Genomic DNA, 72,089 nt, shown 5'->3' with positions numbered 1-72,089 from the left:
ACGTTCGCCATGAAAATTAAAAGCTAAGAACACATGTGTTCATATGAACCAGCGGAGCGTGTCTCTCTCCCACACAAGCATGCATTTATTCAAACAAAAACAAAATAGAAACAAACAAACAGACGCTCCAAGTAAAGTACATAAGATGTGATCGAATAAAAATATAGTTTCAAGGGAGGAACCTGATAATTTGTCGATGAAGAAGGGGATGCCTTGGGCATCCCCAAGCTTAGATGCTTGAGTCTTCTTGAAATATGCAGGGATGAACCACCGGGGCATCCCCAAGCTTAGACTTTTCACTCTTCTTGATCACATTGTATCATCCTCCTCTCTTGACCCTTGAAAACTTCCTCCACACCAAACTCAAAACAACTCATTAGAGGGTTAGTGCATAATGAAAATTCACATGTTCAGAGGTGACACAATCATTCTTAACACTTCTGGACATTGCACAAAGCTACTGGAAGTTAATGGAACAAAGAAATCCATCCCACATAGCAAAAGAGGCAATGTGAAATAAAAGGCAGAATCTGTCAAAACAGAACAGTCCGTAAAGACGAATTTTAAAGAGGCACCAGACTTGCTCAAATAAAAATGCTCAAATTGAATAAAAGTTGCGTACATATCTGAGGATAACACACAAAAATTGGCAGATTTTTCTGAGTTACCTACAGAGAACCCTGCCCAAATTCGTGACAGACAGAAATCTGTTTCTGCGCAGTAATCCAAATCTAGTATCAACCTTTCTATCAAAGACTTCACTTGGCACAACAATGCAATAAAACTAAGATAAGGAGAGGTTGCTACAGTAGTAACAACTTCCAAGACACAAATATAAAACAAAATTACTGTAGTAAAATAAACACATGGGTTATCTCCCAAGAAGTTCTTTCTTTATAGCCATTAAGATGGGCTCAGCAGTTTTAATGATGCACTCGCAAGAAATAGTATTTGAAGCAAAAGAGAGCATCAAGAGGCAAATTCAAAATAAATTTAAGCCTAACATGCTTCCTATGAAAAGGAATCTTGTAAATAAACAAGTTCATGAAGAGCAAAGTAACAAGCATAGGAAGATAAAACAAGTGTAGCTTCAAAAATTTCAGCATATAGAGAGGTGTTTTAGTAACATGAAAATTTCTACAACCATATTTTCCTCTCTCATAATAATATCCAGTAGCATCATGAGCAAACTCAACAATATAACTATCACATAAAGCATTCTTACCATGAGTCTCATGCATAAAATTATTATTCTCCACATAAGCATAATCAATTTTATTAGTTGTTGTGGGAGCAAATTCAACAAAGTAGCTATCATTATTATTCTCATCAAGTGTAGGAGGCATATTGTAATCATAATCAAATTTATCCTCCATAACAGGCGGTACCAAAAGACTACTATCATTATAATCATCATAAATAGGAGGCAAAGTATCATCAAAGAAAATTTTCTCCTCAATGCTTGGGGGACTAAAAGGATCATGCTCATCAAAGCCAGCTTCCCCAAGCTTAGAATTTTCCATATCATTAGCAACAATGGTGTTCAAAGTATTCATATTAATATGTTCCGTGGGTTTTTTAATTTTCGGATCAAACCATCCATGTCTTAACTCAGGAAAAAGAATAAAAAGCTCCATGTTGCTTTCCATTATGCCAAACTAGTGATAAACAAGAAACAAAAAGATGCAATTGCACGATCTAAAGGAAATAGCTTCGAGTACTTACAACAGCGGAAAATAGTTTAGTAGCCGAGATCCGGAGTGTGAGTACCTTTTACCTTTCCTCCCCAGCAACGGCGCCAGAAAAGTGCTTGATGCCTACGGGTGCTTCTATTCTTGTAGACAGTGTTGGGCCTCCAAGAGCAGAGGTTTGTAGAACAGCAGCAAGTTTCCCTTAAGTGGATCACCCAAGGTTTATCGAACTCAGGGAGGAAGAGGTCAAAGATATCCCTCTCAAGCAACCCTGCAACCACAAAGCAAGAAGTCTCTTGTGTCCCCAACACACCCAATAGGTGCACTAGTTCGACGAAGAGATAGTGAAATACAGGTGGTATGAATAAGTATGTGCAGTAGTAACAGCGCTAGAAAAGTGCTTTGCTGTCCAGGACTGGCGTGTGGTTGATGGTGGTAATATTGCAGACAGTACAGATGCAGTAGAATAGTAAACAAGCAGCGATAGCAGTATTGGAAACAAGGCCTAGGGATCATACTTTCACTAGTGGACACTCTCAACATTGCAATCATAAAGGAATATAAATATAAGCACTTCACTATGCTATTCCGAATTACTCTCTGGCAAGATAATGAACTCTAATTCATCATGTAGGCAAACCTTAAAGATGTATTCCCAAGTACTAATGAACACCCCACGCTGTCACTTTGAGCATTCACAGGAGGTACTAACACACCACAATTTCATAGAGACATCCAACTCAAATCATAACTCAGTGAATAAGTATTCTGTGAAATATAGCCTAAGAGACCCACACGGTGCACACACTGTCACCTTTACACACGTGGGACAAGGAGTCTCCGGAGATCACATAAGTAAAATCCACTTGACTAGCATAATGACATCTAGATTACAAGCATCATCATATGAATCTCAATCATGTAAGGCAGCTCATGAGATTATTGTATTGAAGTACATAGGAGAGAGATTAACCACATAGCTACCGGTACAGCCCTTAGCCTCGATGGAGAACTACTCCCTCCTCATGGGAGACATCAGCGGTGATGAAGATGGCGGTGGAGATGGCAGCGGTGGAGATGTAGAAGCCTTCCGGGGGCACTTCCCCATCCCGGCGGCATGCCGGAACAGAGACTCCTGTCCCCCAGATCTTGGTTTCGCGATGGCGGCGGCTCTGGAAGGTTTCTCGTACCGTGGCTTTTCCGTATCGAAGATTTATGTCAACACCCGGATTTTTAAGTCCGAATGCCTATTATGTCATACATCGCAATCCCAGAAATATTGTTGTTGCGAGGCATAATAGTTAAGTATCACAGTCATCATTCATTACAAACCATAAGTCTTACAAATTTGGAATCACATGATCCATATTACACGAATAGTTGATCTATTGATCAACGAACAAACACAAGTTCATAGTTCAACATAGCGGAAGCATAAGATACAAGGACTCTCTAGTCCACAGGCCAACGCTTGACGTCGGAAGACTCCTAGTTTTCGTAGGCGTCCTGCTGGTCATCTCCTTGGTCATCTTCATACTCTGGCCATTTGAATAGCCAGGGACAAAGCCGTGAGTACGTTGAGTACTCGCAAACTAATACTAATGTAAGTGCTAGACATTTCTAGTATGGTTTGCTAAGCTCTAGTTTATTTGCATAAAGCTAGTTTTAGTTCACAAAGTTTGAGAAAAGCTTATTCAAGTGCTAACTAACTCAAGTGGGAACATTACTGTCATTCCCACCATTCAAGTGGTGATTTCAATTCAATTCACCGCAAGTCATTTCACCATCATCCTTTTCAACATCATTTTCAAAGATATGACATCGGAAACTGTATGGCCTTTCCAACCGTCCGTAACCGTGGACGCGGCTATTCGAATAGGTTTACACTCTGCAGAGGTTGCACACTTGTGCCACAACATTTGATTTCATCCGTCGGGATTACCCCGAATCATCGTAACACAGTACGCGGATCATCAACCATAACCCTTCACTTACAAATCCTAGTATGAGCACCTCTCCCCATGAGCTTGGCCTCCCAGTGAAGACCAACTGTCAACCTGGGAACTGCACAGGGCTTGGCCGTACAATTCACCTCAATTTCACATCATTTCTCAACAACGGAGGCAGCCTCAAGTGTAACCCCTATGACGTGTGTTCAGAGGGAACCCATACTAAGACGCATAAACTTCCACTTAAGCCCTACCCATAATCAGGTATTGTGGGGGTACTTAAGAATTGGAAAGGTATCGCATTCAAACCAACATCATTGTTTATCAAAAATCACCATCTTCTCTTGTTCACATTCACCTTCAAAAATCATTCAATGGAATGCATCATCATTCCAAGGTTTCAAATTCATCTCAAATTCACATTGTTCCCATCTAGAGTAGTCAAGTTTTATTTCATTAGCACTAGCTCTACATCATGAGGGGTGCTATCTTGCTTTGCTTGGAGAGACTAACTCACTACTCTAGTAATCAACTTGTACTTTGACCAAAGTTAACTATAAAAGTAACTCATTGAGAAAACAAGTAAAAACTTGTAATGTAAAAGCTTGGGATAGGCTTATGTAAGAAACGATAAGAATCATGGTGCCTTGCCCCAAGGGGCTTTGCACTTTGCAAGAATATTAGCTTGCCTTGGTAGTTCTCAAACTGTTCCTACTCCTCCTCTTGGTAGCAACCTTCTTCTTCGGCGTACTCTCCGGTGCTACCATCTAAATTTGAATACGAGTATAATTACTCACTAATTCAATGGCTATTCCATACATCACATATAACACACAAACTACTCTATGCACACAAATAAATTAACTAGGGTGCATGGGTTGTGGGGTTTAAATAGAATTCACTTCTTTGTATTTCATATGTAAATGATAGTTTCCATAGGGTTCTTGAGAAATAATTTCCTCTCATTGAAATCTTTTTAAGATTTAATTTCTCAAAAAATCATGTATGAACTCATATTGACCTAAGTCAAATGTTCATCATCATCATTTGTGAAAATGATTTAAATGAGGTAGATCACCTCATATCATTTAATATCACTACATATGATTTAAATCTCAAGTAATTCATATAAGAGAGTTTGGAACCAGGGGTCCAAACATCCCATGAATTCATGTGAGACAAGTTTAAATGAAGTGTAAGACTCCACATAATTTACTTTAATAGTTTTGGACAATATCAACTAGTTAAACTAGCCATAATATCCATTCATTAAACTATGGCATGATCATACACAGTGAACACACCATTTTATTGCATAAACAATTAGTGTAAGTCAAATGTGAGCTATTAGAGTTGGAATTAACTTAATATCTATTTTGGTTGATTTTTAAGAATTATTTGAATAGGGAAAAGTCCCTGTTTTGTTATTTTTATCACATTAATTCTACAAAGAATCTGGCCATGGGATCAGTGGCATTGGTTAGATAATTTCTCTAGCTTTCCAACCATATAAAGTTCATCCAATTTGGTTTAGCCAATTTAAATATACTGAATTTCAAAGTGGCAGCAGTATTCAAAACTATTTGAATTAATTAAACCCAGTTTGAATTAAAAGGCCGGCGGGAAAAGCTAGTTGGGCTCAAAGGTTTAAAAACGGCCCAAGGCCAGCCCAGCCACGGTCCAGTGCCGCGCGGGCTGCCTGACAGAGGGTCCCGCCTGTCAGCGAGTGTTAAACGCCGAAGCGGTACGGGCGAGTCTGAGGCGTTGGATTAGAACGCGATCAAACGGCTGTGGTTCATCGTCCCGCCGGCGAGAGGGGAGTTCACCGGCGGCTCAGGTAGGGGGTCGGAGAGCTCACCGTGGCTCCAGCTAGGGTTGGCAAGGTGCACGATGAAGGTGTGGACGACGGCGAGTCGCCTGGTAGCAGTGGCTCCTCCTGGGGTGGCTCCAATCGACGGCGGCGTCCACCAGGTACTGGCGGCTCCGATCTCCAAATTGGAGCAGCTCCGGCGACGATCGAGAGAGTGGAGTGGTGGTGGCGAAGCAGTGAGAGGTGGGGAGTGAGCTGGTGTGGTTGGTTTGGTCCAGGGAACCTCCTATTTATAGAATCGAATGAGGGTTGCGGGGCAGTGAGGTGGTCGACATGGGCGCGGCGTCTCCGGTGGCTGGTCGAGCTAGGCGAGGCTATGGCGATGCTCTACGGGTCCAGGCGGTGCTACTGGCAGCGACAGCGTGGTCGGGGAGCGTCAGAATCGCTCGCATTGCTTCCGTGTCTGTGGCGCCCGCGGCGGAGCAGGGTCTCCTTCTCCAGCGGCGGTGGGCACGGGTCGTGGTCTTGGCCGTGTCTGGCGGCGTCCAGGTGTCGAGTGCGTGCTCAAGGCTTTGAGAGCAGGGCCAGGGAGTGAGCGAGGTGGTGGCGCGGCGCGTGTACTGGGCGTGTCCACGTCGTGCATGCGTGCGACGTGAGCGGCGTCCAGGGCATGTGCTGGCGCGCGTCGTCCGGCGTCTGGTCGCTGTTCCTTCGACCATGGCGGTGCTAGGGCTTGCTAGGGGACGCGTTGGCGCACGGTGGCGAGGTGGTCCTGGCAGAGGAGCAAGGGGAGAAGAGGGAGGTCGACGAGCTCGGGGACATGGCCGGCATGGCCATGCCCTAGCTTGCTCTCTCTCTCCCTTAGCCTCACTATGCCTCAATTAAGGTTTAAGGGGACCAGGGAGCACAATGGGATAGGTTAGGGTAGTTTAGGTGAGGTAGATTCACTATTTGCAACTATTGCAAATAGTGCCCGAATTTGGAAAATGAAAAAATAACCAAATTTGAAATAATTCAAATGGTGAAAGTTTTTGAAATGTGAGTGTTGATATAAGTTGTAAATGACCAGAGAGGTTTTGAGGTGGTGGTGGAAAAATTAGAATTCAAAAGTTGGCCAAAATGGCTAAGTGTAGATTGTTGCATATGTGAGAAAGTTGGAACTTTGGATGAGCCTTGCTCATGATCAAAGATGAATTTGGCATGATGATCTTCACCAAAGTTGTTCACCTTGATGTTGACTTTGAAATGGTGCAAAGAGTTAGCAAGAGTTGGTTTGGGAAAAATGAATGGCAAGGGCTCAAAGTGGTGGTCAGACTAGAATTGTCCAAATTGACCATTATCATATGTGAGTTGGATTTGTGTTTGAATTTCATTTGAATTGTGAATCTTTGATTCCAAAAGTTGTAGTAAGTGTTTAATAACATTACTCAACTAATGGTGAAGACCAAATAGGTCTAGGGTCAAAATTTATAAAAATGCCATAGGGCATATGTGAGGGTTTTTAGGGTTTTGCATTTTATGGAATTTCTTCCTCTTTGATTTATTTGGTTGGTGATCTTCATATGATCACATTAGGGTTTTAGATCATATCAAATACAAGTAAAAGCAATCATCATGGCATATCACTCAAATGCACAAGTCCTATGCATGGTACTATATGCAAATAGAAAAGTTTTTGTTGGTTTGAAATTTTGCTTTCTGGAATTCTCTAACTTTCTTTTTATTGAAATTTGGGGTGTTACAAACCCTTCCCCCTTACAAAAGATCTCGTCCCGAGATCGAAAAGAAAGTTAGGTACTAAAGAGATCTGGGTACTCCTTCTTCATGAAGTCTTCGCGTTCCCATGTGGCTTCATCCTCGGTATGATTGCTCCATTGGATCTTCAGAAACTTGATGCTTCGGGTGCGGGTGGTTCGGTAAGCTTCTTCCAGGATGCGAATCGGCACTTCGCGGTAAGTCAGATCCTTGTTGATATCCACCGATCGGTGATCGATGTTCTTGAACACTTCGGTCTTCTCTGAGACTTCAAGGCACTTCCGGAGAAGTGAGATGTGAAACACGTCGTGCACAGCCGACATTTCTTCAGGCAACTCCAGTTGATAAGATACTTCACCTCGGCGGCTGAGGACTTTGAAAGGTCCGACATAGCGGGGTGCAAGCTTTCCTTTCAGTTGGAACCTTTGCATTCCTTTCAAGGGGGATACTTTGAGATAGACGAAGTCTCCAATCTCAAAGGTCATCTCCCGACGTCTCTTGTCGGCGTAGCTCTTCTGTCTCGATTGCGATGTCTTGAGGTACTCGCGGATCTTGTGTACTTTCTCTTCGGCTTCACGAAGAACATCTGGGCCGAAAACTTGGCTCTCTCCAACTTCTGACCAGTTCAGGGGGGTACGGCACTTCCTTCCGTACAAGGCTTCGAAGGGGGCCATCTGTAGGCTGGCTTGATAGCTATTGTTGTAGGAGAATTCTGCGTAAGGTAGGCAGTCTTCCCACTTGGATCCGTATTCCAGTACGCATGCTCTAAGCATGTCTTCCAGTATCTGGTTTACTCTCTCAGTCTGTCCGTCGGTCTGAGGGTGATAGGCGGTGCTGAAATTTAGGCGAGTGCCTAGTCCTTCATGCACTTTCTGCCAGAACCTTGAGGTGAACTGTGATCCTCTATCTGACACGATCGATTTGGGGGTTCCGTGCAGAGCGACTATTCTGGAGATGTAAAGTTCAGCTAGCTTTGGGCCTTGATAGGTGGTTTTGACGGCGATGAAATGGGCGACTTTGGTCAATCTATCGACAACTACCCATATTGAATCATTGCCTTTGCTGGATTTGGGCAGTCCGGTGATAAAGTCCATTCCTACGGAGTCCCATTTCCATTCCGGAATCTGGAGGGGTTGTAACAGTTCGGCGGGTCGTTGATGTTCTGCCTTGACTCTCTGACAGATGTCACACTTAGCGATATAGCTACCGATCTCTCTCTTCATTCCGTGCCACCAAAATTGTTCTTTCAGGTCCTGGTACATCTTGGTACCTCCGGGGTGGATTGAATAAAGGGTGTCATGGGCTTCTTGCAGGATGACTTGTTTCAAGTCAGAGTCCGATGGTACGCAGAGACGTTCTTTGTACCAAAGAACTCCGGCTTCGTCTACGGTGAATCCGGGGGCTTTCCCTGCGGCTATCTGTTTCTTGATTCCGTCAATGCTAGCGTTGTCCTTCTGGGCTTCCTTGATCTGACCAACCAAGGTGGCTTGCAGTTCTATGCTGGCTAGGAATCCTTCACTAACAAGTTCAAGTCTGAACTGTTCAAACTCTTGATGCAAGCTGGGCTGTTCGGTTGCGAGCATGGAGTTCAAGCTGCACGGCAGTCGACTCAAAGCATCCGCTACCACATTGGCCTTGCCGGGGTGGCAGTGAATCTCCATGTCGTAATCCTTGATCAGTTCGATCCATCGGCGTTGTCTCATGTTCAACTCTTTCTGGGTGAATATGTATTTGAGGCTTTTGTGGTCGGAGTAGATCTCGCATCGATTACCCATGAGGTAATGACGCCAAACTTTCAAGGCTAAGACCACGGCTGCAAGCTCGAGGTCGTGGGTTGGGTAGTTCTGTTCATGTTGCTTGAGTTGTCTTGAAAGGTAGGATACAACCTTGCCTTCTTGCATAAGCACGCATCCAAGTCCAGTCTTGGAGGCGTCGCAATATACGTCAAAGGGCTTTGCGATATCTGGCATGATCAGGATTGGGGCTGTTGTCAATCTACTCTTGAGCTGTTGAAAGCTCTCTTCGCATTTGTCGGTCCACTCAAACTTTCTGTCCTTTTTCAGCAGTTGGGTCATTGGTCGAGCGATGCTCGAAAAACCTTCTACAAATCTGTGGTAGTATCCGGCTAATCCAAGAAAAGCGCGGACCTCGGTTTGTGTGGTTGGGGCTTTCCATTCCATAACAGTTTTGATTTTGGCGGGATCTACAGCAATTCCTCCTGCAGACAAGATGTATCCCAGGAATCCAACTTCTTCCAGCCAAAACTCACACTTGCTAAACTTGGCATATAACTTGTGCTGTCTAAGGGTTTCTAGGACAATCTCCAAATGCTGTTCATGTTCCTCTTCGGACTTGGAGTAGACGAGGATGTCGTCGATGAATACAACGACAAACTTGTCCAAAAAGTTCATGAAGATCTTATTCATGAGATTCATGAAATAAGCGGGGGCATTGGTCAGTCCAAACGACATGACGTTGTACTCATACAACCCATATCTGGTGGTAAAGGCAGTTTTTGGGATGTCGGTGGCTCGGATCTTCAGTTGGTGGTATCCAGTTCTAAGATCAATCTTGGAGAAAACTCTGGATCCGGTGAGTTGGTCAAACAAGTCTTCTATCTTGGGTAGGGGGTATTTGTTTTTGATGGTGACATCGTTAAGCTTACGATAGTCTGTGCATAAACGATTTGCACCATCTTTCTTGTCGACAAACAAGACGGGGGATCTCCAGGGGGATGCACTCGGTCTAATCAAACCTTTGGCTAACATGTCATCTATTTGCTTCTTCAGTTCCACGAGCTCGGTTGCGTTCATGCTGTAGGCTCGCTGGGCTATGGGTCCAGTTCCGAGGATTAACTCGATGATAAACTCGATATCCCGATCCGGGGGCATACCGGGTAGATCATCCGGAAACACATCAGGGTAGCGACAAACGACCCTGATTTGATCCAGAGTTGGCTTGGATACACTTTGGTTGCAGGTAAATTTTCTGGGTAGTTTTTCAGAGACATGCTCAACTACGATACCGGTGCTGCTAGTCATGGTTATGGCTTTCTTGGCACAGTCTATCAATCCGTTGTGCTTGGACATCCAGTCCATTCCTAGGACAACTTCCAAACCTTTGGTTCCAAGTATGATTAGATTTGCAAAGAAATCCACATCATGGATTTTGATTGGCACATTTTTGCAAAATTTTCTAGCTTTGGTGGTTGATCCGGGGATTTGGACTATCATAACCTGCTTCAAACTGAGGGGTTGAATTTTACTTGTTGATGCAAAGTCTTCGGTGACAAAAGAATGAGATGCTCCGGAATCAAACAACACTCTGGCAGGGATGTGGTTGACAGAAAACATACCCAGTACAACATCTGGTGCTTCCTGGGCTTCTTCAGCGTTCATGTGGTAGAGGCGGCCGTTGCGGTTATTGGGGTTGTTGGGGGCGAACTTCTTGCCGGTGGAGACACGGCGTTGCTGCTGAGCAGGTGCAGCGGTGTTGCTGGCGAGCTTGGCAAGACGCTTGGGACACTCGTTGGAGTAGTGCCCCACTACACCACACTCATAACAAGTGATAGTGGTCTTGTCCTGCTTGTTCGCAACGGGCACGGTATTGCTTCCGGTTCTGGGGGCGGTGTTGGTGTTGGTGTTGTTGTTGTTAGGGGCTCGGGGTGGAGCGCGGTTGTAGTTGTTGTTGTTGTAGCCTCCTGGCTTGGAGTTTCCTCCACTCCGGTTCTGATAACCGGGGCGAGAGTTCTGCATCTGTGGCTTGTTGTTTCTCGGAGTGAAACCTCCGCTTGAGCTAGGGCGAAACTTTTGGGGGTGGCTTGATCCACTTTGATTCGCCATGCGGCGCTTGCGGTTCTCATTGGCTTGGTTTAACTTGCCCTCCATCTGGATGGCGGAGTCAACAAGGGCTTCGAGGTCGGCGAAGGGGATGTTGACGAGGACAGTCTGCATCTCATCATGCAGTCCGTTCAGGAATCTCTCCTTCCTCTTCTCAACGGTGTCGGTCTCATCAGGGGCATACCTCGACAAAGTGAGAAACTTGTCGCGGTATTCAACCACCGTCATGCGACCTTGTTTCAGCTCACAGAATTCATCCCTCATCTTCTTGATAAGACCCGGGGGTACATGGTACTTGTTGAACTTCAGCTTGAACTCCTCCCAAGTCATGAATTGACCTCCGTTCATGGCACGGGTGCTTGTCCACCAAGCGCGGGCTGGTCCAGCGAGATAGTGTGTGGCGAACAAAACCTTCTCGTTGGCTTCTACTCCGGCTACCTCAAGATTGTTCTCCATAGTCTGGAGCCAATCGTCGGCATCGAGGGGCTCCTCGATCTTGCTAAACACCGGGGGATTGGTGTTCTGGAAGTTCTTGAGCTTGGATCCGGGGTGGTCATGATTTCCATGGCCTTGGTTGGCGATGTTCTGCAAGGCGATGAGGTTGGCTTGGCGTTCGGCTCTTTCGGTTTCCCGGTCTGCAAGCATGGTTTGCAGTAGTTGCAGCATCGCGTCGTTGGTGCGATTTGGAGGGGCCATCTGGAGATATAGAAGATCATGAGATGAGAGGGAACATTCTAGGGTTCATTTTGGTTAAGTTTGAAAAACATTTGAAACTTGTAATCTTTTCATGACAAACATAACATTCATTCACTCATGCAACACATAGTACAAACTACACACATACTCCAATGGTTTTAAGAACCATTCTCATGCTACGATACAAAGGACGGGATACCACTCACACCTACTATAAGTGGAACTAGTGCAACTACTCCTCATCATCGACATCGATCGGGACGTAGTCGTCGGGTCCTGCCTCCAGGAACTCGTAGTCCTCCTCCTCAGTGTTCTCGTCCTCCTCAAAGTCGTTGTCGTCGCTCAGGAAGGCGTCTCCTCCCTGAATGTCGATGCCTCCATCGTCATCCTCCAGCTGACGAATCTGATCCTCCTGGGCCTTGACAGTGGCCTCAAGTGACGCGATCCAGGCGCGAAGGCGGCGAATCGTAGCGTCCTTCTTGCCACGCTGCTCTCTTGCGGTCGTTGTTGAGTAGCTTGATCGCCTCACCCTGCTCGGTGATGTGAGCATGGGTCTGGTTCACGTAAGCGCGAGTGGCGTCGAGGTCCCTCTGAGTCTGGTAGAGCATGAAGTCTAGGTGCTCAGCATGGTGCCTCAACTCCGGGTGCGGCTGCAGCTCCATGGGCACTCCCGCGGCATCACGCCTCACAAGGTGGGCGTAGCGAGAGGCGAGGATGCGCACCACGTTCTGTCCACAGAGGCGCGCAAGTGCCTCCTGTAGGCCACGTGCGAGTCCGTCGAGCCAGTTGCTCTCGCGGAAGGAGAAGAGGATCCTCTCCGAAGTGGGAGGCTCCATCTTGCCCCTCAAGTCGGCAGTGATCACCCACTGCAACTCTCCTCCGGGCGTGTCGTCCAGCTGAACCCCGTGAAACTCGGGGTGTGGGCGCCCAAGGAAGTCAGAGACGGCGTTGAGGTCGTGCTCGAAGATCAAGCTCCCTCCGTTCCCAAGCTGGTAAAACTAGGTGTTGATGGGTTCATTCGGCTCCATCTGAAAGAGAATTGGATGAGTAAGTTAGAGAGTGCAAAGTGTGGCAAAATTTTAAGTTGATTCAAATAAGATAGAACATGATTCATCAAATTTTGGCAAAGTCTCAAAGACAAGAGTGTAGTAAATTTTCACAATTAGTTTCTTTCATTTGATTTCAAAGTTAAGGTTTTCAGAACGCCCATTCTAACTAAGGTCTTCTAAGGTCAAACAATGGCTCTGATACCAACTTGTCAACACCCGGATTTTTAAGTCCGAATGCCTATTATGTCATACATCGCAATCCCAGGAATATTGTTGTTGCGAGGCATAATAGTTAAGTATCACAGTCATCATTCATTACAAACCATAAGTCTTACAAATTTGGAATCACATGATCCATATTACACGAATAGTTGATCTATTGATCAACGAACAAACACAAGTTCATAGTTCAACATAGCGGAAGCGTAAGATACAAGGACTCTCTAGTCCACAGGCCAACGCTTGACGTCAGAAGACTACCTAGTTGTTATAGGCGTCCTGCTGGTCATCTCCTTGGTCATCTTCATACTCTGGCCATTTGAATAGCCAGGGACAAAGCCGTGAGTACGTTGAGTACTCGCAAACTAATACTAATGTAAGTGCTAGACATTTCTAGTATGGTTTGCTAAGCTCTAGTTTATTTGCATAAAGCTAGTTTTAGTTCACAAAGTTTGAGAAAAGCTTATTCAAGTGCTAACTAACTCAAGTGGGAACATTAGTGTCATTCCCACCATTCAAGTGGTGATTTCAATTCAATTCACAGCAAGTCATTTCACCATCATCCTTTTCAACATCATTTTCAAAGATATGACATCGGAAACTGTATGGCCTTTCCAACCGTCCGTAACCATGGACGCGGCTATTCGAATAGGTTTACACTCTGCAGAGGTTGCACACTTGTGCCACAACATTTGATTTCATCCGTCGGGATTACCCCGAATCATCGTAACACAGTACGCGGATCATCAACCATAACCTTTCACTTACAAATCCTAGTATGAGCACCTCTCCCCATGAGCTTGGCCTCCCAGTGAAGACCAACTGTCAACCTGGGAACTGCACAGGGCTTGGCCGTACAATTCACCTCAATTTCACATCATTTCTCAACAACGGAGGCAGTCTCAAGCGTAACCCCTATGACGTGTGTTCAGAGGGAACCCATACTAAGACGCATAAACTTCCAGTTAAGCCCTACCCATAATCAGGTATTGTGGGGGTACTTAAGAATTGGAAAGGTATCGCATTCAAACCAACATCATTGTTTATCAAAAATCACCATCTTCTCTTGTTCACATTCACCTTCAAAAATCATTCAATGGAATGCATCATCATTCCAAGGTTTCAAATTCATCTCAAATTCACATTGTTCCCATCTAGAGTAGTCAAGTTTTATTTCATTAGCACTAGCTCTACATCATGAGGGGTGCTATCTTGCTTTGCTTGGAGAGACTAACTCACTACTCTAGTAATCAACTTGTACTTTGACCAAAGTTAACTATAAAAGTAACTCATTGAGAAAACAAGTAAAAACTTGTAATGTAAAAGCTTGGGATAGGCTTATGTAAGAAACGATAAGAATCATGGTGCCTTGCCCCAAGGGGCTTTGCACTTTGCAAGAATATTAGCTTGCCTTGGTAGTTCTCAAACTGTTCCTCCTCCTCCTCCTCTTGGTAGCAACCTTCTTCTTCGGCGTACTCTCCGGTGCTACCGTCTAAATTTGAATACGAGTATAATTACTCACTAATTCAATGGCTATTCCATACATCACATATAACACACAAACTACTCTATGCACACAAATAAATTAACTAGGGTGCATGGGTTGTGGGGTTTAAATAGAATTCACTTCTTTGTATTTCATATGTAAATGATAGTTTCCATAGGGTTCTTGAGAAATAATTTCCTCTCATTGAAATCTTTTTAAGATTTAATTTCTCAAACACTCATGTATGAACTCATATTGACCTAAGTCAAATGTTCATCTTCATCATTTGTGAAAATGATTTAAATGAGGTAGATCACCTCATATCATTTAATATCACTACATATGATTTAAATCTCAAGTAATTCATATAAGAGAGTTTGGAACCAGGGGTCCAAACATCCCATGAATTCATGTGAGACAAGTTTAAATGAAGTGTAAGACTCCACATAATTTACTTTAATAGTTTTGGACAATATCAACTAGTTAAACTAGCCATAATATCCATTCATTAAACTATGGCATGATCATACAAAGTGACCACACCATTTTATTGCATAAACAATTAGTGTAAGTCAAATGTGAGCTATTAGAGTTGGAATTAACTTAATATCTATTTTGGTTGATTTTTAAGAATTATTTTAATAGGGAAAACTCCCTGTCTTGTTATTTTTATCACATTAATTATACAAAGAATCTGGCCATGGGACCAGTGGCATTGGTTAGATAATTTCTCTAGCTTTCTAACCATATAAAGTTCATCCAATTTGGTTTAGCCAATTTAAATCTATTGAATTTCAAAGTGGCAGCAGTATTCAAAACTATTTGAATTAATTAAACCCAGTTTGAATTAAAAGGCCGGCGGGAAAAGCTAGTTGCGCTCAAAGGTTTAAAAATGGCCCAAGGCCAGCCCAGCCACGGTCCAGTGCCGCGCGGGCTGCCTGACAGAGGGTCCCGCCTGTCAGCGAGTGTTAAACGCCGAAGCGGTACGGGCGAGTCTGAGGCGTTGGATTAGAACGCGATCAAACGGCTGTGGTTCATCATCCCGCCGGCGAGTGGGGAGTGAGCTGGTGTGGTTGGTTTGGTCCAGGGAACCTCCTATTTATAGAATCGCATGAGGGTTGCGGGGCAGTGAGGTGGTCGACATGGGCGCGGCGTCTCCGGTGGCTGGTCGAGCTAGGCGAGGCTATGGCGATGCTCTACGGGTCCAGGCGGTGCTACTGGCAGCGACAGCGTGGTCGGGGAGCGTCGGAATCGCTCGCATTATGATACGTCTCCGACGTATCGATAATTTCTTATGTTCCATGCCACATTATTGATGATATCTACATGTTTTATGCACACTTTATGTCATATTCGTGCATTTTCTGGAACTAACCTATTAACAAGATGCCGAAGTGCCAGTTCCTGTTTTCTGCTGTTTTTGGTTTCAGAAATCCTAGTCAAGAAATATTCTCGGAATCGGACGAAATCAACGCCCAGGTTCCTATTTTGCCCGGAAGCATCCAGAACACCCGAGAGCCGCCAGAGGGAAGCCCTGGGGGCCCCACACTACACCCTGGCGCGGCCAGAGGGGGGCCGCGCCGCCCTATGGTGTGGTGGCCCCAGGCCCCCTCCGAGGCTGCCCTTCCGCCTATTTAAAGCCTCCGTCGCGAAAACCCTATCACGTTCGACGAAACCCACAGAAACCTTCCAGAGCCGCCGCCATCGCGAGGCCAAGATCTGGGGGACAGGAGTCTCTGTTCCGGCACGCCGCCGGAACGGGGAAGTGCCCCCGGAAGGCTCCTCCATCGACACCGCTGCCATCTCCACTGCCATCTTCATCACCGATGCTGCTCCCATGAGGAGGGAGTAGTTCTCCATCGAGGCTCGGGGCTGTACCGGTAGCTATGTGGTTCATCTCTCTCCTATGTGCTTCAATACAATAATCTCATGAGCTGCCTTACATGATTGAGATTCATATGATGATGCTTGTAATCTAGATGTCGTTATGCTAGTCAAGTGAGTTTTACTTATGTCATCTCCGGAGACTCCTTGTCCCACGTGTGTAAAGGTGACAGTGTGTGCACCGTGTGGGTCTCTTAGGCTATATTTCACAGAATACTTACTCACTGTTATGAATGGCATAGTGAAGTGCTTATTTATATCTCTTGATGATTGCAATGTGTTTTGTATCACAATTTATCTATGTGCTACTCTAGCAATGTTATTAAAGTAGTTTTATTCCTCCTGCACGGTGTAATGGTGACAGTGTGTGCATCCGTGTTAGTACTTGGTTTATGCTATGATCATGATCTCTTGTAGATTGCGAAGTTAACTAATTCTATGATAGTATTGATGTGATCTATGCCTCCTTTCTTAGCATGAAGGTGACAGTGTGCATGCTACGTTAGTACTTGGTTTAGTCGTATTGATCTATCTTACACTCTAAGGTTACTTAAATATGAACATTGAATTGTGGAGCTTGTTAACTCCGGCATTGAGGGTTCGTGTAATCCTACGCAATGTGTTCATCATCCAACAAGAGTGTAGAGTATGTATTTATCTATTCTGTTATGTGATCAAAGTTGAGAGTGTCCACTAGTGAAAGTCTAATCCCTAGGCCTTGTTCCTAAATACTGCTATCGCTGCTTGTTTACTGTTTTACTGCGTTACTACTGCTGCAATACTACCACCATCAACTACACGCCAGCAAGCTATTTTCTGGCACCGTTGCTACTGCTCATATATATTCATACCACCTGTATTTCACTATCTCTTCGCCGAACTAGTGCACCTATTAGGTGTGTTGGGGACACAAGAGACTTCTTGCTTTGTGGTTGCAGGGTTGCATGAGAGGGATATCTTTGACCTCTTCCTCCCTGAGATCGATAAACCTTGGGTGATCCACTTAAGGGAAACTTGCTGCTGTTCTACAAACCTCTGCTCTTGGAGGCCCAACACTGTCTACAAGAATAGAAGCTCCCGTAGACATCAAGCTATTTTCTGGCGCCGTTGCCGGGGAGGAAAGGTAAAAGGTACTCACACTCCTGATCTCGGCTACTAAGCTATTTTCCGGCGCCGTTGTAAGTACTCGAAGCTATTTCCTTTAGATCCTGCAATTGCAACTTTTTGTTTCTTGTTTACACTAGTTAGGCATAATGGAAAACAACAAAAAAATTGGTGAGCTTTTTAATCTTTTTCCTGATTTAGAATTGTTTGATGCGAAAATTAAAAAACCTATGGAATCTTATTTGCATGCTGGTAGTAATATTAGTATGAACGCTTTGAACACCATTGTTGATAATAATGTAGAAAGTTCTAAGCTTGGGGAAGCTGGTTTTCATGATCTTTTTAGTCCCCCAAGCATTGAGGAGAAAATTTTCTTTGATGATACTTTGCCTCCTATTTATGATGATTATAATGATAGTAGTCTTTTGTTACCACCTGTTATGGAGGATGAATTTGATTATGAATACAATATGCCTCCTATATTTGATGATGAGAATAATAATGATAGCTACTTTGTTGAATTTGCTCCCACTACAACTAATAAAATTGACTATGCTTATGTGGGTAGTAATAATTTTATGCATGAGACTCATGATAAGAATGCTTTATGTGATAGTTATATTGTTGAGTTTGCTCATGATGCTACTGAAAATCTTTATGAGAGAGGAAAATATGGTTGTAGAAATTTTCATGTTACTAAAATGCCTCTCTATGTGCTGAAATTTTTGAAGCTACACTTGTTTTATCTTTCTATGCTTGTTGCATTATGCTTCTTGAATTTGTTTATTTACAAGATTCCTATGCATAGGAAGCATGTTAGACTTAAATTTGTTTTGAAATTGCCTCTCGATGCTCTCTTTTGCTTCAAATATTATTTCTTGCGAGTGCATCATTAAAACTGCTGAGCCCATCTTAATGGCTATAAAGAAAGAACTTCTTGGGAGATAACCCATGTGTTATTTTGCTACAGTACTTTGTTTTTATTTTGTGTCTTGGAAGTTGTTTACTACTGTAGCAACATCTCCTTATCTTAGTTTTGTGTTTTGTTGTGCCAAGTGAAGCCTCTAATCGAAGGTTGATACTAGATTTGGATTTCTACGCAGAAACAGATTTCTATCTGTCACGAATATGGGCTGTTTTCTCTGTAGAAAAATCAGAAAAATATGCCAATTTACGTGCGTGTTCATCAGATATGTACGCAACTTTCATTAGTTTTGAGTTTTCTGATCTGAGCAACGGAAGTATTTATTAAAAATTCGTCTTTACGGACTGTTCTGTTTTGACAGATTCTGCCTTTTATTTCGCATTGCTTCTTTCGCTGTGTTGGGTGGATTTCTTTGTTCCATTACCTTCCAGTAGCTTTGAGCAATGTCCAGAAGTGTTAAGAATGATTGTGTCACCTCTGAACATGTGAGTTTTTGATTATGTACTAACCCCTCTAATGAAGTTTATGAGAAGTTTGGTGTGAAGGAAGTTTTCAAGGGTCAAGAGAGGAGGATGATATACTATGATCAAGAAGAGTGAAAAGTCTAAGCTTGGGGATGCCCCGGTGGTTCACCCCTGCATATATCAAGAAGACTCAAGCGTCTAAGCTTGGGGATGCCCAAGGCATCCCCTTCTTCATCGACAAATTATCAGGTTCCTTCTCTTGAAACTATATTTTTATTCGGTCACATCTTATGTGCTTTACTTGGAGCGTCTGTATGCTTTTATTTTTGTTTGTGTTTGAATAAATTGGATTACATCATGCTTGTGTGGGAGAGAGACACGCTCCGCTGTTGCATATGAACACATGTGTTCTTAGCTTTTAGTATTCATGGCGAAGTTTCTTCTTCGTTAAATTGTTATATGGTTGGAATTGGAAAATGATACATGTAGTAATTGCTAAAATGTCTTGGATAATGTGATACTTGGCAATTGTTGTGCTCATGTTTAAGCTCTTGCATCATATGCTTTGCACCCATTAATGAAGAAATACATAGAGCATGCTAAAATTTGGTTTGCATATTTGGTTTCTCTAAGGTCTAGATAATTTCTAGTATTGAGTTTGAACAACAAGGAAGACGGTGTAGAGTCTTATAATGTTTACAATGTGTCTTTTATGTAAGTTTTGCTGCACCGGTTCATCCTTGTGTTTGTTTCAAATAGCCTTGCTAGCCTATACCTTGTATCGAGAGGGATTACTTCTCATGCATCCAAAATCCTTGAGCCAACCACTATGCCATTTGTGTCCACCATACCTACCTACTACATGGTATTTCCTGCCATTCCAAAGTAAATTGCTTGAATGCTACCTTTAAATAATTCAAAATTTATCACCTCTGATTTGTGTCAATGTTTTATAGCTCATGAGGAAGTATGTGGTGTTTATCTTTCAATCTTGTTGGGCAACTTTCACCAATGGACTAGTGGCTTCATCCGCTTATCCAATAATTTTGCAAAAAGTGCTGGCAATGGGATTCCCAGTCCCAAATTAATTAACAAAAATAGACACTCCTCCATGGTATGTGATTGTTGGACGGCACCCGAAGGATTCGGTTAGCCATGGCTTGTGTAAGCAAAGGTTGGGAGGAGTGTCATCATAATAAAACTAAAATAAAAAGGCACTCCTTCATGGTATGAGATTGTTGGCAGGCACCCGAGGATTCGGTTAGCCATGGTTTGTGAAAGAAAGGTTGGAAGGAGTGCCACCCAAAAATAAAATAAAATGGGAGCCGCTCTTTGAAGGTTTGTCTGGCAAGGGGGTTAGAGTACCTGCTACCATTCGTTGACAACAACATACACCTCTCAAAACTTTATTTTTATGCTCTCTTTATGTTTTCAAAATAGAAGCTCTAGCACAAATATAGCAATCGATGCTTACCTCTTTGAAGGACCATTCTTTTACTTTTATGTTGAGTCAGTTCACCTATTTCTCTCCATCTCAAGAAGCAAACACTTGTGTGAACTGTGCATTGATTCCTACATATTTGCATATTGCATTTGTTATATTGCTTTGCATTGACAATTATCCATGAGATATACATGTTACAAGTTGAAAGCAACCGCTGAAACTTAATCTTCCTTTGTGTTGTTTCAACACCTTTACTTTGAATTATTGCTTTATGAGTTAACTCTTATGCAAGACTTATTGATGCTTGTCTTGAAGTACTATTCATGAAAAGTCTTTGCTATATGATCCACTTGTTTACTCATGTCATATACATTGTTTTGATCGCTGCATTCATTACATATGCTTTACAAATAGTATGATCAAGGTTATGATGGCATGTCACTCCAGAAATTATCTTTGTTATCGTTTTACCTGCTCGGGACGAGCAGAACTAAGCTTGGGGATGCTGATACGTCTCCGACGTATCGATAATTTCTTATGTTCCATGCCACATTATTGATGATATCTACCTGTTTTATGCACACTTTATGTCATATTCGTGCATTTTCTGGAACTAACCTATTAACAAGATGCCGAAGTGCCAGTTCCTGTTTTCTGCTGTTTTTGGTTTCAGAAATCCTAGTAAAGAAATATTCTCGGAATCGGACGAAATCAACGCCCAGGTTCCTATTTTGCCCGGAAGCATCCAGAACACCCGAGAGCCGCCAGAGGGAAGCCCTGGGGGCCCCACACTACACCCTGGCGCGGCCAGAGAGGGGGCCGCGCCGCCCTATGGTGTGGTGGCCCCAGGCCCCCTCCGAGGCTGCCCTTCCGCCTATTTAAAGCCTCCGTCGCAAAAACCCTATCACGTTCGACGAAACCCACAGAAACCTTCCAGAGCCGCCGCCATCGCGAGGCCAAGATCTGGGGGACAGGAGTCTCTGTTCCGGCACGCCGCCGGAACGGGGAAGTGCCCCCGGAAGGCTCCTCCATCGACACCACTGCCATCTCCACCGCCATCTTCATCACCGCTGCTGCTCCCATGAGGAGGGAGTAGTTCTCCATCGAGGCTCGGGGCTGTACCGGTAGCTATGTGGTTCATCTCTCTCCTATGTGCTTCAATACAATAATCTCATGAGCTGCCTTACATGATTGAGATTCATATGTTGATGCTTGTAATCTAGATGTCGTTATGCTAGTCAAGTGAGTTTTACTTATGTGATCTCCGGAGACTCATTGTCCCACGTGTGTAAAGGTGACAGTGTGTGCACCGTGTGGGTCTCTTAGGCTATATTTCACAGAATACTTACTCACTGTTATGAATGGCATAGTGAAGTGCTTATTTATATCTCTTTATGATTGCAATGTGTTTTGTATCACAATTTATCTATGTGCTACTCTAGCAATGTTATTAAAGTAGTTTTATTCCTCCTGCACGGTGTAATGGTGACAGTGTGTGCATCCGTGTTAGTACTTGGTTTATGATATGATCATGATCTCTTGTAGATTGCGAAGTTAACTATTGCTATGATAGTATTGATGTGATCTATGCCTCCTTTCTTAGCATGAAGGTGACAGTGTGCATGCTACGTTAGTACTTGGTTTAGTCGTATTGATCTATCTTACACTCTAAGGTTACTTAAATATGAACATTGAATTGTGGAGCTTGTTAACTCCGGCATTGAGGGTTCGTGTAATCCTACGCAATGTGTTCATCATCCAACAAGAGTGTAGAGTATGCATTTATCTATTCTGTTATGTGATCAAAGTTGAGAGTGTCCACTAGTGAAAGTCTAATCCCTAGGCCTTGTTCCTAAATACTGCTATCGCTGCTTGTTTACTGTTTTACTGTGTTACTACTGCTGCAATACTACCACCATCAACTACATGCCAGCAAGCTATTTTCTGGCACCGTTGCTACTGCTCATATATATTCATACCACCTGTATTTCACTATCTCTTCGCTGAACTAGTGCACCTATTAGGTGTGTTGGGGACACAAGAGACTTCTTGCTTTGTGGTTGCAGGGTTGCATGAGAGGGATATCTTTGACCTCTTCCTCCCTGAGATCGATAAACCTTGGGTGATTCACTTAAGGGAAACTTGCTGCTGTTTTACAAACCTCTGCTCTTGGAGGCCCAACACTGTCTACAAGAATAGAAGCTCCCGTAGACATCACATTGCTTCCGTGTCTGTGGCGCCCGCGGCGGAGCAGGGTCTCCTTCTCCGGCGGCGGTGGGCACGGGTCGCGGTCTTGGCCGTGTCTGGCGGCGTCCAGGTGTCGAGTGCGTGCTGAAGGCGTTGAGAGCAGGGCCAGGGAGTGAGCGAGGTGGTGGCGCGGCGCGTGTACTGGGCGTGTCCGCGTCGTGCATGCGTGCGACGTGAGCGGTGTCCAGGGCGTGTGCTGGCGCGCGTCGTCCGGCGTCTGGTCACCATTCCTTCGACCATGGCGGTGCTAGGGCTTGCTAGGGGACGCGTTGGCGCACGGTGGCGAGGTGGTCCTGGCAGAGGAGCAAGGGGAGAAGAGGGAGGTCGACGAGCTCGGGGACATGGCCGGCATGGCCATGCCCTAGCTTGCTCTCTCTCTCCCTTAGCCTCACTATGCCTCAATTAAGGTTTAAGGGGACCAGGGAGCACAATGGGATAGGTTAGGGTAGTTTAGGTGAGGTAGATTCACTATTTGCAACTATTGCAAATAGTGCCCGAATTTGGAAAATGCAAAAATAACCAAATTTGAAATAATTCAAATGGTGAAAGTTATTGAAATGTGAGTGTTGATATAAGTTGTAAATGACCAGAGAGGTTTTGAGGTGGTGGTGGAAAAATTAGAATTCAAAAGTTGGCCAAAATGGCTAAGTGTAGATTGTTGCATATGTGAGAAAGTTGGAACTTTGGATGAGCCTTGCTCATGATCAAAGATGAATTTGGCATGATGATCTTCACCAAAGTTGTTCACCTTGATGTTGACTTTGAAATGGTGCAAAGAGTTAGCAAGAGTTGGTTTGGGAAAAATGAATGGCAATGGCTCAAAGTGGTGGTCAGACTAGAATTGTCCAAATTGACCATTATCATATGTGAGTTGGATTTGTGTTTGAATTTCATTTGAATTGTGAATCTTTGATTCCAAAAGTTGTAGTAAGTGTTTAATAACATTACTCAACTAATGGTGAAGACCAAATAGGTCTAGGGTCAAAATTTATAAAAATGCCATAGGGCATATGTGAGGGTTTTTAGGGTTTTGCATTTTATGGAATTTCTTCCTCTTTGATTTATTTGGTTGGTGATCTTCATATGATCACATTAGGGTTTTAGAGCATATCAAATACAAGTAAAAGCAATCATCATGGCATATCACTCAAATGCACAAGTCCTATGCATGGTACTATATGCAAATAGAAAAGTTTTTGTTGGTTTGGAATTCTGGAATTCTCTAACTTTCTTTTTATTGAAATTTGGGGTGTTACAATTTAGGTCAGGGGCTTCTTATAGGCGAAGAGGCGGAGTCGGAGGGCTGACGAGGCGGTGACACACTAGGGGGCGGGGCCCACCCCCTGGCCGTGCCGGCCTATCATCTGGGGCCCACAGGGCCCTCCTCTGGTGGCTCTCTGGTGTTCTGGAAGCTTCGTGTGATTCTAAGATACTGGGCGTTGATTTCGTCCAATTCCGAGAATATTTCCTTACTAGGATTTCTGAAACCAAAAACAGCAGAAAACAGGAACTGGCACTTCGGCATCTCGTCAATAGGTTAGTTCCGGAAAATGCATAAAATCATCATAAAGTGTGAACAAAACATGTAGGTATTGTCATAAAACAAGCATGGAACATAAGAAATTATCGATACGTCGGAGACGTATCAATGCGAAAATTAAAAAACCTATGGAATCTTATTTGCATGCTAGTAGCAATGTTATTAGTATGAACACTATTATTTCTAAAGCTATGGAAGAATCTAAGCTTGGGGAAGCTGGTTTTGATGAGCATGATATTTTTAGTCCCCCAAGCATTGAGGAGAAAATTTTCTTTGATGATACTTTGCCTCCTATTTATGATTATTATAATGATAGTGGTCTTTTGGTGCCACCTACTATGGAGAGTAAATTTTATTATGATTATACTATGCCTCCTACACTTGATGAGAATAATAATGATAGCTACTTTGTTAAATTTGCTCCCACTACAACTAATAAAATTGATTATGCTTATGTGGAGAGTAATAATTTTATGCATGAGACTCATGATAAGAATGTTTCATTTGATAGTTATATTGTTGAGTTTGCTCATGATGCTACTGGATATTATTATGAGAGGGGAAAATATGGTTTTAGAAACTTTCATGTTACTAAAACACCTCTCTTTTTGCTGAAAATCTTGAAGTTGCGCTTGTCTAGTCTTTCTATGCTTGTTGCATTATGCTTCATGAACTTGTTTATTTACAAGATTACTTTTCATAGGAAGTGGGTTAGACTTAAATGTGTTTTGAATTTGCTTTTTGATGCTCTCTTTTGCTTCAACTCTTATTTCTTGGGAGACAACCCATGATTTTACTACTGCACTTTTATTTTATATTTGAGTCTTGGAAGTTGTTACTACTGTAGCAACCTCTCCTTATCTTAGTTTTGCTGCATAGTTGTGCCAAGTAAAGTCTTTGATAGTAAGGTTCATACTAGATTTGGATTACTGCGCAGAAACAGATTTCTTGCTGTCACGAATCTGGGCAGAATTCTCTGTAGGTAACTCAGAAAATTCTGAAAATTTACGTGAGTGATCCTCAGATATGTACGCAACTTTCATTCAATTTGAGAATTTTCATTTGAGCAAGTCTGGTGCCTCTTAGAAATTCGTCTTTACGGACTGTTCTGTTTTGACAGATTCTGCTTTTTATTTCGCATTGCCTGTTTTGCTATGGTTGATGGATTTTTCTATTCCATTAACTTTCAGTAGCTTTGTGCAATGTCCAGAAGTGTTAAGAATGAATGTGTCACCTCTGAACATGTGAATTTTTGATTATGCACTAACCCTCCAATGAGTTTGTTTCGAGTTTGGTGTGGAGGAAGTTTTCAAGGGTCAAGAGAGGAGGATGATACAATATGATCAAGAAGAGTGAAAGCTCTAAGCTTGGGGATGCCCCCGTGGTTCATCCCTGCATATTTCAAGAAGACTCAAGCGTCTAAGCTTGGGGATGCCCAAGGCATCCCCTTCTTCATCGACAACATTATCAGGTTCCTCTAGTAAAACTATATTTTTATTCCATCACATCTTATGCAGTTTACTTGGAGCGTCTATTTGTTTTTTTTGTTTTGTTTGAATAAAGTTGGATCCTAGCATTCATTGTGTGGGAGAGGGACACGCTCCGCGGTTGCATATGGACAAATATGTCCTTAGGCTTTACTCATAATATTCATGGCGAAGGTTGAATCTGCTTCGTTAATTGTTATATGGTTGGAAACGGGAAATGCTACATGTGGTAATTGGTAGAATGTCTTGAATAATGTGATACTTGGCAATTGTTGTGCTCATGTTTAAGCTCTTGCATCATATACTTTGCACCTATTAATGAAGAAATACATAGAGCTTGCTAAAATTTGGTTTGCATAATTGGTCTCTCTAAGGTCTAGATAATTTCTAGTAAGGGTCGAACAACAAGGAAGACGGTGTAGAGTCTTATAATGCTTACAATATGTATTTTATGTGAGTTTTGCTGTACCGGTTCATACTTGTGTTTGTTTCAAATAACCTTACTAGCCTAAGCCTTGTATCGAGAGGGAATACTTCTCATGCATCCAAAATCCTTGAGCCAAACACTATGCCATTTGTGTCCACCATACCTACCTACTACATGGTATTTCTTCGCCATTCCAAAGTAAATTGCTTGAGTGCTACCTTTAAATTTCTATTCTCTATCTTTGCAATATATAGCTCATGGGACAAATAGCCTAAAAACTATTGTGGTATTGAATATGTACTTATGCACTTTATCTCTTATTAAGTTGCTTGTTGTGCGATAACCATGTTCCTGGGGACGCCATCAACTACTCTTTGTTGAATATCATGTGAGTTGCTATGCATGTCCGTCTTGTCTGAAGTAAGGGCGATTTACCATGAGTTGAATGGTTAGAGCATGCATACTGTTAGAGAAGAACATTGGGCCGCTAACTAAAGCCATGATTCATGGTGGAAGTTTCAGTTTTGGACAAATATCCTCAATCTCATATGAGAACATTAATTGTTGCTAAATGCTTATGCATTAAAGAGGAGTCCATTATCTGTTGTCTATGTTGTCCCGGTATGGATGTCTAAGTTGAGAATAATCAAAAGCGAGAAATCCAATGCGAGCTTTCTCCTTAGACCTTTGTACATGCGGCATAGAGGTACCCCATTGTGACACTTGGTTAAAACATATGTATTGCGATGATAATCCAGGTAATCCGAGCTAATTAGGACAAGGTGAGGGCACTATTAGTATACTATGCATGAGGCTTGCAACTTATAGGATATAATTTACATGATGCATATGCTTTATTACTACCGTTGACAAAATTGTTTCTTGTTTTCAAAACCAAAGCTCTAGCACAAATATAGCAATCAATGCTTCCCTCTGCGAAGGGTCTTTCTTCTACTTTTATGTTGAGTCAGCTCACTCATTTCTTTCCACCTCAAGAAGCAAACACTTGTGTTAATTGTGCATTGATTCCTACATACTTGCATATTGCACTTGTTATATTACCTTACATTGACAATATCCATGAGATATACATGTTACAAGTTGAAAGCAACCGCTGAAACTTAATCTTCCTTTGTGTTGCTTCAATGCCTCTACTATGAATTTATTGCTTTATGAGTTAACTCTTATGCAAGACTTATTGATGCTTGTCTTGAAAGTACTATTCATGAAAAGTCTTTGCTATATGATTCATTTGTGTACTCATTGCATTTACATTGCTGCAAATCGCTGCATTCATTACATGTGCTTAGAATAGTATGATCAAGATTATGATGGCATGTCACTTCAGAAATTATCTTTGTTATCGTTTACCTACTTGGGACGAGCAGGAACTAAGCTTGGGAATGCTGATACGTCTCCAACGTATCGATAATTTCTTATGTTCCATGCCACTTTATTGATGATACCTACATGTTTTATACATACTTTATGTCATATTTATGCATTTTCCGGCACTAACCTATTAACGAGATGCCGAAGAGCCAGTTGCTGTTTTCTGCTGTTTTTGGTTTCAGAAATCCTAGTAAGGAAATATTCTCGGAATTGGACGAAATCAACGCCCAGGATCTTATTTTTCCACGAAGCTTCCAAAACATCGGGGGAGAAATGAAGTGGGGCGACGAGGCGGCGACACGCCAGGGCGGCGCGGCCCACCCCTGGACGCACGACCCTGTTGTGTGGGCCCCTCGTGTCGCCCCTAAACCTACCTCCTCCGCCTACTTAAGCCTTCGTCGATAATAACTCCAGTACCAAGAGCCACGATACGGAAAACCTTCCAGAGACGCCGCCGCCGCCAATCCCATCTCGGGGGATTCAGGAGATCGCCTCCGGCACCCTGTCGGAGAGGGGAATCATCTCCCGGAGGACTCTTCACCGCCATGGTCGCCTCCGGAGTGACGAGCGAGTAGTTCACCCCTGGACTATGGGTCCATAGCAGTAGCTAGATGGTCGTCTTCTCCTAATTGAGCTATCATTGTTGGATCTTGTGAGCTTCCTAACATGATCAAGATCATCTATCTGTAATGCTACATGTTGTGTTTGTTGGGATCCGATGAATATGGAATACTATGCTATGTTGATTATCAATCTATTATCTATGTGTTGTTTATGATCTTGCATGCTCTCCGTTACTAGCAGAGGCTCTGGCCAAGTTTTTGCTTGTAACTCCAAGAGGCAGTATTTATGCTCGATAGTGGGTTCATGCCTCCATTAAATATGGGGAGTGACAGAAACCTCTAAGGTTGTGGATGTGCTGTTGCCACTAGGGATAAAACATCGATGCTATGTCTAAGGATGTTTGTGTTGATTACATTACGCACCATACTTAATGCAATTGTCTGTTGTTTGTAACTTAATACTGGAGGGGGTTCGGATGATAACCTGAAGGTGAACTTTTTAGGCATAGATGCATGCTGGATAGCGGTCTATGTACTTTGTCGTAATGCCCAATTAAATCTCACAATACTCATCATAACATGTATGTGCATGGTCATGCCCTCTTTATTTGTCAATTGCCCAACTGTAATTTGTTCACCCAACATGCTTATTCTTATGAGAGAGACACCTCTAGTGAACTGTGGACCCCGGTCCATTCTTTTAATCGAATACAATCTACTGCAATACTCGTTCTACTGTTCTCTGCAAACAATCATCATCCACACTATACATCTAATCCTTTGTTACAGCAAGCCGGTGAGATTGACAACCTCACTGTTACGTTGGGACAAAGTACTTTGATTATGTTGTGCAGGTTCCACGTTGGCGCCGGAATCCCTGGTGTTGCGCCGCACAAAACTCCGCCGCCATCAACCTTCAACGTGCTTCTTGGCTCCTACTGGTTCGATAAACCTTGGTTTCTTACTGAGGGAAAACTTGCCGCTGTACGCATCACACCTTCCTCTTGGGGTTCCCAACGGTCGCGTGCTGTACGTGTATCGGCTGCTGTTCTACAAACCTCTGCTCTTGAAGGCCCAACACTGTCTACAGGAATAGAACGTGCGTAGACATCAAGCTATTTTCTGGCGCCGTTGCCGGGGAGGTAAGGTAAAAGGTATTCACATCCTCCGACTACTAAGCTATTTCCTAGCACTGTTGCCGGTGTGTGAGTGCTCGAAGCTATTTCCTTTAGATTCTGCAATTATATCTTTTTGTTTTTTGTTTTTATTTCACTAGTTAGGCTTAATGGAAAACAACAAAAAAATTAGTGATCTTTATGAAATTTATATTGAATTAGGACATGAGGTGTTTGAAGAGAGAATTAACAAACCCATAGAACTTTGTTTGCAAAATAGTTGTAGCAATGTTATTAGCATGAACTCTTTGAACACTATTATTGCTAATGCTATGGAAAAATCTAAGCTTGGGGAAGCTGGTTTTGATGAGCATGATATTTTTAGAACCCCAAGCATGGAGGAGAAAATTTTCTTTGATGATACTTTGCCTCCCATTTATGATGATTATAATGATAGTGGTATTTTGGTGTCACCTACTATGGAGGATAAAGTTTATTATGACTATACTATGCCTCCTATATTTGATGATTATGGTGATGAGAATAATAATGATAGCTACTTCCTACTTTGTTGAATTTGCTCCCACTACAATTAATAAGAATGACTATGCTTATGTTGGGAGTAGTAATTATTGTATGCATGAGACTCATGATAAGAATGCTTTATGTGATAGTTATATTGTTGAGTTTGTTCATGATGCTACTGAAAGTTATTATGAGAGAGGAAAATATGGTTGTAGAAATTTTCATGGTACTAAAACACCTCTCTATATGCTAAAATTTTTGAAGTTACTCATGTTTTATCTTCCAATGCTTTTCACTTTGCATAGGAAGCGGGTTAGGCTTAAATTTGTTTCATACTTGCTTTTTGATGCTCTCTTTGCTTCAATTCTCATCCTTATGTGAGCATCATTAAAACTGCTGAGCCCATCTTAATGGCTATAAAGAAAGCACTTCTTGGGAGATAACCCATGTTTTTATTTTGCTACTGTTTTGTTGTGTCTTGTAAGTTTTTACTAGTGTAGCAACCTCTCCTTACCTTTATTTTATTGCATTGTTGTGCCAAGTAAAGTCTTTGATAGTAAAGGTTGATACTAGATTTGGATTACTGCGCAGAAACAGATTTCTTGCTGTCACGAATTTGAGTAGGCCTCTCTGTAGCTAACTCAGAAAAATCTTCCAATTTTCGTATGTGATCCTCATATATGTACGCAACTTTCATTCAATTTGAGCTTTTTCATCTGAGCAAGTTAAGTACCCCTAAAAAATTCGTCTTTACAGACTGTTCTGTTTTGACAGATTCTGTCTTTTTATTTCGCATTGCCTCTTTTGCTATGTTGAATGGATTTCTTTGTTCCATTAACTTTTAGTAGCTTTGAGCAATGTCCAGAAGTGTTAAAAATGATTGTGTCACCTCTGAATATGTGAATTTTTGATTATGCACTAACCCTCTAATGAGATTGTTTTGAGTTTGGTGTGGAGGAAGTTTTCAAGGGTCAAGAGAGGAGGATGATACAATATGATCAAGAAGAGTGAAAAGTCTAAGCTTGGGGATACCCCCGTGGTTCATCCCTGCATATTTCAAGAAGACTCAAGCATCTAAGCTTGGGGATGCCCAAGGCATCCTCTTCTTTCTCGACAACTTATCAGGTCACCTCTAGTGAAACTATATTTTTATTCCATCACATCTTATGTGCTTTACTTGGAGCGTCTGTATATTTTTATTTTTATTTTGTGTTTGAATAAAATCTGATCATATCATGCTTGTGTGGGAGAGAGACACGCTCCGCTCGTTCATATGAACACTGGTGTTCCTAGCGTTACTTTTAATGTTCATGGCGAAGGTTGAAACTGCTTCGTTCATTGTTATTTGGTTGGAAACAGAAAATGCTTCATGTGGTAATTGGTATATGGTCTTGAATAATTTGATACTTGAAAATTGTTTTGCTCAAATAGATCATTTTTAAGCTCTTGCATCATGTACTTTGCACCTATTAATGAAGAACTACCATAGAGCTTGTTGAAATTTGGTTTGCATGATTGGTCTCTCTAAAGTCTAGATATTTTCTGGTGTAGTGTTTGAACAACAAGGAAGACAGTGTAGAGTCTTATAATGATTGCAATATGTTCTGATGTAAGTTTTGCTGTACCGGTTCATACTTGTGTTTGCTTCAAACAACCTTGCTAGCCAAAGCCTTGTACTGAGAGGGAACACTTCTCGTGCATCCAAAACCCTGAGCCAAAACCTATGCCATTTGTGTCCACCATACCTACCTACTATGTGGTATTTTTCTGCCATTCCAAAGTAAATTTCTTGAGTGCTACCTTTAAAATTCCATTCCTTGTCTTTGCAATATATAGCTCATGGGAAAATAGCCTTAAAAACTATTGTGGTAAAGAATATGTAGCTTATGTATCTTATTTCTTATAAGTTGCTTGTTGAGCGGTAACCATGTTTCTGGGGACGCCATCAACTATTACACCTTTGTTGAATATCATGTGAGTTGCTATGCATGTTCGTCTTGTCTGAAGTAAGGGTGATTTATCATGATCAAATGGTTTGAGTATGCATATTGCTAGAGAAGAACATTGGGCCGCTAACCAAAGCCATGTATCATGGTGGAAGTTTCAGTTTGGACATTAATCCTCAATCTCTTCTGAGAATATTATCTGTTGTTGAATGCTTATGCATTAAAGAGGAGTCCATTATCTGTTTTCTATGTTGTCCCGGTATGGATGTCCTTAGTTGAGATCTATCAAAAACGAGAAATCAAATGCGATCTATCTCCTTGGACCTTTGTACAGGCGGCATAGAGGTACCCCTTTGTGACACTTGGTTGAAACATATGTAATGCAATGATAATCCATGGAAATCCAAGCTAATTAGGACAAGGTGCGAGCACTATTGGTATTCTATGCATGAGGCTTGCAACTTATAGGATGTCTTATGCATAACACATATGAATTATTACTACCGTTGACAAAATTGTTTCTATGTTTTCAAAATAAAAGCTCTAGCACAAAAATAGTAATCCATGCTTCCCTCTGCGAAGGGTCTTTCTTTTACTTTATGTTGAGTCAGTTTACCTACTCCTTTCTATCTTAGAAGCAAACACTTGTGTCAACTGCGTGCATTTGATTCCTACATACTTGCTTATTTGCATTCATCATATCACTTTGTGTTGACAATCATCCATGAGATATACATGTTGAAGTTGAAGGCAACTGCTGAAACTTATATCTTCCTTTGTGTTGCTTCAAAACTTTCTACTAAGAATTTATTGCTTTATGAGTTAACTCCTATGCAAGTCTTATTGATGCTTGTCTTGAAAATACTATTCATGAAAAGTCTTTGCTATATGATTCAGTTGTTTAGTCATTGTCTTTACCATTGCTTCGAATCACTTCATTCATTTCATATGCTTTACAATACTACAATAGTATGATCAAGATTATGTAAGTAGCATGTCACTTCAGAAATTATCCTTGTTATCGTTTACATACTCGAGGGAGAGTAGGAACTAAGCTTGGGGATGCTTGATACGTCTCCAACGAATCTATAGTTTCTGATGTTCCATGCTAGTTTTATGATAATACCTACATGTTTTGCTCACACTTTATAATGATTTTATACATTTTCCGGAACTAACCTACTAACAAGATGCCGAAGTGCCAGTTCCTGTTTTCTGCTATTTTTGGTTCCAGAAAGGCTGTTCGGGCAATATTCTCGGAATTGGACGAAACAAAAGCCCACGATCTTATTTTCCCAGGAATGTTCCAGAACACCGAAGGAGAGCCGGACGGGGGCCAAGGGGGACCCACACCATATGGGGGCGCGGGTCCCACCCTGGCCACGCCGCCATGTGGTGAGGGAGCCCTGGTGCCCCTCCGACTCCGCCTCTTCGCCTATATTATCCCTCATGACCTACAAACCCGATACCAATTGACGAAACTGCAGAAAGACTCCACGGACGCCGCCGCCATCGCGAAACTCCGTTTCAGGGGACAGAAGTCTCTGTTCCGGCACGCCGTCGGGATGAGGAATTGCCCCCAGAGTCATCTTCATCGGCACCACCGCCATCTTCATCGCCATTGTTGTCTCCCATGATGAGGAGGGAGTAGTTCTCCCCCGAGGCTGAGGGCTCTACCGATAGCTATGTGGTTCATCTCTCTCTCCCATGGTGTGATCTTTATGTGATCATGAGCTTTGTATCACTATTAATCTATGTGCTACTCTAGTAATGTTATTAAAGTAGTCTATTCTTCCTCCATGATGTATGTTGACAGTGTGTGCATCATGTAGTACTTGGCGTAGGTTATGATTGTAATCTCTTGTAGATTATGAAGTTAACTATTACTATGATAGTATTGATGCGATCTATTCCCCCTTTCATAGCTATTGTTGACAGTGTGTATGCTATGTTAGTACTCGGTCTAAATTGCAATGGTCTATTATGCACTCTAGAGGTTACTTAAATATGAACTCCGGATGTTGTGGAGCTTGTTTACTCCGGCTTGAGGTGTGCTTTTATAGCCCTACACAATGAATGGTGTTTGTTATCCAACAAGAGAGTGTAGAAAGTAGCATTTATTTATTCAGTTATGTGATCAATGTTGAGAGAGTCCACTAGTGAAAGTATGATCCCTAGGCCTTGTTTCTAAGCATTGAAACACCGTTTCCAACAAGTTCTGTTACATGTTTACTTGCTGCCATATTTATTTTAGATTGTTATTACCACTCATATTCATCCATATCACTTGCATCTTACTATCTCTTCGCCGAAATAGTGCACCTATACATCTGACAAGTGTATTAGGTGTATTGGGGACACAAGAGACTTCTTGTATCGTAATTGCAGGGTTGCTTGAGAGGGATATCTTTGACCTCTACCTCCCTGAGTTCGATAAACCTTGGGTGATTCACTTAAGGGAAACTTGCTGCTGTTCTACAAACCTCTGCTCTTGGAGGCCCAACACTGTCTACAGAAATAGAAGCGTGCGTAGACATCAGTAGCTCCCGGAGTTCTCCGAGAAATCTTCAAGGACTCCCAAAAATCTTATTTCCGAGCGAACATTGGTCGGAAACTTCAAATCATTGACCCCCAACGGTCATATTCCATGTTAACGGAAACTTCGTGTTTTCCACGTTCCTTCCACAACACGGCTCGTACCAAGATGTTCCTCGATTCCCGGGAGGAATTTCCGGAAGGTAGAAATTTTCGGGCAAGTATGGATCTTCCAGTAAAAGCACCTTCGTGGCATCTTGATACGTGCATTTTACATCATCAATATAGTGACTTATATGATTAGTCTTGAATGATATTTGCCATGATACATCATTATTTATACCTTTTTAGTTGATTCATGGGACTTTTCTACAAAGTCCCTTTCATTGGTATTTAATTTCTGGGAGGCAGAAAACATCCTTTTTCGTATTTTGCTATTTCAGGGACCTTGTGGATGCCTAAAAATCAAAGGAAAAAATACCGAACTAGTTTTTCATCAAGAGAAAAACCATGGGCCAAGAAGTTCGAGAGGCGAGCCACGAGAGCCAAACGAGGCCAGGTGGCGCGCCCCCCTCTACTTGGCACGCCACCCAGGACCGTTCAACCCTCGAGCGTCGCCTCGGCCCTCCTTTTTACAGACGCCTCCGTTTTGCCAGAAAACCTACGCCATATTTTTCCCAGGATTTACAGAGGTGGCGGCGGAGGCGAAAGTCCTCTCCTACTCCGGGAGAGGGCAGATCCTACAACACCGGAGCCTTCGGTGAGGGGAGAATCGACGCCATCGTCATCACCACTCCTCCTTGGCGTAGGGGAGGCCTCTCCATCAACATATCCATCAGCACCATTATCATCAGCATCTCCAAGATCACTTCATCCCCTTCATAGTTTGTGATTGATTGAACCCCAGATATTGTTTTAAGTGATAATTGCATGATTGTGATTGGCAACTTGTCTTTATTTGGTGGAGAGATTATATTTTTAGATTGTGTTGTAATCCATATGCCTCTGATACATACCATGTTTTGCACTTGTGAGTAGAACCCCATGATCCTGAGGGTATAGGATGAATTGGCTATGATTTCCATGTAATATGCAATGAGTATTTGGTCAAGTTTTTATCTTTTATGTGGTTCTATGATAGTTTTATGCGAACGTCGACTGCATATTACTTCACCTACATGGGCTCATAGGGCTGCATTTTGATGTAATGATGAGGGTTTGAAGGACGGAACGACATATACCATTTTCCAATACTTTAAGTTGCATTAGAGGGGTTTATGTCGGGCCAATGAACTAACTTCTATGGTGGAATATTTATATCTTAATGATTACTATACTTGCTCATAAGAATGGCTCTAGTACCCATCATAAGGGGTGTATTTTTTCATATCTATAGCTACACATTAATTTAGGCTCCATTCTTAAGGAATGAAACTTGACAAGATATTCACCATGTTGTGTAGAAATATAAATGGTAAATAAATCCATGCCACGTTTGGGGAACGCTTGTCACATATAAGAACACACACTTGACTTTGTCCTCTTTTTGCATAAAGGATTGGGTTTTCTCTCATTGAGAGCATTTACTTATTTCTATTTACTTTCTTGCACTTTATTCTATTGCAAACTAGACACCCAAAACAGCAAAATTATTGCACCCTTTTATTATTTTACTTGTCAAATTTACTAACCAATACCTTCAGCTTCTCGTGGGTTCGACAACCTTTTTTATTGAAAAGTACTACAATTGATCTCCTGCATTTGGGAGCCATCTAGACACTTTTACGGCGCTGGCGCTGGCGCCTTAGCCGGGGAGCATCGCGCTATTGCTAAGTTGTCTGGTAGGGAAATTTCTAGTGCAAGTGAAGAATGATGGCACCAACAAAGGAGGGAGTCCCACAAGAGCAAATGAGAAGCGGCAAGAGTATGATGCAACTCACAGCTTTACCGAGCTCGACATCTTCATGAGTTAATGAAGATAATCTCTTTGATGATCTGATCTAGTATCTACAAGGTTATTTAGGTAGTATTTTGGACAGAGATAAGTAGAGTATTTTGAGGGTTAACTAGTCTTTTGCGGCCAAAGTGTACAAGTGAAATGGTCTGACTTGTATAGTCGAATGATTGTTCAACATTGGCATTTCTTGCTGTAGAATCCAGTTAAATGCTACAGCCATTTAATGTCAAATGCTATTGAATTTCTATGTCAAATGCTACTTAATCTATCAATTTCTTTTGCTATACTCTGTACTGCTGAATCTTCATATTTTTTCTGTTTCAGTCCGTACTACTGAATCTTCTGTTTGAAATGCTGTTGAATCTGTGTCAAATGCTCTGTGTCGTTTCTAAGTATCAGAGCTATTTGCCTTTATCTCATGTCCACCATTAGATGGAGATTGGATGGAGATGGGATTTCAGTCCCCTGGCTTTGGGATGTCGGGGATGGTGGAAGTGATCCGCTCCACGCGCCTGTTGGATGCCATCGTGACTGCCGACGCACAAGCCGAAGCTCAAGGTTGTGAAAATCATCTCTACAAGTTCAGATCAAGTCCAATGTTCATCCCATTGTACGCAATCGGCGCGTACATCCACATATCATCGGAGCTCAGGACCTGAAAGTTGGAGATATAAATTTCGTCAACTGCAATGTCTCACAGAGCAATTTGGATGATTTGAGTTGTCCAAATCCTCGCCTTGATCTGAAGCTGCAGAAACTTTACATACTTTTTTTTTGAAACGACGCAGGAGGGCTGCGCTTTTGTATTGATAGAAGGAGAGTGCTACAAGGAGCACAAAGCTTACATAGGACACGGTAGGGCAAAGCCCTACAGAACGAACATATACGGGATTACTCGCGGCATCGGATGTGCCGGCAGCCAGCTAGAGCCCAAGCGGCCGCCTCGTCGAACACTTCTCGCGCGGCCACGTCGGGGGAGCGGTGCAAGCCCCGGAAGATGCGAGCGTTCCGCTCACGCCAGATTGCCCAAATCACTAGCAGGGCTAGGGACTTGGCAGTTTTGGCCGGGCCACCCACCAAGGCGGAGAGCGACGCAAGCCAAGATGGGAGCGACGCCAAGGGGAGGTTCCAGGCATCCGGGCGCAGCGTTGCAGCACCAAACTTGTCGGCAACCCTGAACCACAAGGCCGTGGACCAAGGGCATTCCACCAGCAGGTGCTCCGCCGTCTCCAGGTTACGCATACACAAGGGGCAGAAGTATGAGTTCGGCCAGCGTCTTGCCAGGAGGCGGTCCGCCGTGAGGACCCGGTTTTGGACGAACAGCCACGCCAGCAGCCTACACTTGGCCGGCGCCCAGGCTTGCCAGATTGTGGGCATCAGCGGCGAGAGCGTGGTTCCCAAAAATTCGAAAAAAAAAAGAGCGTGGTTCCCAGGAACTGCATCCTGTAAGCAGAGGACGCCGAGTAGGAGCCGGATTGTGAGCACCGCCATGTGAAAGAGTCCGCAGCGCCCGGAACAAGCTGTAATGCAGCCACCACAGTCCACAGGCTCACAAACGCCGGTAGCAGTTCCGAGGTAACGCGTCCCCTCAGGTCGGCAACCCAGCGCTGGTCGTGCACAGCCTCATAGACGGAGCGATGCTTGCGGCGGGAAACAAGGAAGAGGTCGGCGAAAGCCGCGAGCGGCGCCCGACCATCCATCCAGCTATCAAACTAGAATCTCGCGGTGGTGCCGTCGCCAATGGTGACGGAAGTTGCCGCTGCAAAGAGCTGACGGTCAGTAAGGGAACAGGGCAGAGGCATGCCAGCCCAGGGTTTCTCTGGCGCCGTTCGTTCCAGCCATAGCCATTTGAGGCGAAACTTTACATACTGAACTGCCTCCTCCAGCATAGTGCTCATGTCTACCTTGGTTCCGTTAGGCACAAGGGTCTGCAGTGTCTTCAGCCTCTCATTGATCCTCTCCCTTCTTTTCTGCTCAAACAAAGAACAGCATTAGTATGTTCCACATTCAGTTATCGAAAAATATTATTTCCTCGGCTGCAAAATAGATGCAAGTAAGTACCCTTGCATAGAGGCTCTGGGGATCAGTTGCGGCTCCACGGCCAGCCCGGGCCTTTCCTTTCGGTCTAACACCGTCAGCTTCTGCTGACTCTTGAGAAGCATTCGAGTCATTGTCAGAGGTGCAGCAGCTCGCTTCGTTTTGTCTGGCCTTCTTTGCTCGCTTCGGTTCAGCCTTGCTTGCGCATTTCCGACCCTGCAATGAATCAATTACAGTCAGTACTCACATTAGCAGAATGAATGTCTTTCTAAAACATAGCTGGTGAACAGAATGATCAGTCATCCAAAGTACTTACTCTTGCTTGGCCGTCGATCTCTTCTTCAGCCGAGTGCTTTCTCTTGTTAGTAGCGCCAACCGAATCAGATCCTCGCAGCTTGACTCGCCATTCCCATATAAATCATGGGAGATGTTTGGGATCATGTTCATATACTCATTTTGCACCTTGCTACTGGACCAAGTTGAGGCCAGATGGTGCGATGCAGGAGCTGATGCCGAGGGTCTCACCGGAGTCACCCAAATAGTAGCCCATACTCTCGGATGGAACGGCAAGGCTACTACTGTTGCTTTCACTACATGCACTTGTGTTAGGATCACAATCATAGTACGGCTGATGGGAAGCCTGATACCAAGGCAGACCCTGCTGGCCTTCCTCGTCGTGGGAGGGGAAGGTGCCAAGGAGCTGTGCCATGATATCAGACTCCTCTCCCTGCTGCAGGAAGTCAAACATGGTCCAGCAAGCCTCAGAAATCAGTCCTCCAGCCTCCATTGAGATGTGAATTTAGGAGTTGGAGTTCTTGGAGGCAAAGGGTGACCTGATGAGTGTGGGTTGAGGCACTTGCTGTTGAAGGGTACGGTGAAGACAAATGCACAACAGTTCAGGTGCTTTTATACTGTTGAGAATTCTGAAAGTTGCAAGGAACAATATCTGTAGAATAAAAAAAATGGTAGTCAATGTGTGGGATGAAGTGTGTGGTGATAAGTTATGTTCTGGCGATGTGAAGAGCTGAAGATGACAAGTTAGAATATCAACTGCTGGTTGGTAGGCAAGACAGTGACTTGTCCAAGATCACAGTTATGTGGCATGTCTCTGAAGAACGCACAATGATTGCAGACAGTTTACTAATCATTGGTCCATGATTCATCGAGGACAGGCAAAGAAAGTCTATGATTTCTGTACCGGAATAGCAAGAATTTACACCAGAATTGAATAAAATAAAATCAACACAACTGTGTACTCATGCTTGTTTTCTTTCAGTAAGATATGTACTTGTGTTGGTTAAGGAGATCGAACAAACAAAAGTACGATATGCAAAGACAGGCCTGCACGAACTTGGTGGAAGGAATCTGAACATTCTTAAGAACTAAAAGAGGATACGAAAGCATACCTCCACGGATATCACCTTCTTCAATGCTGTACAGTTCTTGCACCTTGTGCCCACAACAGCAATATTCATGGTCAACACTTGCAAGACTACAAAGGCTGGTATTCTGAAAGATCTACCACATCAACATTTTACACACGGTAATTGCATCTATCTAGTAAAGCTTTGCCAAATTGAGCTTACAACAAAACCAAGTTTGTGCCTACAGCATCAAACATTGCAGTGAGATACGGACCACCACAAGACCCAGTGCTAGAAGCTCACACACTAGATGGGAACTAGAGAAGGATTATGGAGGCAAGCTTTACCCCTGCAAAGTGCAATGCAGAGAGGCTGATGTACGGACTACCACAGCAAACAAAAATAGAAAGGATCTATTCCATAGGTTGTTATCACATGGTTTGTTAATTCTAACCTGTCAGAAGGACATGGTAACATATCAGCAAGATTGCTACAAAGTCTGCAGAAAACTCAATCAGATCTTAAATTCAGATTATGCCACTGTTAGAATACGTCATGGGCCTGGGCCCGTTAGTTTTAGGGTTTGCTTAGGGGTCAAGTAAGCCTTGCTTGGGAGTCAAGTAAACCTCTCTATATATGGAGAGGAGATGTATCAATCTAATGAAGCAAGAATTTAGAAGGAAATCCCTTCCCTCTTGCCACCGGTCGTGGGCAAGGCCCCCGGCCGGCCCTCTTGCGCCATCCCTCTAGCAGCACCATAACATTTGGTATCAGAGCCAGCTTTCTCGGGTTCGATCATGTCCAGCCCTCCACCGAGTTCTTCCCACCCGCCGCCGCACTCCGACGTCCCCGCTGTTCTCTCCCTGGCGAAGATCACCGCAGCCCTCCGCGATCTCACCACCGCGGTCCAGGAGATCCACCTCTTCCTGGCCGGTCCCTACGGGTAAGGGTGGACACGAGCCGGCTCGGGCTGGGCTCGGTCCGAGCCTGCTTTTAGCTCGCTCTAAATGGGCTCGGCTCAGGCTGGCTCGTTTGTTCCACGAGCTCGAAAAATGGGCTCGGCTCGAGCTCGACGGAAACTCGGGCTGGCTCGGGCTGGCTCGCGAGCTGGACGCCTACAGTCACTGCCATGTGGGCCCCACGGTGGAGGACCATGGGTAGCAGTGGAGGAGACCTTCCGCCTGCACCCGGCCGTCCATGATATCGCCCGCCTGATTGAAGCCGGCGCCGACGTGAACGCGTATGACCCATGGGATGCCTTCCCGCTCTACCACGCCTGCGTCGCCGGCCATCGCGAGGCCGCGCAGATGCTGCTCGACGCCGGCGCCGACTACTGCGAGAGCACCTCCGAGGGCAAGCGCTGCTACCTCTCGGCGCTCAACCTGGGCATACGGAGACGTACTCCTCCGGGAGTACGAGGCGGACCCGCGCGCGAGGCTTCCCGCTACCCTCCTGCCGCTGTTCCTCGCCTGCAAACCAACCGGCACCGAGTCCGCGCCGCCAACAGATGTTGCCAGCACCGAGCTGTCGCCGGACATCACGTGGTACGTGGAAGGAAGACCCATCCAGGCTCACCGGGTCGTCCTCGCCGCCTGATGCGCGTGGTTGACGTATTGTCTTTCCGTTCGACACGCGTCCGTTGGGAACCCCAAGAGGAAGGTGTGATGCGCACAGCGGCAAGTTTCCCTCAGTAAGAAACCAAGGTTTATCGAACCAGTAGGAGTCAAGAAGCACGTGAAGGTTGATGGCGGCGAGATGTAGTGCGGCGCAACACCAGGGATTCCGGCGCCAACGTGGAACCTGCACAACACAAACCAAGTACTTTGCCCCAACGAAACAGCGAGGTTGTCAATCTCACCGTCTTGCTGTAACAAAGGATTAGATGTATAGTGTGGAAGATGATTGTTTGCAGAAAACAGTAGAACAAGTATTGTAGATTGTATTTCAGTATAGAGAATTGGACCGGGGTCCACAGTTCACTAGAGGTGTCTCTCCCATAAGATAAATAGCATGTTGGGTGAATAAATTACAGTTGGGCAATTGACAAATAGAGAGGGCATGACCATGCACATACATATTATGATGAGTATTGTGAGATTTAATTGGGCATTACGACAAAGTACATAGACCGCTATCCAGCATGCATCTATGCCTAAAAAGTCCACCTTCATGTTATCATCCGAACCCCTTCCAGTATTAAGTTGCTAACAACAGACAATTGCATTAAGTATTGCGCGTAATGTAATCAATAACTACATCCTCGGACATAGCATCAATGTTTTATCCCTAGTGGCAACAGCACATCCATAACCTTAGAGGTTCTGTCACTCCCAGCATTCACGGAGACATGAACCCACTATCGAGCATAAATACCCCCTCTAGGAGTTACTAGCAAAAACTTGGCCAGAGCCTCTACTAATAACGGAGAGCATGCAAGATCATAAACAACACATAGACATAAATTGATAATCAACATAACATAGTATTCTCTATTCATCGGATCCCAACAAACACAACATATAGCATTACAGATAGATGATCTTGATCATGTTAGGCAGCTCACAAGATCCGACAATGAAGCATAATGAGGAGAAGACAACCATCTAGCTACTGCTATGGACCCATAGTCCAGGGGTGAACTACTCACACATCACTCTGGAGGCGACCATGGCGGCGTAGAGTCCTCCGGGAGATGATTCCCCTCTCCGGCAGGGTGCCGGAGGTGATCTCCTGAATCCCCCGAGATGGGATTGGTGGCGGCGGCGTCTCTGGAAGGTTTTCCGTATCGTGGCTCTCGGTACTGGGGGTTTCGCGACGAAGACTATTTGTAGGCGGAAGGCCAGGTCGGGGGGCCACACGAGGGCCCAGAGACAGGCCGGCGCGGCCAAGACACAGGCCGCGCCGCCCTCCCTCTGGCCACCTCGTGGCCCCACTTCGTTGACTCTTCGGTCTTACGGAAGCTTCGTGTGAAAATAGGCCCCTGGGCGTTGATTTCGTCCAATTCCGACAATATTTCCTTACTAGGATTTACGAAACCAAAAACAGTAGAAAACAAAGAATCGGCTCTTCGGCATCTTGTTAATAGGTTAGTGCCGGAAAATGCATAAATATGATGTAAAGTATGCATAAAACATGTAGATATCATCAATAATGTGGCATGGAACATAAGAAATTATCGATACGTCGGAGACGTATCACCGCCCGGTCCCCGTACTTCCATAGGAAGCTCGCGACATCATGGAGAAACCGCAAGGAACTAAGAGTGGCCAGAAACCAGCCCAGCTCGCGACGTCTGTTAATACGTAAAAAAAAGTAACGAGCTTTCGGGCTGGCTCGGGCCGAGCCAGACGAGCTTTCAGCCTGCTGCGGGCCAGAAAAACAGGCTCGACTCGGTCTCTGCCTAACGCGGGCCGAGCTCAAAACGGGCCGAGCCAAGAAAAGCTCGGGCCGAGCCAAAAGCTCGGCCCGAACGTCCAGCCTTACCTACGGGCCACCGCCGCCGGCGGCGCTGCTGCCGTGGCAACCGACTTGCATCAAGAGGTGGCTTGCCTTGATCAGCAAAGTGTCCCTGGCCTTCTTCGTCAAATCCTCCAAATTCACCTCCTCATTTGTTCTCGGCGGCGTTCGAATCTAGCGTCACAAAATAAAAAGAAACAAGCAACACACCAAATCAACAAACCACTCCAGAATAGCTCACACGAAAATTTGGTAAAATCACAGTATGTAAAGCTACTGAAAGTGGATTCACTAATTTGGGGTTTTTAAAACAAAAGTTGTGATTTTTACAAATCCAGAAATGACTTAGGAACCATTTAAATGGTCTAAATCTTTATGTGAATCACAAAAATACATGCAGCATACCTACAGACAGCTAACAACATGTAGAACACACATGCACAAGAATCACTTGCAGATTACTTTGTAATTAACCTAGACAAATTAAACAATACAGAATCTAGAGAACATAAACAGCTAGGCACACCAGTATCAGAGCATCACAAACCAGATCCAAGAATACCCATGGATAGCTAATACCAGATGTGAGCTAACCCCAGTGATTTGGCATTTTTCTGATTTTTAAATGATTTTACAAAAATCAGATACTGAAAAGATATACTATTTCAGTAATAAAATGTTTAGAATTAAACTAAAATTCTGAAAATTATTTCCTTTGGCACAAAATTACTCTGTAGATATATCTACCAGTAGCACTTAGGTTTGCCCCAAAATCCATTGTAGTTTTAAATTTAAAAATCACTGAAGAGCTCTCTGGACCAAGTTTAATTTGCTAACCAAATAAAATCCAGAAAGCTTCTGCATGTGGGAACAGGGCCAAAAGATAGGTACTCACAACTACATTACAACAAAATTGACCTCATGCATAAAGGGCTAGTACAACCATCACACAAAATATAATACCTAATCTGTAACATTTAAGGGTTTAATTTATTGGCACAGATTTACAACACTAAAATACATTCATGCATTTATTTGTGGTAGAGATTTAGTTCACGAGCATCCAGCAATTGGAATCACCAAATTTGGATCCTTGAGGAATTTACAAAATTCGAAAACTTACAGGTCTGTTTACTGGAGGGAAGTTCAGAGTTTATATCTTAAACGGAAATGGGCCAGAAGTGAGGGGACGGCCCAGCTTGCTCGCTGGTTAGCCCAGCAATGGTGAGGACACGCGGGAGCCGGCGGTTTAAACCGCTGGGGCGTGGCTGGCCACATCGACGCGTGGGGCCTGCAGCTGCTGGCGATGCATGCAAGCGGCATACATGCGGCCGTGGGATCAGGATCCGATGATCCTGGGCGTGTTTCGTCTGGGACGCACGAGGGATGGCGGCGCTGCCTCGATACAACGACGGAGAGAGGGAGAGAAGCTCACTGTGGGCTTGCCGAAGATGAAGGGGCAGCGTGGAGACTTGGCGGAGCTAGGTACGGCTCAGTCAGCATTGCGCGCGAGCGGGGGCTGCCTTCAGGGCGTCAGCACGGATAGTGCCCCGCGTCGAGGATGGCGACAACCGCGACGGACTCAGCAGCGGCGACGTCCAGTGTGCTCACCGGAGGGGACGGGATGAAGGGGATCGTCGCCGGAGATGCGGAAGAGCCTCCACCGTGCAGGGAACTGATACGTCCAATTTGCATCACTATTTTATATCATAATTTGCTGTTATTCATTGATATATTTCATATTGGGACACAATACTTATGTTATTTCATCTATTTTGCATGTTTCATCATTATTGGAGGATCAAGCACCGGAGCCAGGATTCTGCTGGAAAAAGCACCGCCAGAACGCAATATTTCGGAAGATCAACTGTGGAAGGAAATTATACCAAAAATCCTATTTTTCAAGATGACGAAGGAAGCCAGAAGAAGGAGCCAGGTGGACCCAGGGTGGGCCCACACCATAGGGCGGCGCGGCCCATGGCCTGGCCGCGCCACCATGTGGTGTGGGGGCCCCACAGCCCCTTTCGCCTCCTTTTCTTCGCGAAATCCTTCGTCCCGAAAACCTAAGCCACAGGGGGTACCTCGCGAAGAGTTACAGCCGCCTCTGCGGGGCGGAGAACACCAGAGAGAAAAGAGCTCTCCGGCGGGCAGGAATCCGCCGGGGAAATTCCCTCCGGGAGGGGGAAATTGACGCCATCGTCACCGTCATCGAGCTGGACATCATCTCCATCACCATCATCATCATCTCCACCATCATCACCGCCGTCTCCACCGCTGGACACCGTCATCGCCGTAGCAATTTGGGTTTGATCTTGATTGTTTGATAGGAGAAACTCTCCCGGTATCGATCTCTACTTGTTGTTGATGCTATTGAGTGAAACCATTGAACCAAGTTTATGTTCAGATTGTTATTCATCATCATATCACCTCTGATCATGTTCCATATGATGTCTCGTGAGTAGTTCGTTTAGTTCTTGAGGACATGGGTGAAGTCTAAATGTTAGTAGTGAACTATGGTTGAGTAATATTCAATGGTATGATATTTAAGTTGTGGTATTATTCTTCTAGTGGTGTCATGTGAACGTCGACTACATGACACTTCACCATTTATGGGCCTAGGGGAATGCATCTTGTATTCGTTTGCCAATTGTGGGGTTGCCGGAGTGACAGAAACCTAAACCCCCGCTGGTATATCGATGCAGGAGGGATAGCAGGATCTCAGAGTTTAAGGCTGTGGTTAGATTTATTCTTAATTACTTTCTTGTAGTTGCGGATGCTTGCAAGGGGTATAATCACAAGTATGTATTAGTCCTAGGAAGGGCGGTACATTAGCATAGGTTCACCCACACAACACTTATCATAACATTGAAGATTATTTAGCCGTATGTAGCGAAAGCACTAGACTAAAATCCCGTGTGTCCTCGAGAACGTTTGGTCATTATAAGTAAACAAACCGGCTTGTCCTTTGTGCTAAAAAGGATTGGGCCACTCGCTGCAATTGTTACTCTCGCACTTTACTTACTCGTACTTTATTCAACTGTTATATCAAAACCCCCTGAATACTTGTCTGTGAGCATTTACAGTGAATCCTTCATCGAAACTGCTTGTCAACACCTTCTGCTCCTCGTTGGGATCGACATTCTTACTTATCGAAAATACTACGATACACCCCCTATACTTGTGGGTCATCAAGACTATTTTCTGGCGCCGTTGCCGGGGAGTGAAGCGCTATTGGTAAGTGGAATTGGTAAGGAAAACCTTTACTGTTTGTGCTGATTTTATTTCTGCCTGCTCCTATAAGTCATTATGGAGAGGTCTTCTCTTCAATTTTTATTTGGGAAATCTACTACTACTGCAACGGTAGTGGATGAGGCGCCAGGTGAGGAAGTGATACCATATAAAATACCTATGAAAATTATTGAACGTGTTATGGATAACCGCTATGAAGGGGATGGAACTGTTCACCCTGGAGATCATTTATTGTTCTTACATGAATTATGCGGTTTATTCAAGTGTGCAGGTATTGCTATGGATGAAGTGAGGAAGAAACTATTCTCTTTATCGCTGTCTGGTAAAGCGGCGCATTGGTATAAATTACTGGATAATGGGGATTCTCTTGAATGGAATGATATTGTGCCCCGGTTTTATTCTAAGTTCTATCCTCCAAGTGAAATTCACAAGGATCAGAATCGCATATATAATTTTTGGCCTCATGATGGAGAGAGTATTGCCCAAGCTTGGGGGAGATTGAAGTCTTTAATGCTCAAATGCCCCATTCATGAGCTTCCTGGTAATGTTATTATTGATAATTTCTATGCAAGACTATCTTTTCAAGACAAGACCTTGCTGGATACTTCTTATTCTGGATCATTTACACGCAACAAAGAAGATTTTAAAAGGGACCTTCTTGATTGATGGGGATATGCCCATAAGGGGTGGGTCGCCAATCCCACTCGCCATGAAGACGAAGGCCCAGGAGGACCGCCAGTCGCCCAAGCGACTGGGTTCTACGGCGACTGGGCCGTGACCCCAAGGAGATGATCTACTCGAGTAGATAAGGAAGATTACTTGCAAGAGGGTTAGCGGATCCCGGATTAGTAGCAACTGATACGATTCGGAGTTATCTCCATGTAACCCTAGATCGGGGGTGCCTATATAAACCCCCGAGCTTAAACCCTAGAGGATACCTTACTCGAGATCAAATCTCCCCTTTGTAAGCTCCCGGCGTAGCCACCGACTGAGCCCCCCCCATTGTAATTCTCCACTGAGCAATAAAGATCTAGCAGGACGTAGGCCTTTTACTCTCCGGAGGGGCTGAACCTGGGTAAAACCCTTGCGTTTCTTGCACCTCGACCCGTAGATGGCGATGTTCCCTTCCCCTCGCATCAACGAAGTGCTACCCCCTGTAGCATCTGCCGTGGTCACATCCACGACAGTGGCGCCCACCGTGGGGCATGGGACATCGAGCCTTCGAGCTACGGCGAGGCCCTACTCGCCAATGCGGCGGCCGGTTGCTTCCGGCAGGATGATCGCCACCGGCAATTTCTTCCATATCCAACCGAGCACCTACCGGCCCGCCTCGTCGCCTCTCAAGCACGCCTGGATGGTGCCGATCGGCTCCATCAACCTCTTCGTTGGGCTCGCCGGCGTCAGCGACCCCTCTGAGCCTCGCCCCGTCGCTCGCACGACCCCTTCGCGCCAGGGCAGCTCCTCACTGCTACTCGCCCGGTCACCGGCGAGGTATACGCGGAGGCTGAGACGGCCCTGGAAGACGATGCCGAGTCGGCGGTCGTGGCACCAACCGCCAATTCCACCGTCGCCTCGGCAGCCGCCGATTCCGCCGACACCGTCCCAGCCGCCGATTCCACCGACACCGTTCCAGCCATCGACTCCATTATCGCCGCGATCGACGCCGACTTCACCGACATCATCGCTATAACGTCGGTTGCTGGGTCCACCGCTGCGTCCCCGACTGCGCCCTCGACTGCCCGCTCTGTCGCCACAGCGTCAACCAAGGACTCTATCTCCCTGGTCTCCCACCCAAGCGACTTCGAAGGTGGCTTCGAGGACGACTCCATCCTCTCCCTCTTCGACAGCGACTCTGACTCGGACTCCGTCGAGGCCCCGCGCTACCGCTACCCGACCGCAGTCTTCATGGCAGGGGGTGAAGAAGAGCTCCCAATCGACGACTTCACCACTCCCCTCCCTGCAACCGCCACCGCGACCGAGATCGAGGCGCACCGGGCGGCCCTCGAGGAGCAGAGGAAAAAGGAGCTCGCCGAAAGGCAGAAATTTCGCCTCGAGCAAGACGAAGTGAGAGCCGTATCCCACTATCGTCAGCAGCGAAACCGCCGGCGCATGGAGCGCGCCCGCGCAAATGACTTCCCCAGCGCGCGCCTTAACTTCGACGACCCAGACGGAGAAATCCGGGTCGCCCGAATCCAGAACCCGGACATCCCGGAAGGAAGTCGGGCCGCTGCAGATAGAGCGGCGCGCGGAGCACCTCCGCCACCCCCACCGCCACCACCCGAAGTTCCTCGGGCAGAAGTCGACGCCAACGGCCTACCACTGCACTCGTCTCCAGCCGACAACGTTGCAGCTGCACAGGCCGTCCTCGCAAGAATCCCCGAAACGGGAGACGATGCAATCCTTGTCCAGCACGCCAAGGCTTTGGTAGCCAAGGCATTGGAGCAGCAGCACGCCGCAGCCGACTCGCAAGGGCGACTCTATTCGCGCACATCCGTCTGTCGCGCAGCGTCGTCGGACGCGGCAAACCGCGCAATCGTCAACGCCAACAACGGCCCGCCGCCAGCACCGCGCGTGGCCCACTCGTCTAACAACCGAGTCGAGCCGCGCCCCGCGCGGGTGATGGTCGCCGCCAACGGACAGCCAGTCGACGCCCGAACCCACATCGTCAACGACCAAGAATGGCGGGCGCGCAATCGATTGAACGACCGCCACGTCGATGAAGCCCCGCGCCAGAGCGCGTTCACCCGAATCGGCCCCGCTTGCTTCGGGCCAATGATCAGAGACGAGCCGTACCCTGTGGGGTTCAAAGGACCCCGTGACATCGAGAAGTACGACACACACATCGACCCTACCGTCTGGATCGACTCGTACGCCATGGCAATGGGGATCCAGGGCCACTCCGAGCTACTCGCAGCATGCTACCTGCCTCTCATGATGGACGGCGTCAATCGCCACTGGTTCAACACCCTCACCGTCAACAGCATCGACTCCTGGGAAGAAGCCCGCGCCGCATTCATCCAGCACTTCGCCAGCGCGTACACCCGTGCCACAACCATAGAAGACCTGGATCGCTGTGTCCAAGGCCCGCGCGAGTCGACCCGCCGGTGGGTGCAGCGCTGGCAGGACATGTGGACGACCTCCAGCGGCATCAGCACGGACACGGCAATTTATTGCTTCCGACGCTGCTGCCGGTACGAACCACTAAGCGCAAAGCTCCGTCGCGTCAGCAGGGATAATATCTCAATCTCCGAACTCTTCGATATCGCCACCCGCTACGCCGACGAAGACCCTACAGTCGACTCGGACGACGAGTACGGTCAACGACGCAATCGCCGCCCTGCGCACACGGAGCCCCGGCGTGGCGACTACCGATTCGCCGGCCGGTCTAACAACGGCAAGCGCCGCGGAGAGGGAGGACACAACGAGCTGGTCGCCACCACCGATTACGAGCAGCGCGAGCCAAAATCATTCCGGCGCGACACTCGCGCACCACGGGAAGATCGGCCCCAGCCCAAGCGCTTCGACGCCCGCAGCCTCCTAGACGCACCATGCATCTATCACAGCAAGGAGGGCAAGCCCGCCAATCACACGACGGGAAATTGCTACTCCCTGAAGCAGATAGAAAGAGCCCGCCGCGCTAAGGAAAACGACGGCGGTAACCAGCACAAAGACCGCGCCAAAGACCAAGACCAGCACAAGGGAGAGGGCTTCGGTCGCAGCGCCGGCTCGCTCCACACCTTCACCGGGGTCGGCGACCGGCGGGACAGGAAGGTCCTCGCAAGGGCAGTGGCGGTACACGCAGTCATACTTTCTGACGTGCCCCGGTGGCTTAACTGGTCCGAGCAAAGCATCACCTGGAGCCGCGAAGATCACGCTCCCCGCATCGAGTACCCCGGGCGAGTGGCGCTAGTCGTCAGGCCCAAGGTCGCCGACTACTGGCTACCAAAAACCCTGATAGACGGAGGAAGTTCCATCAACATTATGTACTACGAAACCTTCCAGTGGCTTGGTCTACCAGACTCACGCCTCGAGAACACCAAAGTTACATTCCACGGCATCGTCCCTGGGCGGAAGGCCTTCCCGATCGGCAAGGTGACGTTGCCAGTCACCTTCGGCACGCCCGTGAACTACCGTACCGAGCGGATAACGTTCGAGGTGGTGAACTTCCGCAGCTCCTACCACTGCGTACTCGGCCGACAGGCGTTCGCCCGCTTCATGGCGACCCCACACTACGCATACAACATGATGAAGATGCCAGGGCCTCGAGGCGTCATCACCGTCCACGGCGATCCGGAGATGGCGTTGGAATGCGAGGACGACAGCGCCAAGCTCGCCGACGCCGTCATCGCCGACGAACAAGACAACTCCGCCGAGCTCGCCAAGTACCCAGTAGACCGCAACGACCCCGCCATCCTGGAGAAGCCAACCGAGCTCGACTCGTCCGCAGCAACCTTCAAGGCCGCAACAGGCACTCGCCAAGTAGATCTTGTAGAAAACGATCCAAGTAGGCAAGTTACCATTGGGACGGGCCTGTCCACCCAATAGGAAAGCGCGCTCATCAAGTTCCTCCGTGAGAATCGAGATATCTTTGCATGGAAACCGTCTGACATGCCAGGTGTCCCGAGAGAACTTGCTGAGCACAAATTACACGTCGATCCCACCGCGCGACCCGTTAGGCAGGCAATGCGCCCTGTGGGAGAAGAACGGCGACGCGCAATCGCCGAAGAAGTAAACCGGCTACTCGCTGCCGGCTTCATCATCGAAATCAAGCACCCAAAATGGCTGGCAAACCCAGTCCTGGTGCTAAAGAAAAACAAGACGTGGCGAATGTGTATCGACTACACAAGCCTCAACAGCGCGTGCCCCAAGGACCCATTCGTCCTACCGCGAATTGACCAGATTATCGACGCGGTCGCCGGGTCCGAGTCGATATGCTTCCTTGATGCGTACTCCGGGTACAATCAAATAAAGATGGCCAAGGAAGACCAAGAGAAGACAGCATTCATCACGCCCCTAGGCGCCTACTGCTACACGTCCATGACCTTCGGCCTCAAGAACGCCGGAGCAACATACCAGCGGTGCATGAACAGCTGCCTGGAAAGCGGATCGCCGCAATGTGCATGTCTACATCGACGACGTGGTGGTCAAATCGACTCACCAGACCGACCTCGTCAGTGACCTTGCCGAAACATTCGCCAACTTACGGCGGTACAAGATCAAGCTCAACCCTTTGAAGTGCACCTTCGGGGTTCCATCAGGACAACTGCTAGGCTACGTCGTCTCCAAACGAGGCATCGAGCCCAACCCGGAGAAGACACTGGCGGTCATGCGCACCAAGTAGCCGACTTGCCTAGTCGACGCGTAGAAACTCGCCGGCCGAGTCGCCGCCCTCAGTCGCTTCATACCCCGGCTCGGAGACAAGGCCATGCCACTCTACCGCTTGCTCAAGAAGTCGGAATCATTCAGGTGGACAGACGAGGCGCAGCGGGCCCTGGAAGAACTCCAGCACGCTCTCTCGAATGCCCCTATCCTCGTGGCCCCGCTGCCAAAAGAAACTATGCTCCTATACGTCGCCGCGTCGAACCGCGCTATAAGCGCGGTCATGGTCGTCGAACGGAAGGAAGAAGGAAGGGAGCAACTGGTACAACGCCCGGTCTACTACATCAGCGAAGCTTTAATCGAATCCAAGCAGCGGTATCCGCACTACCAAAAGCTGGTGTACGCAGTCCTCAGGGCCCAGAGGCGACTGGCCCCTTACTTGCACGAGCACCCCATCAAGGTAGTCGCCTCAACACCACTCACCGACATCATCCGCAACCGCGACGCAACCGGCCGGATCGCCAAGTGGGCAGTCGAGCTCGGCGTCCACAACATCACCTACGAGTCGCGCCATGCCATCAAATCTCAGGCACTCGCCGACTTCCTCGCCGACTGGGAAGAGGCCCAGCAGCCAAGCTCCCCCGCGGACCTCAAACACTGGACACTGCACTTCGACGGTTCTAAAAACCTCGAAGGGGCGGGCGCGGGAGTCGTCCTCACATCACCAAAGGGCGACACAGTGAAGTACGTCCTGCAACTCAGATTCGAGCCCTGCACCAACAACATGGCCGAATACGAGGCGCTCCTACACGGTATGCGAGTCGCAAAAGAGATGGGCGCAACACGGCTGCGCTGCCTCGACGATTCCGACCTAGTCGCCAGCCAAACTTCCGGCACCTGCGACGCCACCGACGCCAACATGATCGCATACAAGCGCGCCGTCGACCAAGCCGGCGCTGGCTTCGCCGGCCACGTCGTCGAATGGGTCGACAGGCGCAAGAACGAAGAAGCCGATGCGCTAGCCAGAATCGGGTCCAAGCGACTCCAACCTCCTCCGGGCGTCGTCCTGGACATCCTCAGCCACCCCTCGGTACGCGCACCCCGCGAGCTGGACATTGCCGAGCCACCTGCTCCCGACTCCACCTTAGTCGCACTCGCCGCCGACAGCATCGATTGGACCGAGCCATACATAAGCTACCTCGAGCGCCAGGCACTGCCAATGGATGAAGCCAAAGCACGGGCCATCGTGCGCAGATGCAAGTCCTTCACCATCATCAACAATGAGCTATACAAGCGCAGTGTCTCGGGAGTGTTCCAACGATGCGTCGCTACCGCAGAAGGGCGCAACATTCTGCGCGACATCCACGCAGGGGACTGCGGCCACCACGCAGGCGCGCGTTCAATTGTCGCCAAGGCCTTTCGTCACGGCTTCTACTGGCCAACAGCCCACGAAGATGCAATCGCTCTCGTCCGTTCGTGCGCCGGGTGCCAAAAGTATGCAAGCCAGTCGCACATGCCAGGATCGGCATTGAAGACCATCCCCCTCACCTGGCCCTTCGCCGTCTGGGGCATGGACATGGTGGGAAAATTCAAAACGGCCCCCGGCGGATATACTCACCTCCTGGTTGCGGTGGACAAGTTCACTAAATGGGTAGAAGCAAAGCCCATAAAGAAGTGCGACGGGAAGACAGCCACAAAGTTCCTACGCGAGCTTATCTATCGGTATGGCTACCCTCACAGTATCATAACCGACAATGGCACCAACTTCGCCAAAGGGGAAATGGCTGACTTCTGCGAAGAGAAGGGCATCCGACTCGATCTCGCCTCAGTCGCCCACCCCGAGTCGAACGGCCAAGCAGAAAGGGCAAACCAGAGCATCCTTCACGGACTCAAACCGCGCCTGGTCGTGCCCCTGGAGCGCGCAGCCGGTTGCTGGGCAGAGGAGCTCTCTTCAGTACTATGGGGCATCCGCACAACGCCTAACAGGTCAACCGGCTTCACGCCTTTCTTCCTGGTGTATGGCGCCGAAGCCGTTATGCCTACGGACATCGCCTACGACTCGCCTCGGGTCGCCAACTACGCCGAAGAAGACAACGAGCGAGCTCGCCAAGATGACGTCGACCTCCTCGACGAGGCCAGAGACCTCGCACTCTCCAGAACCGCCATCTACCAGCAGGACCTCCGTCGCTACCACAGTCGCCATGTTCGGAGTCGCTCCTTCCAAGTCGGCGACCTGGTACTCCGGCTAATCCAGGACAAGAAAGGGATGCACAAGCTGTCCCCGCCCTGGGAAGGACCGTTCGCCGTTAGCCGCGTACTCGGCAACGACTCCTACTACCTCATCGACGTCCGCAAGGACGACAAAGGCGAGCCACTCACCAAAGAGGTGGAGCGCCCCTGGAACGTCAACCTCCTCCGACGGTTTTACACCTAAGGACAAAAATGTAGCCCACAAATTCAGAGGTTAATGAAAATCGCCGACCACATTGATCTCCAGCTTCGACTGCCTCTCCTTCACCCGCCAGATATCCCCATCTCTCATCCCGGTACATACCGGCCCAGTCGCCACGATAAGCGACTCGGTACTGAGAGACCTCCGGTCGCCGCTGCTGGAAGAGCGAAGTCCACGATCGGCCAAGTAGCCGGGCTAACAAGGGCATGGCGGCGTGACCGGACGCAACACCAGGTCCGGCCACCCACCACCCCTTACGCCGTCGGGTGAAAACGGCGACTGGAACCCACAGCAGGGCCGCATGCTCGGCCAGCCCCACGGGTCACGGCGACCGTCTTGTGCTACGCTATACAGCACACCAATGCCCTCCTCTAACTTAGGCTGGCGAATTGCGTGGCTAAGTACTTCGACTAGGGACCCCGCAAAACGGACCCGCGGCTCGCCAAGGAAAATACGCCCGCAATGACCCCCTTTGGAGTCGCCTAGCGACTGGCTCACCGAGCCACGACGAGTGGCGCGCTACATATGAACAGCGCAAACTACAACTCACCGCTACTCCACCCATGAGGCCGCTATTCGCACTATAACGACTACGTACTGCGACTGGGGATGCCCAGCTCGAAAAGGAAAACAGTCAAGTCGATAGCCTTCATTGGGGTCGCAAGGCGACTGGCCTGAAGGCCATGGATAGTCGGAACCAACTCCAACGCATCGCCGCCACAAATAACGCAAATTCAAAAGCAACCACAGAATTATATTTAAGCAAAAGTTATCACTTTATTTACAACTGACACCCGCTCGCGGGAATCCAAGCTACTTCTTACGCAGGAACTCAGAAAACTACGAGGACGGCCCAGGAGCCCCCTCTACGACAGGCTCGACGCCATCATCGCCATGACGAAACTTCGGCGTGTACAGCACGACCGGATACGTAGACAACGAGCCGGCGGCCGCGGCATGGAAGAGGCGCTCCGCGGGGTAGTCCACCGGGCCTGGCTCCTTCTCCGCGTCCCCAGGCGCCGCTTGGCTGGGGATGTGAGTCTCCAAGTCCGCAGTCGCCAGTACTCGGTCGGCAAAGGGGCGCACCGCATCCATCAGTCGTAGCACTTCGGCAACATCGAACTCGCCAGTCTCCGAGGGGAAGCCAGCGGTGACCACCTCCACGTCGAATCCCTCGGAGTAGTGCACCAGCACCATGCTCAGAGCCATGGTAATGCCAACACGGCAGGAGGAGCGGCGAAGCCAGTCAACCACGGCCGGAATATTGGACACGGCCCTGAAGACGGATGGCGTGTCCCGCGGAATCACCTCCCGCGGACTCAGGTACTGGAGCGCGGCCAGTATCTCCCCCGCACAGGCGATGATACGCGCGGTCGCGGTCGACAAGCATTCCCGTGGAGTCGCCGTCTCCACGAAGTCGCACGTACCTGCAACCAGCAACACAAGGAAGAGAAAAAATGAGAACTCGCCACGCTCGGGGACTGGCCCCCGAAGCCGACTCGCCACGCTCGAGGACTGGCCCCCGAAGCCGACTCGCCACGCTTGGGGACTGGCCCCCGAAGCCGACTCGCCACGCTTGGGGACTGGCCCCCGAAGCCGACTCGCTATGCTCGGGGACTGGCCCCCGAAGCCGACTCGCCATGCTCGGGGACTGGCCCCCGAAGCCGACTCGCCACTCGAATCCCCGGCAAGTAAACAGCAAGCGCGAAGACAGGAACTTACCAAGAATCTGCCGCGACATCTCTCTGACGAAGGCCTCGAAGTTGGTCTTCTCGGCCTGCACCGCCAGGACGATGCCTTCGGACGCCTCCTTTTCCGCAGCTAGCTCCTTGGCGTGCTGCTGCTTCAAGGCCGCAACCTCCTCCCGAAGAGACGTGGCAGCCCCACGCGCGGAGTCCCGCGCATCAGTCGCGGCCTCCAGCTTTACCTTGTACTCGGCGATGACGTCTTCCAGTTCCCGGCCCTTCTGCTCCAGGACTTTCGTCAATTCCGCCACCTCCGCTTTTGCCCTTTTCCGGGCCTCTTCGGCCTGCTGCGCCCGGAATTCGGCTTCACGGTAGAAAGATTCCTTGACGAATCCTTCCCGAGCCTCGGCAAGAGCCTTTGCCTGCGCCTCTGCTACAAAAAAAGAAGACGGTGAGAACGAAAGTCAGGGCCAGTGATACCGAGAGAGGAAGGCGAGCGGGCATGACTTACTGCCCAGAGCAATCAGCTTCCGGTTCTTCTGCGCCGCCTCCTCCACGAGCGCGGTCAATCGCTTAACCTCCGCCTGCGAAAATCCAAAAATAGTGCCAAAGTCAACCAAAGAAAAACAGACGGACAAAAAGGAGACTCGACTCGCCCTTTCAGACCAAGTCGACCCTCGGGGACTGGGGGTGACTAGACTACACTCACCACGTGTGCTTCACCAAGCGCCGTGTGGAGCTCGGTGAAAGTCAAGGTAGAAGGCGGCGGATGGCGTGACTCGGTCGCCTCTTCCGCTTGCATCACCGCCTCAGTCGATGGCACCTCGCCCGCCCGCGTGTCAGCATCACTGGGCGGGGCTCGGTCCCTAGCGGCCTTGGACCGGCGCTCCTTCAGCGGCTCCGACAGGCCGCCCTCCTCGACGATGTTCTCTTTGACCTCGGGCGCCTTCTGCCCCTCGGTCGACCCGACGTCAGTCGACTCCTCCTCCACCACGGGTGGAACGACATCCGGTCCCGTCGCCGCGCTCGCCATGCCCCCGCGAACCATGCTGGGCAGAGGAAAGACTTCGGCGGTGGGCTCGGCGCGACTGGTGCTCACCTTCTTAGCTTGGCTCGCGGTGGTGGGTTCTTCCGGAGCCGACCCCGCGCCCCCAAGGTCGGATGGCGCCGCCCTCTTCTCCGCGGCCTTCTTCTTCGCCTCGGCCGCCCTCGTGGCCGCCACCCCAGCCGCGGGCGGCTTCGCCAAGGTCTTCTTCTTGGACCTACAGGGAGACGAGGTGAATCGACACCCAATCCAGCCGCAAGGAGAACAAGTTCGACAAAGAGCACCTACCTCACCATGGGGATCGCTTTTACGCCCGGACCGGCCCGAGCTCCCGCGTCAATCGCATCATTCAAGGGGCGCTGAAGCCTCATGGACCCTTCCAGGAGAGTGGGGCGTAGTCGCTTCGATAGCGGCTCGGCCCCTTCCTTGGAAGGCTCCGCCTTGCCCTCCGGGCGAGAGGTCGCCTCCTCTTCAGCTGCGCCCTGGGATGAGGACTCGGTACCCCTCTTCGACCCGCGCGGGAGTCTGATGAAGTCCCGCGCCTCGGAATCCGACTCGGTGCGCTCCTCCTCGTCGTCGACCTCTTCCTCCTCGCCTTCGGTCATCTCCGGTGGCTCCTTCCCGGCGAGGGGGGGGGAGGTGATCAGCGATCTTCTGCCAGCGCTATAGTCGAATCAAAGGAACAAGTCAGAAAGGAAGAAACGCGGCCAAGCCGTGCGGAGTCGCCATACACAGCATTACCTGAGGCGCCGGGGTATCTTCGGAGTAGGGCTGCAAGCCGTCCTCGAAGGAGGTAAAGGTGGCAGTGGTGATCTTGGCGAGCGCCTTCCGGTACTCGCCCTCGTCCCATTCGGTCGCTGTCGACCGAGTGCGGTCGTTCTGCCCCCGGTATTCCCACATGGGGTGAGCTCGGCACCGCAGGGGGATCAGCCGCCGGCCGAGCCAACAGTTGTACATATCGACCGCCGTCAGGCCGTTATCCTTCAGCGCCTGGATCGCTTGGCGCATCTCCTTCACCACCTCCTCCTGCTCGCGCGGCAGCGACCGGACATTGAGGCGCCGCGGGATGCTTGGCTCGGGGCTGTACTGAGGAATGCAGACCTCGCCGGGGGGAGTGTACTCCTTGGCGTAGAACCAGAAGCGGCGCCACAGCGACTGCGCCTTCTTGGGGAGCGCCATGTCGATGAAGCTTTCCCCGGACTTCACCTGGAAGGTGATCCCACCGTTCGGGATGAGCGCCTCGCTGTTCTTGCTGGCCCGAGTCGCCCGCCCGTGGAAAATTGACACCCACAGTGGGAAGTAGGGCGGACAGCCCAAGTAGCATTCGCATAGCGCCACGAACAGAGAAATCTGTTGGACGCTATGCGGCCCGAGGTCGGAGACCTTGATGCTGTAGAAGGCTAACAGCTGCCGGAGGAAATCGGAGGTGGGGAGAGCGAACCCGCGGTCGAGGAATCTCAGGAAGATCACGAACTCCCCGGGCCGCGGGAGGGGTTCCACCTCGTTCGCCGGCGGAACTCGCCATCGCTCTTGATTGAACTCCGGGATGACCCCGGAAGCGACGTACGGGAGGAGAGACTCCCGCGTAACCTTCGACTTGCCCCAGCCTTTCGCCGCCATGGATGCGTGTGGAGCTTGGAGTGAGGATGGGATGAGGAGAAGAAATGAGAAGGATGCGGAAGAGTGGTGAACCCTAATCCTAGGGGCGACCCTTTATACCGCCTGCACTCGCCCAGATTAAGGATGAGATCCTTTCGTTAATTCGCCCCGGAATCGCCGCCCCGTGATCAACGGTCAAGATTTGCGCCGGCTCCGGCTGAATAGCCGTCAAACTAGCCGTTAACGGTCACGTCGGGCCCAACGGTCAACAACATGCAAACGGTTCGTGCCTCGGTTAACGTGAAATCTAGCCGTTGGCTCTTCCACGTGTCTCTATGGTGAATGCGCGCCGACTGGCAAGACGACGACTGGCTGACGCCGACTGTCATACGCCGACTGGCAAACGACGATTGGCCCGTGCTGATGACTGACCAAGCATTAGCGATTGGAGACTGGCGCCCAGCTTGCAACCTTATCTTCGGGAGCCCGGCGGCAATTCATCTTGATCCATCACTGCGTCTCTCCAAAACTTGCTCTAGATCCGCGCTTCATCACCACCGCGCTCGGGGACTACTGATGGGGATATGCCCATAAGGGGTGGGTCGCCAGTCCCACTCGCCATGAAGACGAAGGCCCAGGAGGACCGCCAGTCGCCCAAGCGACTGGGTTCTACGGCGACTGGGCCGTGACCCCAAGGAGGTGATCTACTCGAGTAGATAAGGAAGATTACTTGCAAGAGGGTTAGCGGATCCCGGATTAGTAGCAACTGATACGATTCGGAGTTATCTCCATGTAACCCTAGATCGGGGGTGCCTATATAAACCCCCGAGCTTAAACCCTAGAGGATACCTTACTCGAGATCAAATCTCCCCTTTGTAAGCTCCCGGCGTAGCCACCGACTGAGCCCCCCCATTGTAATTCTCCACTGAGCAATAAAGATCTAGCAGGACATAGGCCTTTTACTCTCCGGAGGGGCTGAACCTGGGTAAAACCCTTGCGTTTCTTGCACCTCGACCCGTAGATGGCGATGTTCCCTTCCCCTCGCATCAACGAAGTGCTACCCCCTGTAGCATCTGCCGTGGTCACATCCACGACATTGATCGGATCCAAGAAAATACTGAAGGTTGGGAGAACGACAAGGATAGAGAATCAGGTATAATTTATGATTATAAATGCATTGAAGCTTTTATGGATACTGATAAATTTCGTAATATGAGTGCTACATATGGTCTTGATTCTCAAGTTGCTGCAAATCTTTATAAAGCTTTTGCCTCTCATTATGAATTGCCAAAGAAGAATTTTGATAAGTATCATGAACCGTATAAAGATAAAATTGATTCATCTATTAATAAATGCGTTGTAGTTGAAACTGCTGATCATGTTATTCCTGAAGCTTATATTGAAAAAACTCCTTTCCCTGCTAAAATGAAGGAGTACTCTGTTATAAATAGTGCGGCTCATAAAAGTGAAAAGAAACCTGTAGAACCTGAAGAACAAATAAAAGTTGAACCTGTTGTTGCAATAGTTAAAGATCTTGTGACTGAAAATGTGGAGGATGGTCATATTATTTTCTGTGAAGATGCTTCTAATATTGTTTCACATCCTAATAAACCCAAACAAGTTAGTGTTCCTATGCTATCTGTTAGAATTGGTGATCATTGCTATTATGGATTATGTGATATTGGTGCAAGCGTTAGTGCTATTCCTTATGAGCTTTACACGGAGATTATGCACGAAATTGATTCTTGTGAACTTGAAGATATTGATGTGGTTATTCAGCTGGCTAATAGAGAAACTATTTCTCCAATTGGTATTGTTCGAGATTGTTATCACCAGAATTTGACCGAGTCAGAGGTGGGCCGTGATCAAGATGGACTTAAAGAAATATACATGGAAGAATTACGTGAATCGGCCTGTTATGCTGAGTTTGGGCTAGTTTGCCCTTGTATCTGTAAAATATTAGGATACGTGTCGATTAGTTAGAGTTTTGCCCGTGCACGGTTAGGCGCACGTCTAAAGTTAGAAAGTCCCTTGGACTATAAATATGTATCTAGGGCTTATGGAATAAACAACAACACACGTTCAACCAAACAAATCAATCTCGGCGCATCGCCAACTCCTTCGTCTCGAGGGTTTCTACCGGTAAGCGACATGCTGCCTAGATCGCATCTTGCGATCTAGGCAGCACAAGCTCCACGTTGTTCATGCGTTGCTCGTACTGAAGCCTTGTTGATGGCGAGCAACGTAGTTATCATAGATGTGTTAGGGTTAGCATAGTTCTTCGCGTAACATGCTAGCGTAGTGCAACCCTTGCATGTCTAGCCGCCCTCACACCTATCTTAGGTGTGGGGGCGGCACCCCGCTTGATCATTATTTAGTAGATCTGATCCGTTACGATTGCTCCTTGTTCTACAAGGATTAGTTTAATATCTGCAATAGTTAGGCCTTACAAAGGGGGGGAGGATCCAGCGGCACGTAGGGTGTCGTTTGCTAGTCCTAAACAGGATGTTCCGGGGATCAACTTCATGTTGGTTTTTAGGCCTTGTTTAGGATCGGCTTACGATCACCGTGCGTGGCCGCGAGGCCCAACCTGGAGTAGGATGATCCGATTATGCGGTGAAAACCCTAAATCGTCGTAGATCTCATTAGCTTTATCTTGATCAAGCAGGACCACCATATATTCGTGCACCCCGTACGAATCATGGGTGGATCGGCTCCTTGAGCCGATTCACAGGATAACCTGAGAGCCGATCGAGGCTCGTATTTAATGTTTACGTGTATGCCATGCAGGAAACTAAGCGAGGCATCTCCATCACCTTCCTGGCCAGGTATAGGTCAGGTGGCACGCCCTTGCACTCAGCATCGGACGTGTGACCAGAAGTGCTTTGCGGGCCGTCGCTCGGAGGGACCTCAGCCAGCCGCAGCTCTAGGTTGTTCCCGGCTCTACAGTGTTGACCGTCGCTGCCCGCCGGTGGGTTTTGGCAATCAACACATTCTGGCACGCCCGGTGGGACCATCGTCTACATCAACCACATCGCCATCTACATCTGAGATGGCGGACGGCACGCCAGTCACCTACGAGGAGCTGCCCGACGAGCTCAAGAAGAGGTATGACGAGATCAAAGTCACCCTCGAAGCCGACCTCATCGGCTCTGTTCAGAGAACCCATTCCCATGGCATCAGATGGAAGGGGTTCTCACCGGAAGGTGCACTCGATGGGATAGACCTCTCTGCCCCGTCGGAGGAACGCACCAGGTCCCTGCGGCAGGAGATCAACTACCTGGTGGCTCACTCGCTACACCGCCACTCTGAGAACCTGGTCAACACGTTGGAGCGTGTCGCTCTTCGCGTGATCCAGGAGATCATGAGGCACCAGTACTCGCCGTCAGGACCAGCTCTCGGGACGCATCAAGGAGAGTTGCCACTCCAGTCCCGTCCACCGCTGCCATATGCGTTGGCAGCACCAGAAGTGCCGGCTACACCGGCATTCGTCATCTACAAGATTGGTGGTGACCCTAGTGACTACCAGTTCTTGCCCGAGGCGCCTAAGGAGATCCCTCACGGGTACGCGTGCACGTATGTGCCAGATTGTGGCAACTGGGCACTCACCAACCAGGCCACAACATCAGGGACTTCTGGGAAAACAGGAGGAACGTCAGCGACAGAGCTTGAGAAGCAGACATGGCTAACTAAGTACGCCACCCCGACGAACCTCCAGAGCTCAGCTCCTGCAGTTGGCTCAGAGCTGGAAAAGCAAACATGGCTGGCTAAGTACGCCACCCCGGCGAATCTTCAGAGTTCAACTCCTGCAGCCAGCACAGCGGATCAGATCAGTACCATACTGAGAGACCAGTTCGGCATGGTGCCGAAAAGAAGGGCCTTCGGCTATTCCAAGCCGTACCCCGACGACTACGAGATGATCCCGCTGCCACCTAAATATCGGCTCCCTGATTTCTCCAAATTCAGTGGATCAGATGGTTCCAGCTCCATCGAGCACGTCGGCCGATATTTGGCGCAACTAGGACCGGCTTCAGTGTCGGATCAACTACGCGTGAGGCTCTTTTCACAGTCCCTCACGGGATCGGCTTTCGGATGGTACACCTCTTTGCCACCAGACTCCATCCGGACTTGGAAGCAGTTGGAAGAGCAGTTCCATATGCAGTACCATTCAGAGGCTTCCGAGTCTGGCATTGCCGATCTAGCACAATTACGACAGAAGCGCGGAGAAACTGTGACAGAATACATCCAGCGCTTCAGGAATCTTAGGAACCGATGTTATTCGGTTCGTATAACTGAAAAGGAAGCAGTCGAGTTGGCAGTAGCAGGCCTTGCAACACAGCTCAAGGACATGGCCTCCCAAGCAGATTATCCCTCACTGGCGCACATGGTTCAGAAACTATCGGCATATGAATAGCGCCACCCGGACCTGTACCAAGACAAGTTCAAGCGTGCAGTAGTCCTGGTTGATGCAGAGGAAGACGAAGTTCCTGCGGGAGACCAAGAGGTAGCAGTGGCTGAATGGACTCGGGGAGGAACCCCCGTGTCCTGCAAATGGGTAAAGCCACCAGGCCCACCCAGGGGATTTGATTTTGACGTGACCAAGACTGAGCAAATCTTCGACCTCCTGCTCAAGGAGAAGCAGTTGACGATTCCTGAAGGTCTCAAATTCCCCACGGTGCAAGAGCTGAACGGAAAGCCATACTGCAAATGGCACAATTCGCTCTCCCATGCCACCAACGACTGCAGGGTATGGCGTCAGCACATCCAAGCGGCGATAGAGAAAGGGCGTCTAATTTTCAACCAGTACGCCATGAAGGTCGACACCCAGCCCTTTCCCGCCGTTAACATGGTGGAGTGCACTTACCCTGAAGGTTGCCAGCCAGGATCCTCGTTCAGCATCAACATGGTAGGACCTGGGAACCACTCTGGCAAAGATGGAGACGAGGGCAGCTGCTCTCGTAGCAAGGACACAGAAGAGGCCGCTCCACGCGATCGGCTCCATCATGATGGCAAGCGCTACGTCACAGAGGGAGAAGTAAAGAATATAAGATATCAGCGACCCCTCTCTGATCACCTCCTCAACAAGTATGTGAGTCAGTATGACCAACGCCGACGGTCCAGCTATGATGATGAAGGAGATCGTCTGGCTAGAGAAGCCAGAAGACATCGTCGGCACGATCGCGATGAGGAGGAGCACGAGCGCCGTGCCACGGAAAGATCAAGGGAGCAAGATGACGACGCCAGGCACTGGGACTGCCCCTTCTTCAGACACTGCTGGGATTCAGGAATGAGCCGATTGCCCACAATCGGCAATTGCCCAGAATGCAACCAGAAGAAGAAGGAGGCAGCCAACGTGTCTGTGTTCAGGCGCTTAGGGCCTCTCCCGCCACAAAGCAAACGTGCTGAGTCCCCTCGGTGGGCAGATCTCGAGGATTCCGAAGACGAGGGACCAGAAGAAGAAGAAGACAGGTACCACCGTCCAAGGTGGTGCCCTGACGGACTTAGCCGCTCCCAAAAGCGCAGGGTTCAGCGATTGCGCGGCCTGGAGGAAGCCGAAAGGTTATACCTGCATACGCTAAGGAAGGCACGGCCTGATCTGGCTGCGAAAGTTCAGCGAACCCTGGATGAAGGGGGTCGTCCACGGAAAATGGAGTGGCGTCCCAAGCAAAAGAAAGCTGATGATGAAACATCGGCTGGTACAAACATGGTGTTCATCCTCCCTTCGGAGTTCAGTGCTCCAGGATTAGACGAGGTACCCGTGGCACAACTTGACTGCGGCCCACGGCCGGTTATCTTTGAGAAGCCACGAGAAAAGAGCTACAGACATCTGAAGGCCCTGTACTTGCGAGGATATATCGATGGGAGGCCTTTAAATAAGATGCTGGTGGACACCGGAGCGGCAGTCAACATCATGCCGTACTCAATGCTACGTCGGCTGGGACGCTCTAGCTCAGATCTAATCAAGACCAACGTGACATTGAGCGATTTCAACGGCCAAGCGTCTGATGCACAAGGTGTTCTGAACGTGGATCTGACCGTAGGTAGGAAAACTATCCCTACAACGTTCTTCATCGTCGATAGCACGAGCACTTATGCTGTTCTGCTAGGAAGAGATTGGATCCACGCCAACTGCTGCATTCCCTCCACGATGCACCAATGCATAATACAGTGGGATGGAGATGAGGTAGAGGTCGTCCAGGCCGATGACTCAGCCGAAATTTCAACGGCTGGCATGAACGCATGGGAAGCAGCAGGCCAAGAACCCCTCTCAGGTATCAATTTGGACGACTGCGAGCGCATCGACGTGACGAAGGGAAGGGTTAAGCTGGTTTTATCCACTGGCCTGACCATGTAGCTGAAGCGAAGCGATGATCAAACATGGCGAGGCTGATCCCTGTGATCGGCCCCAAAAAATCTTTGAAGGGACATTACAGAACCTTCAGTCAATGCTTCAATCATCGTGGAGGCCGATCCCAGCAATCGGCCAAAATTATCCTCACCACATGTCCTGCTTGTGTTCGTCTTTGTTCCTACCGGAGCCAACGTATGAATTACAGAGCCGATATCTGCCATTCCCTGACAGATTCGGCTCGGGGGGCACCTAAACATGATGAACATGGGAACAGATGCAGGAGGACATGTGTGCAATGAAATATTGGGGGCCGATAGGAGAAAATCGGCCAGTAAAAAAAAAATTTAGAGAGCCGATGCAAGGGCATCGACTTTAGAATTGAGAAGCAGCCGATGCGCAGCCATCGACTCTAGTGGAATTATGCGAGGTTTACCGAATCTCCACCAAATCCAAGCCAACGGTGGTGCCTTCTGCTTCTTCGGAGGAGTAAAACAATGGAAGTTTCTTCAGCTGCTTCGAGCCGATCCGGGTTCCTGAACCTTCTTGTCAAGGATTTCCAACCTTTGATACTAGTTCAGCCGTGTTGACAGAAGGGGTATATCGGCTGTCTAAGGAAGAAGGGGGATCGGCTTTGGCGCATTCTCTCTGCATTCTCTCTGACGTTCTCGCCTCGAGTAAGGCTCGGGGGGCAGCAGGCCTGGTGGATACTCTGTTTTGCTCTGTTTAAGGAGCCGATTGGGATACCATCGGCTGATCTTTCATTGCAACCTTCTTCACAAATGATGAGTATTGAGGAGGACCATGGGGTTTGGTTGGAAGAATTCAAAGGTTTTCCTGAAGATTCTGCATTATCCACCAGATTTAGAAAATCATCAGTTGAAGAAGGGAAGGGTGAATTTCAAAGGACCGATGCGTTGCTATCGGCTCATTACGCATTGGCAAAGGGGGCGAATCGGCAAGGTCAGTATGAGAGGGAGTCGGCTAAATTAAGCTCAAAGGAAATCGGCAAAATCAAATTGGGGAAAAGTTCTTCATTGATAGGCGAGATTTCTTACATAAAGAGCTGATTGCTCTCAAAAGGAAATACTAGGGGATACATTGCCCCATCTACTACTACTGGCCCTATTCTAGAGGTCCTATCTATGGGCCGTCACTGCCCTCGTCGTCGCCGTCGTCGCCGCTATCGGCGCTGCTTCCGGCGGGCTCGTCGTCGCTCCAATGGCCGCCGACCGGGCCCTCGTTGTCCTCGTCCTCTTCATCAGCGTCATCGTCGCTGTCGAAGTCACTGAGGTTGCCCGGCCAGGGGCAGAACCGCTTGGCCGGCGGCTCGTCGGAGGAGGTGTCATCCTCCTCCTCTTCCGGCTCCTCCTCCTCCTCGGAAGAGGTGAAGTCGCAGGAGAAGCGATCGTCATCGCTCTCCTCCTCCTCCTCCTCCGTTTCCCCATTGGCGAGGAAGCGGAGGTCGCTTTCCCCGTCGGTCAAGGACTTATCGTCCTCAGACCAGACGGAGAAGTCATGGCTGGACTCCTCCCCAGCTTCAATGGCGCGGCGGGTGTTCGCCGCGTGGACTTCCTCCTGGGTCGGCTCCGGCGTCGGCTCACGAGAAGGGGAGGACTGGCTGGAAAGATCCGATGGAGCAGAGGAGGAGGAAGACATGGTGGCGCAGGAGGGCTTTTGGAGCGCTAATGCGAAGGAGATGCAGAGGAGAACTGTTCATAGCGGTTAAATAAAAGGGGATATAGTGGAAATTCAATGCCACAGCAGTTTCCGAGGAAGTGGTGCCTAAAGAAAAAAAAAACTGCCAGGTCACGCGGAGAAGTTGAGAAGGCAAGGCATCATGATGAAGGATACTGCAACGGTTCTGCCACGACATGACCCGACGAAGGAAAGCAGAGTGATTTTGGAATTACCAATTCCAAAACCAGGGGGGCATGTGTTATCACCAGAATTTGACCGAGTCAGAGGTGGGCCGTGATCAAGATGGACTTAAAGAAATATACATGGAATAATTACGTGAATCGGCCTGTTATGCTGAGTTTGGGCTAGTTTGCCCTTGTATCTGTAAAATATTAGGATACGTGTCGATTAGTTAGAGTTTTGCCCGTGCACGGTTAGGCGCACGTCTAAAGTTAGAAAGTCCCTTGGACTATAAATATGTATCTAGGGCTTATGGAATAAATAACAACACACGTTCAACCAAACAAATCAATCTCGGCGCATCGCCAACTCCTTCGTCTCGAGGGTTTCTACCGGTAAGCGACATGCTGCCTAGATCGCATCTTGCGATCTAGGCAGCACAAGCTCCACGTTGTTCATGTGTTGCTCGTACTGAAGCCTTGTTGATGGCGAGCAACGTAGTTATCATAGATGTGTTAGGGTTAGCATAGTTCTTCGCGTAACATGCTAGCGTAGTGCAACCCTTGCATGTCTAGCCGCCCTCACACCTATCTTAGGTGTGGGGGCGGCACCCCGCTTGATCATTATTTAGTAGATCTGATCCGTTACGATTGCTCCTTGTTCTACAAGGATTAGTTTAATATCTGCAATAGTTAGGCCTTACAAAGGGGGGGAGGATCCAGCGGCACGTAGGGGTGTCGTTTGCTAGTCCTAAACAGGATGTTCCGGGGATCAACTTCATGTTGGTTTTTAGGCCTTGTTTAGGATCGGCTTACGATCACCGTGCATGGCCGCGAGGCCCAACCTGGAGTAGGATGATCCGATTATGCGGTGAAAACCCTAAATCGTCGTAGATCTCATTAGCTTTATCTTGATCAAGCAGGACCACCATATATTCGTGCACCCCGTACGAATCATGGGTGGATCGGCTCCTTGAGCCGATTCACAGGATAACCTAAGAGCCGATCGAGGCTCGTATTTAATGTTTACGTGTATGCCATGCAGGAAACTAAGCGAGGCATCTCCATCACCTTCCTGGCCAGGTATAGGTCAGGTGGCACGCCCTTGCACTCAGCATCGGACGTGTGACCAGAAGTGCTTTGCGGGCCGTCGCTCGGAGGGACCTCAGCCAGCCGCAGCTCTAGGTTGTTCCCGGCTCTACAGTGTTGACCGTCGCTGCCCGCCGGTGGGTTTTGGCAGTCAACAGAGATGTGGAAGTTTTATGCGGTAAGATTAAATATCCTGCTGACTTTTTGGTACTTGGTTCTGCTGCTAGTGATTATTGTCCTATTATTTTTGGTAGACCTTTTCTAAATACTTGTGGAGCTATTATAGATTGCAAGAAAGAGAAAATTTTGACTAAATTTGCTGGTGAATCTTATGAGTTTAATTTCTCTAAATTTACCAAAACTCCTTATAAAGCTGATTTGCCTAGTGATGATTTTAAAATGGAACAGTGTGCATCTATTGTTCTTGTTCCTAATAATCCTTTGCAGCAACATTTGGAGGATAGCGAGAGTGAAGTTTTTAGGAAAGAAAGAGATGAGCTTGAGGAAATTTTTCTCCGCCAACCTATTCTCAAGCATGATTTACCGGTGGAAGATTTGGGTACAACACCGCCACCAAAGGAAGATCCTGTTTTTGATTTAAAGCCTTTGCCTGATAATCTTAAATATGCTCATATTGATGATAAGAAAATATATCCTGTTATTATTAGTTCTAAGCTTTCAGAGATTGAGGAAGAAAGGTTATTGGAAATATTGAAGAAGCACCGAGGAGCTATTGGCTACACTCTTGATGATTTGAAAGGGATTTCTCCTTCTATTTGCCAACATGCTATTAATATGGAAGATGATGCAAAGCCTGTTGTTGAACATCAGCGTCGTCTAATTCCGAAGATGAAGGAAGTGGTAAGGAATGAGGTATTAAGACTTCTTGAAGCTGGTATTATATATCCTATTGCTGATAGTAGATGGGTTAGTCATGTGCATTGCGTTCCCAAGAAAGGAGGAATGACTGTTGTGCCTAATGATAATGATGAGCTCATCCCTCAAAGAGTAGTTGTAGGGTATAGAATGTGCATTGATTTTCGAAAAGTTAATAAAGTTACTAAGAAAGATCATTACCCTTTACCATTTATTGATCAAATGCTAGAAAGATTGTCTAAAAATACTCATTTTTGTTTTCTTGATGGTTATTCTGGGTTTTCACAAATTGCTGTTAAAGCTAAAGATCAAGAGAAAACCACTTTCACTTGTCCCTATGGAACTTATGCTTATAGACGTATGCCTTTTGGTTTATGTAATGCTCCTGCTACTTTTCAAAGATGCATGTCTGCTATTTTTCATGGTTTTTGTGAGAGTATTGTAGAGGTATTCATGGATGATTTTTCTGTCTATGGGAATTCTTTTGATAGTTGCTTGCGAAACCTTGATAAAGTTTTGCAGAGATGTGAAGAAACTAACCTTGTTCTTAATTGGGAGAAATGCCACTTTATGGTTAATGAAGGAATTGTATTGGGACATAAAATTTCTGAGAGAGGTATTGAAGTTGATAGAGCTAAAGTTGAAGCAATTGAGAAGATGCCCTATCCTAGGGATGTTAAAGGTATTCGTAGTGTTCTTGGTCATGCTGGGTTTTATAGGAGATTTATTAAAGATTTCTCCAAGATTTCAAAACCTCTTACTAATCTTCTTCAAAAAGATGTACCATTTGTTTTTGATGATGATTGTAAGGAAGCTTTTGAAACTCTAAAGAAAGCCTTAACAACTGCTCCTATAGTTGAACCTCCTAATTGTAACTTACCATTTGAAATTATGTGTGATGCTAGTGATTTTGCTGTAGGCGCTGTTCTTGGACAGCGAGTAGATAAAAAACTGAATGTTATTCATTATGCTAGTAAAACTCTTGATGCTGCTCAAAGAAATTATGCTACGACTGAAAAAAAATTATTAGCTGTAGTCTTTGCTTGTGATAAATTTAGATCTTATATTGTTGATTCAAAAGTTACTATTCATACTGATCATGCTGCAATTAGATACCTTATGATAAAGAAAGATGCTAAGCCGAGGCTTATTAGATGGGTGCTTCTGTTGCAAAAATTTGATTTACATATTGTAGATAGGAAAGGTGCTGATAATCCTGTTGCTGACAATTTGTCTAGATTGGAAAATATTGCTTATGATCCTGTTCCTGTTAATGATAGTTTTCCAAATGAACAATTGGCTGTAATAAAGGTGAGCTCGCGAGATAGTCCTTGGTATGCTGATTATGCTAACTTTATTGTTTCCAAGTACTTGCCTCCAACCTTTTCAGCTCAGCAAAGGAGGAAATTCTTTTATGACTTGAGGCATTATTTCTGGGATGACCCACACTTATATAAAGAAGGAGTGGATGGTATTATGCGAAGATGTGTTCCCGAATATGAACAACAGGAGATATTGAGTAAATGTCATGGTAGTGCTTATGGAGGACATCACGCCGGAGAAAGAACCGCGCAAAAGGTTCTACAATCAGGTTTTTATTGGCCAACTCTCTTCAAGGATGCGAGAAAGTTTATTTTATCTTGTGATGAATGCCAAAGGGTTGGTAATATCTCCAGACGTAATGAAATGCCTATGAATTATACTCTTGTTATTGAACCATTTGATTGTTGGGGATTTGACTTCATGGGACCTTTTCCGTCTTCAGAAGGTAACACTCACATACTTGTTGCTGTTGATTATGTTACTAAATGGGTGGAAGCCATACCTACAAAAAGTGCTGATGGTGAGACCTCTTTAAGAATGCTTTTAGATATTATTTTTCCTAGATTTGGAGTGCCTAGATATATTATGACTGATGGAGGTTCTCATTTTATTCATGGAGGTTTTAGAAAAACTCTTGCTAAGTATGGTATTAATCATAGAATTGCTTCCGCTTATCATCCTCAAACTAGTGGTCAAGTAGAATTATCAAATAGAGAGATTAAATCTATTTTGGGAAAGACTGTTAATAAAACTAGAAAGAATTGGGCTAGTAAATTGAAGGATGCACTATGGGCTTATAGAACTGCTTATAAAAACCCCATGGGAATGTCACCTTATAAAATGGTTTATGGGAAAGCTTGTCATTTACCTTTAGAACTAGAGCACAAAGCTTATTGGGCTGTTAGAGAATTAAATAAAGATCCTAAACTTGCCGGTGATAAGAGGTTGTTGCAATTAAGTTCTCTAGATGAATGGAGAAGTGAGGCTTATGAAAATGCTAAACTCTTTAAAGAGAAAGTTAAAAAATGGCATGATAGAAGGATTATCAAAAGAGAATTTAATATTGGGGATAAAGTCCTATTGTATCGGTCTCGTCTCAGATTCTTTGCAGGGAAATTACTCTCGAAATGGGAAGGACCATATGTTGTCGAGGAGGTGTATCGTTCGGGAGCAATCAAAATTAGCTCTCTTCAAGGCAATGCTACGCAAGTGGTGAATGGACAAAGACTCAAGCATTATATTTCAGGTGATTCCTATAATGTTGATGTTGATATTATTCAAGTGGAAACACCGGAGGCTTTCATCAAAGGGCAAATTGACAGTCCACCAGAACTCGACTTTGAATAGGTAACAGTACTGGTAATGAAAAGTACGCAATTTACTTTCCGAACAATATTTTTGCTGTTTTTGGAAAATATGAAAAATTACGAGTTCGAAACGGAGTGGAAAGGACGCACGAGGGGGTGCCACCATAGGGCGGCGCGGCCTGACCTGGGCCCACGCCGACCTATGGTCTGGCCGCCCCGTCGCCCCTTTCCGACTCTAGTTCGATCTGGTACTTTCCTTGTGTCGTGAAAATTTTTGCTATATAATCCCCCGGACCCCTGGAGGTCTGTATATTGTTTTCTCGACGTGTTTTGTTTCGAGCTGTTTCTGCCAGGATCTGTTTTCGGTTTAGAAGCACCATGGTCTCCAAGAACAAGGGTAAGGAGCTTCCGGATGAAGATAATCAAGATCTTGAGTGGAAAGAGGAGAACAAGGACGTCAAGGAAGAGGATGAAGAAGAGATGGAGGAAGATTCGCGCGCACACCCGCGTGCTACCATCGCAAGCATCAAGGTGGTGGACAACCCTTTTAGTGCAAACAAGAGCACAAGAATTCGCACTGGAGGAGCGGTTCCACGTCATTACCTAGCTCCAAAGACATCCTTATCAGGCACTCATCACCCCTTCCACAATCTAATTTTCAATAATCAAATTGAAGGGACTCCCAAGGCAGCATTGCCTAGCCAGTGGGATATAGATCGCTCTAACACTGCAGGAAGGAGGGAGCCTGAGGCCGAAGAGTGGGGAAATAACTCCAAGAGTTGGGACTCGCCGTCGGACAGACTCCTTAACCGCGTCGAGCACAATTCGGAGATGATTCGCAATCTCACATATAGGATTGATGAGCTTCAGGAGCTTATTGAGAAGCTTGTCAGGAATTCACCACCACCATCGCCAAAGGAGTAATTCATCATCGGTATTGGCATCCCCTTAGTTTGTTCCAAGCTTGGGGGAGTGCCGCGGTATCACATCATCACTACCTTTTACTTTTATTGTCAAGTAGTGTCATATCA

General features: G+C 47.2%; 1 pseudogene; it reads right to left on the bottom strand.

Moving 5' to 3' along the window:
• Positions 1–36,588: 36,588 nt before the first annotated feature.
• On the bottom strand, positions 36,589–39,481 carry LOC127326351 (uncharacterized; annotated as a pseudogene).
• Positions 39,482–72,089: the final 32,608 nt, after the last annotated feature.

The sequence above is a fragment of the Lolium perenne genome, chromosome 5 (genome assembly GCF_019359855.2).
Source record: "Lolium perenne isolate Kyuss_39 chromosome 5, Kyuss_2.0, whole genome shotgun sequence".
Taxonomy (NCBI): domain Eukaryota; kingdom Viridiplantae; phylum Streptophyta; class Magnoliopsida; order Poales; family Poaceae; genus Lolium; species Lolium perenne.
This window is presented reverse-complemented; position numbering and strand designations above follow the sequence as displayed.